At 44.9% G+C, this 72,089-nt stretch overlaps 1 protein-coding gene across 1 annotated transcript; it reads left to right on the plus strand.

The window, feature by feature from the left end:
• The first annotated feature begins 21,123 nt into the window (after positions 1–21,123).
• On the plus strand, positions 21,124–23,600 carry LOC139837995 (uncharacterized). The gene is made up of 5 exons (XM_071827342.1): positions 21,124–21,243; positions 21,323–21,942; positions 22,029–22,127; positions 23,323–23,478; positions 23,595–23,600. Exons 2-5 carry the CDS (start codon positions 21,502–21,504, stop codon positions 23,598–23,600), a joined length of 702 nt encoding a protein of 233 aa, XP_071683443.1. The 5' UTR covers positions 21,124–21,243; positions 21,323–21,501.
• Positions 23,601–72,089: the final 48,489 nt, after the last annotated feature.

Raw genomic sequence — 72,089 nt, forward strand, 5'->3', positions numbered from 1 at the left:
AAAATCATCATAATAAAATTGTTACTACAGCAAATGCCATCCAAGTTAGAATTAAAGAGAATATAAGATTGATGGCTGAACTGCGTGCTAGGTGGGATAGAGAAGAAAATGAAAAACTAGCTAAAGAGAAGAATGTAGCTAAAGTTTGGACTATTACCACGACTAGTAATGCTAATGCTACACATGTTGCTGCACCTCCTACTATTAATAATAAAAGAATTGGTGTTAGCAATGTTTCCACTTCTAATGCAAAGCGCGAGAAACTGCCCGAAACTGCTAAAACTGCTGAAACTGCCTGTGATAAAGCTGCTGAAATTTTTTCCAACATTGGGGATGATGATCCCATTGCTTTAGATTATAATGGTTTGAATTTTGATGATTGCCACATCTCTGAAGTTATAAAGTTCTTGCAAAAACTTGCTAAAAGTCCTAATGCTAGTGCTATAAATTTGGCTTTCACGCAACATATTACAAATGCTCTCATAAAAGCTAGAGAAGAGAAACTAGAGCGCGAAGCCTCTATTCCTAAAAAGCTAGAGGATGGTTGGGAGCCCATCATTAAGATGAAGGTTAATGATTTTGATTGTAATGCTTTATGTGATCTTGGTGCAAGTATTTCTGTTATGCCTAAGAAAATTTATAATATGCTTGACTTACCACCGCTGAAAAATTGTTATTTGGATGTTAATCTTGCTGATCATTCTACAAAGAAACCTTTGGGGAAAGTTGATAATGTTCGCATTACCGTTAACAATAACCTTGTCCCCGTTGATTTTGTTGTCTTGGATATTGAATGCAATGCATCTTGTCCCATTATATTGGGAAGACCTTTTCTTCGAACTGTTGGTGCTATCATTGATATGAAGGAAGGTAATATAAAATATCAATTTACTCTCAAGAAAGGTATGGAACACTTCCCTAGAAAGAGAATGAAGTTACCTTTTGATTCTATTATTAGAACAAATTATGATGTTGATACTTCGTCTCTTGATAATACTTGATACACACTTTCTGCGCCTAGCTGAAAGGCGTTAAAGAAAAGCGCTTATGGGAGACAACCCATGGTTTTTACCTACAGTACTTTGTTTTTATTTTGTGTCTTGGAAGTTGTTTACTACTGTAGCAACCTCTCCTTATCTTAGTTTAGTGTTTTGTTGTGCCAAGTAAAGTCGTTGATAGAAAAGTTCATACTAGATTTGGATTACTGCGCAGAAACAGATTTCTTTGCTGTCACGAATCTGGGCTGTTTTCTCTGTAGGTAACTCAGAAAATTATGTCAATTTACGTGAGTAATCCTCAGATATGTACGCAACTTTCATTCAATTTGAGCATTTTCATTTGAGCAAGTCTGGTGCCTCGATAAAATTCGTCAATACGAACTGTTCTGTTTTGACAGATTCTGCCTTTTATTTCGCATTGCCTCCTTTGCTATGTTGGATGAATTTCTTTGATCCATTAATGTCCAGTAGCTTTATGCAATGTCCAGAAGTGTTAAGAATGATTGTGTCACCTCTGAACATGTTAATTTTTATTGCCGCTAACCCTCTAATGAGTTGTTCTAAGTTTGGTGTGGAGGAAGTTTTCAAGGATCAAGAGAGGAGTATGATGCAACATGATCAAGGAGAGTGAAAGCTCTAAGCTTGGGGATGCCCCGGTGGTTCACCCCTGCATATTCTAAGAAGACTCAAGCGTCTAAGCTTGGGGATGCCCAAGGCATCCCCTTCTTCATCGACAACATTATCAGGTTCCTCCCCTGAAACTATATTTTTATTCCATCACATCTTATGTGCTTTGCTTGGAGCGTCGGTTTGTTTTTGTTTTTTTTTGTTTTGTTTGAATAAAATGGATCCTAGCATTCACTTTATGGGAGAGAGACACGCTCCGCTGTAGCATATGGACAAGTATGTCCTTAGTTTCTACTCATAGTATTCATGACGAAGTTTCTTCTTCGTTAAATTGTTATATGGTTGGAATTGAAAAATAATACATGTAGTAAATTGCTATAATGTCTTGGGTAATGTGATACTTGGCAATTGTTGTGCTCATGTTTAAGCTCTTGCATCATATGCTTTGCACCCATTAATGAAGAAATACATAGAGCATGCTAAAATTTGGTTTGCATATTTGGTTTCTCTAAAGTCTAGATAATTTCTAGTATTGAGTTTGAACAACAAGGAAGACGGTGTAGAGTATTATAATGTTTTCAATATGTCTTTTATGTGAGTTTTGCTGCACCGGTTCATCCTTGTGTTTGTTTCAAATAGCCTTGCTAGCCTAAACCTTGTATCGAGAGGGAATACTTCTCATGCATCCAAAATACTTGAGCCAACCACTATGCCATTTGTGTCCACCATACCTACCTACTACATGGTATTTTTCGCCATTCCAAAGTAAATTGCTTGAGTGCTACCTTTAAAATTCCATCATTCACCTTTGCAATATATAGCTCATGGGACAAATAGCTTAAAAACTATTGTGGTATTGAATATGTAATTATGCACTTTATCTCTTATTAAGTTGCTTGTTGTGCGATAACCATGTTCACTGGGGACGCCATCAACTACTCTTTGTTGAATTTCATGTGAGTTGCTATGCATGTTCGTCTTGTCTGAAGTAAGAGCGATCTACCACCTTATGGTTAAGCATGCATATTGTTAGAGAAGAACATTGGGCCGCTAACTAAAGCCATGATCCATGGTGGAAGTTTCAGTTTTGGACATATATCCTCAATCTCATATGAGAAAATTATTAATTGTTGTTACATGCTTATGCATAAAAGAGGAGTCCATTATCTGTTGTCTATGTTGTCCCGGTATGGATGTCTAAGTTGAGAATAATCAATAGCGAGAAATCCAATGCGAGCTTTCTCCTTAGACCTTTGTACAGGCGGCATAGAGGTACCCCTTTGTGACACTTGGTTAAAACATGTGCATTGTGATGATCCGGTAGTCCAAGCTAATTAGGACAAGGTGCGGGCACTATTAGTATACTATGCATGAGGCTTGCAACTTGTAAGATATAATTTACATGATACATATGCTTTACTAGGAAATATGCCCATGCGTTGCATCGGGAGAGAAACATGGCTAGTGAAAACTCATAACTCTAATTCTTTCAAAATTTATCTTCGGTAACCACTTAGATTTTTCACCTCTAATTCTTCCAGAATTTTATAATATCACTTGTGCATAACTAATGTAGCTTGAACACTTTCATCTTCGGTAACGATTTAGATTTTATATCTCATTTTTTCTACTTTTTCCCAAATTAATTGTCATAAATTTATCTATACGTGCTTTGGTGTATAAATACATATAAATCTAGATAAATTTGTGACATCTAAGTCAGGTAATTCTTTTATGTAGACTGAATTTCTCACCTTTCAAACACTAAATGTACTTTTCGTGTAAATATTTGCATGTCCTCCCTTGTCAATTATACGACAAACACATAATTAAAAAGTTTATAATAAATTTAGTCAACAACTATAAATTATATCATAAAAGTTTTACTATTTGGTTAACAAACATAAATTACATGTCATAAAAATATACTATTGGAGAGGTTTTTAAACATGGATCTAATATTATAATTTTCATGACATATATTCAATGTTTTTTTTATCAAAGTTATGTTAAGTTTTTACTTGAACTATATGTCGGCCTAATAAATCTGTTACTAAAGATAAAATCCTGGTTAGGCGGATGCGCTTTCTAAAAAAAATCTTTAAATCATAATTTACAAACAATATCATACTTACACAAGAACCCAAAGTTCTCCATTGCAGTTAATAGTTGTTGGACGGAATCAACCCGTTCATCTTCTTTTCTGCACCACATTCTCTTTCCTATCCTCTCACACCGCATAGAAAATCAATTCATCTCTCTATTATTTGCTCTCTTAGTCTATCTGAATGTCTTATGTCTTGCTTCTACGTCAGCTTCAACCACCGCAAAAAATCGATATGCAGGTCACCGCTGGTGCTGCTAGTACGTGCAGCCCAACCAGGTCAAGTTGAGTAGCTAATGCACAGACCAAACTCGGACGCAGAGAAAATCAAAGAAATAATTAAATAGAAAACCAAAGAAACATATGGCACGGTTACGGTTGCCACCACCACACCCCACTCTTGTGTTTACCGTGACAGCACTACCAATTCTGATTTGGTATGGGTTTTCCAGTTCGCAATCGTGGCCACTTCTATCCTTGGCCAGGGCCGTGGCCGCTTCTTGCGCCTTGCCCTCCTTGGATCAGCGTAGGCCACGCGGGCGTAGTCTGCCTGGGCAGCCACCGGAGAGGCGGAGACGATGTTCTCGTGAGCTTCCCATGGTTGACGTCGTCCGCCTACTCCCCCAGCCGCTCGTCCGCATGGTGGCATCAATGGTGAAGCTCGCTGCAGCGTCAGTAGCAAAGCAAGGAGTGGCCAGAGCTCCGTCGGGCGGCGAGCTAGTCCGGGCGGGCAAAACCAAGGCATCGGGGACGAGGCTTGGCCGCCGGACGTCCAGGATTTCGGGAGCAGGGGGTCGGCAGCGAGCTGTTCCGCTCCTGCCAATGACCGAGCCGTCGTTCGTCGCTGCTGGCCGGCGTGGAGCTCCATAGTTCGAGGAGGTGGCCGATGACTCTGCACATGACGTCGATTGATAGTCGGAGCAGTTTGGCTCATATGCTGCTGATGGCTACTATTGCCATAAGCATGACTTGTAGCACGATCTCATCATACGTTCTAGCAGCGGTCCTCCAAGACACAGGTGCATATGCTACTGGCCTGCTGCTGGCTTGGCCGCCAACGCGTGGCTGCGCTGGTCTTCCGGTCTGTAATTTCACTATTTCAGTGGTGCGGATTAGCGTGGAACACCGTTGCTCTCGTAAAGCTCGAAGCTGGTCGTCCACAAAGCAGACCTGGCGGCACTCTCTGATCGTGTTGTTCGAGGCCGTCAGTGATGGGGCGACGGCGGGTTAGGATCCGGAGCAGACCGACGATGCCCTTGATCGGCGCCCTAGCTACCCAGGAATCTTTTGGCTCCAGCGCTTGGACCTGGATCATGACGGCGTGGGCTTCGCCGGGTCCTAATTTATAGATGAAATTACGGCAAGCAATCTTAAATCATGACTCTGGAACACCTGTTTCTTTTTTTGCTGTTGTCGCTGGTTTGTGCCAGATTCCAACAGATGGAGCAGCGAGCACGCTAGCCAAATCGGGAGGCGTTTGGGGGGACGACGCAGAAACCCCACGCATCGCTCGAATCACCTTGGCTCTTCGGTTTGAACGCGGAGAGCGTGTGCTAGGATGATTCGTACGAGAGCTGGACAAAGTATAATAACGAAAGAAAGGAAGGTACTAAGGAACGACGACGGACGAAATAAAAAGGATGGACGATGGAAACGGACCAAACCAAGGAAACCTTACTTTCTTTATTATTAGGTATAGACTAGGAAATATGCCCGTGCGTTGCATCGGGGAAGAACTTTTTTTACGTCAAGAAGGTGCACAAAGTAAGATCTCCGCTGTATAAATCAAACTCGATGACGACACAGTCCTCCATAGATCAAACTTGGGCATACATTGAAATCAATGACGTCGCTGTCCCCGCTAGAGATCAAACATGCAATACCCGGTAGCACGACCCCGCTACATAATACTACATCAAAAGGTCGAAATATGCATATATGCTAATGTATTTTTTAACCAGCCAATTGGAAATCAACAATAGGAAGAGTTTGCAAACCATAAAATGTACTACCTCTGACCATAAATAGATGTCCGAAGTTTGACTAAATTTGGATGTATCTAAACACTCTTTAGTATTGATAGGAGGAGTATGTCTGCCAAAATTCTTATAAAATAGCGTATCATGTAACTAAAGAACTTGTTTCTAGGACATGAAATAATCGATCAGATCAAACCAGGTGCGTCTTAGGACCTAATAAACCACAACCCAGTCTTATATTAATGACATATGGTCATGTTTTATGCTATTGACAATCCTAAAACTAATCGATTGTGAACCCACGCCCTACCAACCTATAATACTGCATACTTGTAATGATAGTGGGCATCGCCTTTAAATTTGAGGAAGATATATGAATCTAAATGAATTTACGGCTATAAAATCTAATACTCCCTCCGATCTATGATATTATGGATCTGAGTGAGTACCTGAAATCTAATAAAGTGGTCTTTATTCATTGAGTTTAAGTAGAAAAGTAATAACTATTTGAATCTTAGGTATTTGATGGACAATATTAATAGTACTAATAACTTCGAAATGTCGTATTGACATACATTATTCAAATCATCTCAAGAGCCTCCTCAAGTCTATCTACACGACCAAGTATGTCTATAACACCGGCAGAATTATCTGCCCGACGGGTCATCCGGCCTATAATCTCGCACCATTGCTTTCCAATAGTCCAAACCCAAATTAATATCCCTGATGTACACGCAAGTAAGCAAACCAAAGAAAGTGATTGAATCAGCACTACAGGAATGGCGCGCTGCGCCGACGGCCGTGGCGTACGCCGACGGCCAAATGTCGGGGCCGTCGGCGTACTGCCCGGTCAGCCCAGCTGCTCGAAGCGCCCCTCGGCGTATAGCCACCCTCGGCACATGACAAGCTATGCCGAGGGTGGCCCTCGGCGTATCGGCGGCCCTCGGCATAGGTTGAGGGTGCGACCCCGTCCCATCGCCCCGCGGCCATGCCCTAACTGGACCTTGACGGCGTGAAGCCTATGCCGAGGGCCACCGTCGGCGTAGCTGAAGCCAATTTCTCCCGCCGAATCCTCCCGCCCCTCCCGCCAAAATGACGTCAGCTGTCTAGCCTATGCCGAGGGGCACCGTCGGCTTAGCATCCATCTTTTTTTTCCTTTTTCCCGCCCATTTCTCCCGCCCAATCTTTCCCGCCAATTTTTCCCGCAATTTTCTCCCGCCAGCTTTTCTCGCCGTTTCAGCCCCTCGCCTCCCTATATATACCCATGTGTTCTTCTCCAACAAAACACCACCACCAGCATGGTGTGGTGTTGTTTGTCTAATGTTGTACCCCCGGGGTCTTTCGGCTACACGCACATGCGCTGACGGCACTTAGGCATGTCCTGGACGTATAGGGCAGAACTCACCGGTGGGGTGAACCGGAGGAAAACCTTAGATAGCATGGATCCATACTTGCCACCACATGACCTAAAACAAAGGAAAAAAGTCCATTGCTAACCCTAACTCTAACCCTAACCCTAACCCTAGGGGTAGATTTGCGGGGTCCCCGCCCCCTAGGGTTTCCCTAGATACAAACCACCGGAGCGTCCGAATCGCTGGAAACTCCTGCTACGGCTCATCCGGGGCCTATTTCATTCCAAACCTATGGTTTCCATGTGCATATGTCCTAAACAAAGCAAAGAAATTAAAAAAATCCATTGGTGAACCCTCGCACGAAAAAAGCTATAGGGGTAGATCTGCAAGGTCCCCGGCCTAGGGTTTCCCAAGATACAGATCACCGGAGCGTCGGAATCGCTTGAAAACTTGCATTTGTCCCTAACATATGTGTACAAGTGTGATGTAAGGTTTGTCTAACCTTGCATGTACCCCGCGTTGACGATTTCCGCATACATGGGCCGACACTTGGTAAAATCCAGGATTTGTATGTGGAAACTCCTGCTACGGCTCATCCGGGGCCTATTTCATTCCAAACCTATGGTTTCCATGTGCATATGTCCTAAACAAAGCAAAGCAAATAAAAAAATCCATTGGTAAACCCACGCACGGAGAAAGCTATAGGGGTAGATCTGCAGGGTCCCCGCCCTAGGGTTTCCCAAGATACAGATCACCGGAGCGTCGGAATCGCTTGAAAACTTGCATTTGTCCCTAACATATGTGTACAAGTGTGATGTAAGGTTTGTCTAACCTTGCATGTACCCCGCGTTGACGATTTCCGCATACATGGGCCGACACTTGGTAAAATCCAGGATTTGTATGTGGAAACTCCTGCTACGGCTCATCAGTGGCCTATTTTATTCCAAACCTATGGTTTCCATGTGCATATGTCCTAAACAAAGCAAAGAAAATAAAAAAATCCATTGGTAAACCCTCGCACGGAAAAAGCTATAGGGGTAGATCTGCGGGGTCCCCGCCCTAGGGTTTCCCAAGATACAGACTATCGGATCGTCGGAATCGCTGGAAAACTTGCATATGCCCATAACATATGTGTACAAGTGTGATGTAAGGTTTGGCTAACCTTGGATGTACCCGTTGTTGACGATTTCCGCATACATGGGCTAACACTTGGTAAAATCCAGGATCTGTATGTGGAAACTCTCGCCACGGCTAAAATGGAGCCTATTTTATGGTAAAGTATGCCCAACCTATGGTTTCCATGTACATATGTCCTAAATAAACCAAAACAAGTAAAAAATTACATTGGTAAACTCTCGCACGGAGAAAGCTATAGGGGTAGATCTACGGGGTCCCCGCCCTAGGGTTTCCCAAGATACAGATCACCGGAGCGTCAGAATTGTTGGAAAACTTGCATCTGCCCCTAACATATATGTACAAGTGTGACGCGTCATTTTATGTGCTAAATATTTTCCGTTTCGCGCGTTGGCGGACGGGTGCACGCGCGCGCCCGGTACGGCCATACCGCATGTCCCGTTGGCCCCGTTTTGCGCAGTTGGCAAAGCAAACGGAGCCAAAAAATCGAGCGGAGCCGCGTGGCGTCATTTTATGTGTCCTAGTAACCACTGCAAAAGACGGAACTGGGATACGGCAATTATCTTGGAGAACCCTTCACGAACAGGGCTATCTCGTCCGGAGTTCTATGGCTTTTAGGGGAAATGAGTAGGAAACGGCCCGTTTCACCACATAGTTTGTCGGAACGAGGCCATATTTGGCACGTGCGTGGGCCTTAGGATGGGAAGCAAGGCCCCGGTCGCGGATTTCCAATCCGAACCACGGGCGACGGTTTTTCCATTTTCGGGGTGCCGGAAGGGCTTTTTTTTGTGAAGCAGCTACATGGTGCGCATTTCAGTATCGCGCGGGACCTCCGCGCGGCGGTAGGATACCTCCTACGCACCACCTATCACATGCCATATGCGCGCGGAAGCCATCTGGGAATCCCACCCGCTTCCTGCGGTGCCCCGCCGAATCCGCTGGAAACTGTCCGGATTTGAACTGGGGCGACACTTTCCTTCGCTCAATAAATGGAGGGAAAAATGTTTTTAGGTCTAGGACGCGTCATTTTATGTGCTAAATGTTTTCCGTTTCGCGCGTTGCCGGACGGGTGCACGCGCGCGCCCGGTACGGCCATACCGCATGTCCCGGCGGCCCCGTTTTGCGCAGTTGGCAAAGCAAACGGAGCCAAAAAATCGAGCGGAGCCGCGTGGCGTCATTTTATGTGTCCTAGTAACCACTGCAAAAGACGGAACTAGGATACGGCAATTATCTTGGAGAACCCTTCACGAACAGGGCTATCTCGTCCGGAGTTCTATGGCTTTTAGGGGAAATGAGTAGGAAACGGCCCGTTTCACCACATAGTTTGTCGGAACGAGGCCATATTTGGCACGTGCGTGGGCCTTAGGATGGGAAGCAAGGCCCCGGTCGCGGATTTCCAATCCGAACCACGGGCGACGGTTTTTCCATTTTCGGGGTGCCGGAAGGGCTTTTTTTTGTGAAGCAGCTACATGGTGCGCATTTCAGTATCGCGCGGGACCTCCGCGCGGCGGTAGGATACCTCCTACGCACCACCTATCACATGCCATATGCGCGCGGAAGCCATCTGGGAATCCCACCCGCTTCCTGCGGTGCCCCGCCGAATCCGCTGGAAACTGTCCGGATTTGAACTGGGGCGACACTTTCCTTCGCTCAATAAATGGAGGGAAAAATGTTTTTAGGTCTAGGACGCGTCATTTTATGTGCTAAATGTTTTCCGTTTCGCGCGTTGCCGGACGGGTGCACGCGCGCGCCCGGTACGGCCATACCGCATGTCCCGACGGCCCCGTTTTGCGCAGTTGGCAAAGCAAACGGAGCCAAAAAATCGAGCGGAGCCGCGTGGCGTCATTTTATGTGTCCTAGTAACCACTGCAAAAGACGGAACTGGGATACGGCAATTATCTTGGAGAACCCTTCACGAACAGGGCTATCTCGTCCGGAGTTCTATGGCTTTTAGGGGAAATGAGTAGGAAACGGCCCGTTTCACCACATAGTTTTTTGGAACGAGGCCATATTTGGCACGTGCGTGGGCCTTAGGATGGGAAGCAAGGCCCCGGTCGCGGATTTCCAATCCGAACCACGGGCGACGGTTTTTCCATTTTCGGGGTGCCGGAAGGGCTTTTTTTTGTGAAGCAGCTACATGGTGCGCATTTCAGTATCGCGCGGGACCTCCGCGCGGCGGTAGGATACCTCCTACGCACCACCTATCACATGCCATATGCGCGCGGAAGCCATCTGGGAATCCCACCCGCTTCTGCGGTGCCCGCCGAATCCGCCGGAAACCGTCCGGATTTGAACTGGGCGACACTTTCCTTCGCTCAATAAATGGAGGGAAAAATGTTTTTAGGTCTAGGACGCATCATTTTATGTGCTAAATGTTTTCCGTTTCGCGCGTTGGCGGACGGGTGCACGCGCGCGCCCGGTACGGCCATACCGCATGTCCCGTTGGCCCCGTTTTGCGCAGTTGGCAAAGCAAACGGAGCCAAAAAATCGAGCGGAGCCGCGTGGCGTCATTTTATGTGTCCTAGTGACCACTGCAAAAGACGGAACTGGGATACGGCAATTATCTTGGAGAACCCTTCACGAACAGGGCTATCTCGTCCGGAGTTCTATGGCTTTTAGGGGAAATGAGTAGGAAACGGCCCGTTTCACCACATAGTTTGTCGGAACGAGGCCATATTTGGCACGTGCGTGGGCCTTAGGATGGGAAGCAAGGCCCCGGTCGCGGATTTCCAATCCGAACCACGGGCGACGGTTTTTCCATTTTCGGGGTGCCGGAAGGGCTTTTTTTTGTGAAGCAGCTACATGGTGCGCATTTCAGTATCGCGCGGGACCTCCGCGCGGCAGTAGGATACCTCCTACGCACCACCTATCACATGCCATATGCGCGCGGAAGCCATCTGGGAATCCCACCCGCTTCCTGCGGTGCCCCACCGACCTGGAAACGGTCCGGATGAGACCCGGGGCGACACTTTCCTTCGCTCAATAAATGGAGGGAAAAATGTTTTTAGGTCTAGGACGCGTCATTTTATGTGCTAAATGTTTTCCGTTTCGCGCGTTGGCGGACGGGTGCACGCGCGCGCCCGGTACGGCCATACCGCATGTCCCGTTGGCCCCGTTTTGCGCGATTGGCAAAGCAAACGGAGCCAAAAATCGAGCGGAGCCGCGTGGCGTCATTTTATGCGTCCTAGTGACCACTGCAAAAGACGGAACTGGGATACGGCAATTATCTTGGAGAACCCTTCACGAACAGGGCTATCTCGTCCGGAGTTCTATGGCTTTTAGGGGAAATGAGTAGGAAACGGCCCGTTTCACCACATAGTTTTTCGGAACGAGGCCATATTTGGCACGTGCGTGGGCCTTAGGATGGGAAGCAAGGCCCCGGTCGCGGATTTCCAATCCGAACCACGGCGACGGTTTTTCCATTTTCGGGGTGCGGAAGGGCTTTTTTTGTGAAGCAGCTACATGGTGCGCATTTCAGTATCGCGCGGGACCTCCGCGCGGCGGTAGGATACCTCCTACGCACCACCTATCACATGCCATATGCGCGGAAGCCATCTGGGAATCCCACCCGCTTCCTGCGGTGCCCCGCCGAATCCGCTGGAAACTGTCCGGATTTGAACTGGGGCGACACTTTCCTTCGCTCAATAAATGGAGGGAAAAATATTTTTAGGTCTAGGACGCGTCATTTTATGTGCTAAATGTTTTCCGTTTCGCGCGTTGCCGGACGGGTGCACGCGCGCGCCCGGTACGGCCATACCGCATGTCCCGGCGGCCCCGTTTTGCGCAGTTGGCAAAGCAAACGGAGCCAAAAAATCGAGCGGAGCCGCGTGGCGTCATTTTATGTGTCCTAGTGACCACTGCAAAAGACGGAACTGGGATACGGCAATTATCTTGGAGAACCCTTCACGAACAGGGCTATCTCGTCCGGAGTTCTATGGCTTTTAGGGGAAATGAGTAGGAAACGGCCCGTTTCACCACATAGTTTGTCGGAACGAGGCCATATTTGGCACGTGCGTGGGCCTTAGGATGGGAAGCAAGGCCCCGGTCGCGGATTTCCAATCCGAACCACGGGCGACGGTTTTTCCATTTTCGGGTTGCCGGAAGGGCATTATTACTGTGATGAAGCTTGATTGTGCGGATTTCAGTATTGAGCTGTTCCTACGCGCGGCGGTAGGATACCTCCTACGCACCACCTATCACATGCCATATGCGCGCGGAAGCCATCTGGGAATCCCACCCGCTTCCTGCGGTGCCCCGCCGAATCCGCTGGAAACTGTCCGGATTTGAACTGGGGCGACACTTTCCTTCGCTCAATAAATGGAGGGAAAAATGTTTTTAGGTCTAGGACGCGTCATTTTATGTGCTAAATGTTTTCCGTTTCACGCGTTGCCGGACGGGTGCACGCGCGCGCCCGGTACGGCCATACCGCATGTCCCGACGGCCCCGTTTTGCGCAGTTGGCAAAGCAAACGGAGCCAAAAAATCGAGCGGAGCCGCGTGGCGTCATTTTATGTGTCCTAGTGACCACTGCAAAAGACGGAACTGGGATACGGCAATTATCTTGGAGAACCCTTCACGAACAGGGCTATCTCGTCCGGAGTTCTATGGCTTTTAGGGGAAATGAGTAGGAAACGGCCCGTTTCACCACATAGTTTGTCGGAACGAGGCCATATTTGGCACGTGCGTGGGCCTTAGGATGGGAAGCAAGGCCCCGGTCGCGGATTTCCAATCCGAACCACGGGCGACGGTTTTTCCATTTTCGGGGTGCCGGAAGGGCTTTTTTTTGTGAAGCAGCTACATGGTGCGCATTTCAGTATCGCGCGGGACCTCCGCGCGGCAGTAGGATACCTCCTACGCACCACCTATCACATGCCATATGCGCGCGGAAGCCATCTGGGAATCCCACCCGCTTCCTGCGGTGCCCCACCGAATTCGCTGGAAACTGTCCGGATTTGAACTGGGGCGACACTTTCCTTCGCTCAATAAATGGAGGGAAAAATGTTTTTAGGTCTAGGACGCGTCATTTTATGTGCTAAATGTTTTCCGTTTCGCGCGTTGGCGGACGGGTGCACGCGCGCGCCCGGTACGGCCATACCGCATGTCCCGTTGGCCCCGTTTTGCGCAGTTGGCAAAGCAAACGGAGCCAAAAAATCGAGCGGAGCCGCGTGGCGTCATTTTATGTGTCCTAGTGACCACTGCAAAAGACGGAACTGGGATACGGCAATTATCTTGGAGAACCCTTCACGAACAGGGCTATCTCGTCCGGAGTTCTATGGCTTTTAGGGGAAATGAGTAGGAAACGGCCCGTTTCACCACATAGTTTTTCGGAACGAGGCCATATTTGGCACGTGCGTGGGCCTTAGGATGGGAAGCAAGGCCCCGGTCGCGGATTTCCAATCCGAACCACGGGCGACGGTTTTTCCATTTTCGGGGTGCCGGAAGGGCTTTTTTTTTGTGAAGCAGCTACATGGTGCGCATTTCAGTATCGCGCGGGACCTCCGCGCGGCGGTAGGATACCTCCTACGCACCACCTATCACATGCCATATGCGCGCGGAAGCCATCTGGGAATCCCACCCGCTTCCTGCGGTGCCCCGCCGAATCCGCTGGAAACTGTCCGGATTTGAACTGGGGCGACACTTTCCTTCGCTCAATAAATGGAGGGAAAAATATTTTTAGGTCTAGGACGCGTCATTTTATGTGCTAAATGTTTTCCGTTTCGCGCGTTGCCGGACGGGTGCACGCGCGCGCCCGGTACGGCCATACCGCATGTCCCGGCGGCCCCGTTTTGCGCAGTTGGCAAAGCAAACGGAGCCAAAATCGAGCGGAGCCGCGTGGCGTCATTTTATTTGTCCTAGTTACCACAGCAAAAGACCGAACTGGGATACCGCAATTATCTTGGAGAACCCTTCACGAACAGGGCTATCTCGTCCGGAGTTCTATGGCTTTTAGTTGAAATGAGTAGGAAACGGCCCGTTTCACCACATAGTTTGTCGGAACGAGGCCATATTTGGCACGTGCGTGGGCCTTAGGATGGGAAGCAAGGCCCCGGTCGCGGATTTCCAATCCGAACCACGGGCGACGGTTTTTCCATTTTCGGGGTGCCGGAAGGGCTTTTTTTTGTGATGCAGCTACATGGTGCGCATTTCAGTATCGCGCGGGACCTCCGCGCGGCGGTAGGATACCTCCTACGCACCACCTATCACATGCCATATGCGCGCGGAAGCCATCTGGGAATCCCACCCGCTTCTCGCGGTGCCCGCCGAATCCGCTGGAAACTGTCCGGATTTGAACTGGGGCGACACTTTCCTTCGCTCAATAAATGGAGGGAAAAATGTTTTTAGGTCTAGGACGCGTCATTTTATGTGCTAAATGTTTTCCGTTTCACGCGTTGCCGGACGGGTGCACGCGCGCGCCCGGTACGGCCATACCGCATGTCCCGACGGCCCCGTTTTGCGCAGTTGGCAAAGCAAACGGAGCCAAAAAATCGAGCGGAGCCGCGTGGCGTCATTTTATGTGTCCTAGTGACCACTGCAAAAGACGGAACTGGGATACGGCAATTATCTTGGAGAACCCTTCACGAACAGGGCTATCTCGTCCGGAGTTCTATGGCTTTTAGGGGAAATGAGTAGGAAACGGCCCGTTTCACCACATAGTTTGTCGGAACGAGGCCATATTTGGCACGTGCGTGGGCCTTAGGATGGGAAGCAAGGCCCCGGTCGCGGATTTCCAATCCGAACCACGGGCGACGGTTTTTCCATTTTCGGGGTGCCGGAAGGGCTTTTTTTTGTGAAGCAGCTACATGGTGCGCATTTCAGTATCGCACGGGACCTCCGCGCGGCGGTAGGATACCTCCTACGCACCACCTATCACATGCCATATGCGCGCGGAAGCCATCTGGGAATCCCACCCGCTTCCTGCGGTGCCCCGCCGAATCCGCTGGAAACTGTCCGGATTTGAACTGGGGCGACACTTTCCTTCGCTCAATAAATGGAGGGAAAAATGTTTTTAGGTCTAGGACGCGTCATTTTATGTGCTAAATGTTTTCCGTTTCGCGCGTTGCCGGACGGGTGCATGCGCGCGCCCGGTACGGCCATACCGCATGTCCCGACGGCCCCGTTTTGCGCAGTTGGCAAAGCAAACGGAGCCAAAAAATCGAGCGGAGCCGCGTGGCGTCATTTTATGTGTCCTAGTAACCACTGCAAAAGACGGAACTAGGATACAGCGGATTCGGTCAAAGGGGTAGACCGCCAGATCTAAAGGGTAGACCGCGCACTCAAGTTAATGTCGACGTGGTAAAAAAGGTAATCTTGCCAATCTTCCCAAATTACCCTCGACTCGTTCTCTCCTCCACCTCAAAAATAGCCGGCAGTTAATACCAAGTGCAGTTACTGCAGCCTTTTCATTGCTCTGCATGTAGGGGGAGAGTGGAAGAACGAGGAAAGCAGCAGTTATTGCAGCCTTTTCATTGGTTGTGCAGGTTGCATGCGGGGAGAGAGAAAAAGAAACCGCACCAAAGGAGGAGGCAATCCTCAACAAACTAGCGATTAATTATATACTAGTATATACTAGTAAAAAAATTATATACTAGTAAAACAATGAAAGAAAAAAAATTAAAAAAAATGAAAGAAAAAAAATTAAAAAAATCACCTGGATAAGCCGAGGGTGGCCCTCGGGGTACCGTTGGCCCTCGGCGTAGAAGTCCGCGAAAATCACCTGGTCGGCAGCCGCGCTCGCGTTTTCCCCAAATCCCCTGGTCGGCCTCCTCCTCGCGCCAAAGCCCGCCCATTTTCCTCGCCCAATCCCGCCGCCGCCGCCTCCTGCCCGACGCCGCCGCCGCCTCCGCCTCGCCGCCCGCCGCCTCCTGCCGCCGCTTGCTCCTCCCCCTCCTCCTCCCGCTTCGACGCCGCTGCCGCCACCGCCTCCCGCCCGACGCGCTGCCGCCGCCTGCTGCCCGCCGCTCCTCCCCTCCCCCTCCTCCTCCGGCCCGTCCCCATCCGCCCCTCGCCGCCCACCTCCACGCCGCGCCCGCCGCCGCGCCCCGCCCGCCGCGCCCCCGCCCGCCTCCGCTCATCCCCCACCGCGCCCCGGCCCTCCTCCCGGCGCCGCCACCTCCTTGCCCCGGCCCGGCCCTCCTCCCGTCGCCGGCCTCCTCCTCGCGCCGCCCTCCTCCACCTCGCACCCCTGCCCGATGCACCCGGCCTGCACAAGGTTAGCCCCTGTTTTTTTTTCATTTTTGTTATGCATAAGTTCTCTGTTTATTTTGCTAGTGCTTGCTACTGTTTGTTATTTGGTACTGCTTTCTATCCAATTAATTTGTGGATGAAGTCCAATTGTTTGGGAAATTAAGTGAGGTTTTCTCCAAACTCCAATTACTGGACTTGCTCTAAGACACAAATATTGTCCAATTGCTGTCAAATTACTGGGATATGATGCGCCGCTGTTTGTAGTTTATTTGTTCAGTTGCTAGTTTGTGAATTTGTCATCTTTTGGTATGTAGATTCTATGTTTCTATTCCACTAACGCTGACCCTGAATGCGGATTTGTAATAGGCTATGCCGTGACCGCCTCGTCGTGAGCACCCCGGCGTGACGCGCTTCTCGACGGTCGCCGACATCGACACTCGGTTGTTCGACTACTTCCTCTACAGCCGAGGGTGAGCAAAATTTCCAACTTCTTCTCCGCATTTTATTTATGTCACTAGATTCATTTTCCAAGTCAAGTTGCGTCACCTAGGTGTCACTTCCCGTCCTCAAGCGTTACGCGGATAAATATGCATTAGTGGTCGGCATATTTTCAACCGTAACGCTTGCGGCATTTACGGGACAGTCGGCGGATCCGTAGTTGGGTACGTTCTCCATGCTCTGCTCCGGTCCGAGTCAGGATATAAATGCTATGCCTGTTAAAAAAATTAAAATATGATGCATTTTCCTATTTGATATAAATGCTATGCTTGTCGTTTGGCTTCCAATAGAGCAGAGGATGGCTGATAATGGATGGATGTACACCGGCCGTGTTAGTGCGACTAATAAAACAGATGAGTGGATAAGGAAGACTTGGCATTTAGTGAAGGAGTTGGCGCGTGGTACAAAACAGAAGGTTTAGCCACTTTGCCCGTGCAATCGTTGCTTGAAGCATCACCGTCGTGGAAAGGATGACATGTTTAAACACCTTCTGCAATATGGGTATATGCCTCGTTACGTCACGCAAATCGACTTTGATGAGCACGAACGTGACAGAGGTGAGGTGATGCGGCAGCGGCTCAATGGCAATGAGTACGATGGGGTTAGAGACTTTCTAGATGATCTTGTCGATGCCCACATGCCAGAGTCGCCACCTTCACGGGAGGAACCGCCAGAACCGGAGGAACCTCCAGAACCGGAGGAACCAGAGCCAGCCGCGAAGGCCTTCTATGATATGATAGCCGCTGCTAAGACGCCTCTGTACGATGGCGCCGAGATTTCTCAGCTCGATGCCATCTCCCAATGTCTAGCCGACAAGACCCGGTACAACACCACCCGTGACGGCTTCGAAGCAAGTCTGAAAACAACTGGTAACATGTTGCCCAAAGGGCATTGTCTGCCTAAAAGCCTGCACGAGACGAGGCAACTCATGTCGGCGCTCAACATGGATTATCAAAGGATAGACTGTTGTGAAAATGGCTGTGTTCTCTTCTGGAAACAGTTTGCGGAGGACAAGTACTGTCCCATTTGTAAGGCCTCTAGGTATGAAGAGGTAACGGGAAAGGATGGTCAGGTGAGGCAGTCAAAGATCGCAAAGTCGATTCTTCGGTATCTCCCATTCATAAAAAGAATCCAGCGGCTTTACTTGACTGAGGAGACCGCCAAACAGATGACGTGGCACAAGATGGGGACTCGAATAAAGGACAATCAGGGGCGGACGAAGATGGGACATCCATCTGATGGCAATGCATGGAAGAACTTTGATAGAAAATACCCCCATATGGCAGCAGATGCTCGGAATGTCGAATTGCGATAGCTACAGATGGCTTCAATCCATATGGTATGTCGAATTCCAATTACAGTTGTTGGCCCGTGTTTGTAATTCCGCTCAATCTCCCTCCCGGAGTCCTAATGACGAGGAAGACCATGTTTCTGTCGCTGATCATTCCAGGGCCCCATTACCCGGGGAAGAACTTGAGTGTCTACATGCAGCCGATTGTGGAAGATTTGAACCACTCTTGGCACCACGGGACGTTGACGTACGACCGAGCATCGAAGACAAACTTCTGCATGAAAGTTTGGTTGCAGTATACCATGCATGACATGCCCGGGTACGCCCTAACATGCGGATGGTGTACAGCTGGTAAATGGCCATGCCCAGTGTGCAGGCATCGACTTGAGTTCCTTTGGCTAAATAAGGGTCGCAAGTATGTTGCGTTTGACACGAATCGGCAGTACCTCAAACGGAGGCATCCGTTCAGAGAAGACAAAAAGAACTTCAAGAAAGGCAAAGTTGTGCATGAAGTAACAGAGGTGCCAAAGTTCGATGGTATAGCTGTTGATGCCGAGCTACGTGCTCTCGTGCCAGCGGCATCGGAAGCTGGCCATCAATTTGAGGGATATGGTGTAACGCACAACTGGACTCACGAGGCAGCCTTAACGAAGCTCGAGTATTACAAGGACCTCGAACTTCCCCATAACATCGATGTGATGCACACCGTAAAGAATGTCGCGGAGTCCTTATTTCACACGTGCCTAAACATTCCCGGGAAGTCAAAGGATAATGTCAAGGCTAGAGTCGATGTTGAGAAGCTCTGTGATAGGAAGAAATTACACATGCAACGTCCTACTGGCCGTCGAAAGAATTGGTTCAAGCCGCACGCCGACTTCTGCCTTGATTCCATCCAAAAGAAGGAGGCATTCAAGTGGCTAAAATACGTTGTGATGTTCCCTGATGGTTATTGTTCGAATATGAGCAAGGGAGTCAATCTTTCGACGGGAAAAGTCACCGGGCTCAAGAGTCACGACTATCATATATGGATTGAGCGGCTGATGCCGGTGATGCTTCGAGGGTATCTCCCCGAGAAAATATGGCGAGTGCTCGCGGAGTTGAGCCATTTCTTCCGCACGCTCTGTGCTAAGCAGATATGTCCTAAGGTTATTGAGAAGCTGCAAGTTCAAGTGCCGGAGTTGCTATGCAATTTGGAGATGATCTTTCCGCCAGGCTTCTTTACTCCGATGGCACATCTCATTGTGCACCTCGCAAACGAGGCACTATTGGGTGGCCCAGTGCAGTTTCGGTGGCAGTTTTGTATTGAGAGAGAGTTCAAGTATATTCGGAAGATAACTGGAAACAAAGCCAAGATTGAAGCATGCATAGCTGAGGCAACGTGCCTTCGGGAGATGGCAGATGCCGCAACAACGTACTATCCTGATGAAGTTCCCACTCTGCATAACCCGGTCTCTCGTTACAATGTCGACGTGCCCATGAATGACCCCAAGCTTCAACTATTCCAATGTCCCGGTGGCAAGGCTGGTAAAGGACAAAAATATAGATTGGAGAGGGAAGAGAAGGATTGCATAATGCTCTATGTGCTTATGAACATGAAGGAAGTGGTGGGGGGGGGGGACGACGACGATGGCGGTCACGATTTCATTAGGTAACATGGTGTAATGCTTATTGTATCTAGTTTCGATCACCTACACTCAACTCGGTCTAATGCTTATTGTATCCTTTCAGCGAATTCACGGATGAACAGTGGTGGCTTCCGCGCGATCCCACGGGCGCGGAGTTGGAGACTCTACTGAAAGAGGGTGCTCCCGAAGTAAAAATAAACTTTGTGTCTTGGTTCATGAAAAAAGTAATGTCTAAGCTGTCCCTCTTACCTACCAATATGTGACTTGTCCCTGTTATTCCACGTAACTAATGCACACAACAAATTTGAACCGTGATTGTAGGGAGCTGATGCAAACGTTGAGATGACAGATGAGTTGAGATGTGTTTCCCAAGGTTGTAACCGTGACGTCATGAAGTATGAGAAGTATGACGTGAATGGGTTTCGATTCCATACAGAGACACACCAGAAGGGCCGGGCGAATCCAAAAACGATAAATACTGGTGTCTTCACTAAAGGATCCGATACCTTTGATTACTACGGGAGGTTAGAGAATGTATACGAGCTGGAGGTGGCTTGGGAGGAGGTGGAGGTGGAGGTGGAGGTGGAGGTGGAGGTGGCTGGGGAGGACCGGACTTTGAGCCACCACCCTCGGCTTCAGGCGACGTTGCTTCCGGGTTCTTTTTGGAGGGGACGTCTAGAGAGGAGGCGGAGACGGAGTCTAGAGCCGAGGAGGACTCTAGCCGTGGGTTTGAGACTCCGGAGGAGGATGGGCGGCCGAAGGCACTGAAGATTCGTGGGGAAGCGAGAGTCCCCGACGAGAGGAAGGAGCCTAAGACCCATGAGGCGAAGACCCTTATAATTCCTGCTGGCCCTGAGTAAGTGTACTAATTTGGCAATTTCAATTTTCATGTACTAATGTTTGATTTTCATGTGCTAATGTTTGATTTTCATGTGCAGCAATTGGATATTTCCTCCGGGGGTCAAGGGGCGCCTGCCTAGCAGCATGATTGGAGCTTTGCTTAGGAAGTTCTGGCCGGGCAAGTACTATCCCCTCGGCACTGTCCCAGCTGGCGAGAAGAAGCTAGCCACTACTTGGACGGACTACGAGAGTGCCCCTGGCGTAGGCTTCCCGACGGCTGCTGAGGCCGTGATGAGAAAGTTTTGGGTAAGACATATTTTCTCGAGCTTCGTTCATATTTGATGACCCCAATGTTCTAACTCATGAATCTCACAATTGTTTTTTGCATGATTGAAGTGTTTTTATCGTGTGGCGCCCGAGGTTGAGGAGGCGGCCGCGAACAGGACTTTGCGGGCGACTTGTGAGAGGTTGACACCGCAGGTGTGGTATAACCAAAGGATCACGTCCGCGGGTCACTTCTGGGCAGAGAGAGGCGAGAGGGTCCATAAGCCGGACATTGTCGGTAAGAATGCTAAGGCCGAGTACGAGATGACGGTGGAGGACTACATGTCGGTGAGTAAAATGTCAATGAGATTCTACATTGCTACTAAGTTGCGATTGCATTAGATTGAGTTGAGTATTGCATTTTCAGGTTATCCCCGATTGGGCCGAGCCGCATGCCGAGGCATGGGAGGAGATGGTTAGGACGAGGTGGCTCAAGATGGACGAGGACTTTGCAGCCGTGGCGAGGCGGAACGCGGAGAACCGAGGCGACGGTGGCACACACTGTGGGGGAAACCTCAGCTACGAGCGCTACAAGGGGAAGACGGTATGTATACATTTTATTTTCCTTCAGGTTCAAAGTTGGTACTCACAACATTTCCTTTCGCGATGCAGAGGGCCGCGTTAGGACCCGAGGAGGAGATGTCGGACCTCGAGATATACAACAAGATGCGGCTTAAGAAGCCCGATCTCTCGCAGCCTCAGCCCTCGCTCCCTGAGTACTTCGGCACCTACGCCGAGGACGTCGAGAACTACTGCGAGATGGTGAGGCATCGTCACCCGGAGGTGGATGACCCCATGAGCGCGGAGGTCGACGAGGAGTCGTTGGTCCTGTCGTCCGGAGGGTTGCCGCATGGCCGTCTCGCCATGCTGAACAAGGCCGTCAAGCATACCCTCACCACGACCTTCACGCGTCTCAAGGCGGGACTCACCAAGGACAGCCCCCCTCTCCCGCCTCGTCGCCGGGCTCGGCAACAACCCGCATACGACGTAAGTTTCCCTCATTTCCATCCTCTTTCCGACTTTCGTTCATACATTGCTAAGTGCTAACGAGCCATGAATTTGTGAAATTGTAGCCTGACTTCGAGGCGGCCTACGTGGCCGCTCATCAAGAATATCAGGTGGCCTTCAACCAGCACCAGCAGCAGTTCATGGAGTACATGGCATATATACATGTAAGTTCCAACCTTTGTTTTCGCAAATGATGACAAGTCCCACTTTCCCCTAGTTTGATGCTTCATTTCTGCAAAGACTGACATGTAAACTATCTTGCAGGCGTCGTTTGTGGCCAATCAAACTGGACAGACATCGGATTTAGGGCCGATGCCTCCCTTTCCGGGGCCGGCGCCAAACATGCCATCGAAGGAAAATTTCGCTGCGGAGTACTATGGGAGAACAACGGTAAGTTCTTCGCCAAACCGAATACTACGGCTTTCCTTTGCCTCGCAAATTGCTAACATCTCGGGAACATGTGTGTAGGGAACGGGATGTTCCGGAAATCAGGGTGGTGGGAGGGAGATCACACCGGTTCATCATGGTGGTCCTTCTCCCGGTGCTACACCCGGTACTTCTCCCGGTACTTCTCCCGGTGGTTCTTCCGCAGCTTCTACCGGAAGGAATCGGCCCGGGCCGGTGTCTAGCGGCGACGAGCTCCTCTAGTTGTCGCATTGTATCTCTTATCGACACTATGGCACCATGTATGCACACTATGGCACCACCATGTATGCACATTATGGCACTATGTATCCACTATGACACTATGTATGCACTTCATGTTATGTGTATTTGCACTTCATGCGAAGTTCCTGTGAATTTTATGTGAATTTTATGTGCTTTTATTATCTGCCAAATCTGGAAAACAGCAAAAAAACCAAAAAAAATGACCAAATGGTCCAAGCTACGCCGACGGCTTCCCCCTCGGGGTAGCGTCGACATGGACCAAATGGTCTCGTGTACGCCGACGGGGTTCCGCTCGGCGTAGCGTGCGCCAGCGCTCGCCAGGGCCTGCCGCGTGGCAGCGTACGCCGACGGCCTCACTCTCGGCGTAGCATGCGCCACGGCTCGCCAGAGCCCGCCGCGTGGCAGCGTACCCCGACGGCTGCACCCTCGGCGTAGCGTGCGCCACGGCTCGCCAGAGCCCGCCGCGTGGCAGCGTGCACCCCGACGGCTGCACCCTCGGCGTAGCGTGCGCCACGGTTCGCGAGCCCGCCGCGTGGCAGCGTACCCCGACGGCTGCACCCTCGGCGTAGCGTGCGCCACGGCTCGCCAGGGCCCGCCGCGTGGCGGAGTACGCCGACGGCCGCACCCTCGGCGTAGCGGTAACGACCGTCAGATCGACGTCGCCCGTTAACTTGCTACGCCGAGGGCTAGTACGCCGACGGGTGGTCCTCGCCCTCGGCCTTCGCCGTCTACGCCGACGGTCTCCTCTACGCCGACGGCCAGCTGGGCTATCCCGAGGCTGACCTTGCCCGAGGAGCTATGCCGAGGGTCCCCGTCGGCGTACCATACGCCGAGGGTGAGGCGGTGGTACGCCGAGGGCCGCCGGCCGTCGGCACCTCGTGCGATTCCTGTAGTGCAGGGCCCATCCTTTCAAATACTTGTAATGTGAGCTTCTATAGACCACTTGTACCGCGAAACTGCAGGGATAACCCCAACATGGTGGCTGCATGGCTCTTGTGACATGGTTGGTCTGACAAGTATGGATGGTGTACGGTGACCTCTTGGATTTGGAGCTAGGAGCCGTCATCCTGCTGAAGAGGCGCTCGAGCATGGGCTTGCTATCGACGGTGGCGAGCAGCCATCCGTGGCGGCAAAGCACGATGCATGGCCACAGTCCACTCGTGCACGTGCACGTCGATGCTGCAGGGCGTGCGACGAGCATGTGATCCCTGAGAAGGCTTACGCCGCCCACGGCACCGAGGTCGGGGTACCGAGAGTCTTCAGAGCTCGGTCTCTCGTAACGCCCGTCCAAAAGCTGGACCGCGTAGACGTCGGCACTCGGCAGTACCGTCGGCATCAAGATCACGAAGGCCAGATTCAATCATGTGAGAGGCTTAGCGGAGGTCACCTCGCTGCCGCCTGAGGCGACGGTGGCGTTGCATCAGTAGTGGACGTGCTCGACCAAATTAATTGCCGCACGAGAAGACGTACACGCGGAGCTTGGGTTGGAGGAATCCACGATCCATCGTCGCGATCTACGCGGCAGCCTATTTCGCTAGGGTGACCTAATAATCGGTCCTCTCTCTAGATGCTATGGAACGAGTTGATCAAGAAGGGCTGAGCACGTGTATAAAAACATGATGCAGCATAAACAATTTTAGTTCAAATCGAACTCTGCTAAGGAACGCTAACGTGGGCTTCCGGGAGTAATTATGGCGCAGACGGAGAGGAATTAGCGAAAGAAACACAGGGCAGGGAGGCGATGAGGGAAAAGAAACGATTCGTGACGCCTCACGCGTAAATTGGATGAACCGTTTTGTTTTGATTTGACTAAGCGGTGGCAGTGCTGTAATTTTGGAGAAAAATCAGGGGCAATAATAGACGGACCAACAAGAAACCTTATTTTCTTTATTATTAGGTATAGATAGGAAACTTGCCCGTGCGTTGCTACGGGTTAATTTATATGAACATAAGATATTAATCCCTCGTCTCCATGAGGGGCACCAAGGCATGAAATTTTGACTCAAATACCACTCTATGATCCCTATAATCTTGGGGCTGGCAGCTCTAGGCGTGTCACAATTTATAGTGTCACAATTTATAGAGGAACGGACGTGAACTATTTTACCGGTGTCAATCATGAGGAAACCAAGATCGAAGCTCCAAGCCCATTGTTTCTACACATGAAGTTTGTGTGAAAATCATGAAGTTGTTTCTACACATGAAAACTAACCTCGTCAGCTGATCATGTTCTCCTTATTTATTATATTTACGTTACTGTAGCCATCGAACATGACTGCAATCAAGTTTTGCTTTTCAGATGCATAAGCCAGACTTTATGAAACACTACCAAATTGTTTGGGCATGCAATTGATCTCAATCTCTTCTAGATGAGCTCCGCTTCAAGATTCAGGACTATCCACATTAATGTGCGGGGCGTTTCTTTTTAATCATGCCACATAGAGTAGGTCTAGGATATTAGATCATGCACAATGAGTGAAAACCATCATAGATATCTAAATACGACCTTCAATATGTGTGCATAGACGCAATGTGGGTCAGCCCGACCTGCATCTGTCGCTACCCTCTGCCGGAGGTCATGCCAAGCGCTGCACTAATTCCTTTCAAGAGGACGGGAGTGCGTGGGGTTTTATTTGGTGATGCACGTGCGATTTGTTTCCACGCCCAATTCTGGTACACCTCGGACTGATTATTTTCCTTCTCCTCTCCGGTTTTCCACACTGGTCAGGAGCTGGACAACGTAGGGAACGAGAAAAACTACTGCAACCGATCACATATTGGTCGATGGTATCACGTTGTGCCTATGTGCACGTCGGCGCCGTCGACAACACGAGCTGGCTGTAGCACTGCAGAAATAGCGGCACCATCGAGCCCCGGCAATCGATAGGTGTGGGCGCTAAGGTTGGTGCCATGCAGGCGGATTGACCATGGCGTGCAATCGCATACGCGATATGCAGTGCGGCATCAATCACATAGCTGATTTAGTTACTCGTGGATGTGTCGTCTTCCGTCGACTCGCCTCCACCGCCTGGTTGAGCGCCGGTGGCCAAGTACCTTGACGTCGCCCCGCACAGTCGCACAGACCTCCTCCCGTCCATGAACAAAACTCCCTTCTGTGCAAGACGAAGATATCTGTTGCTGGTCCGGCAGATTCCTTCCTTAGCGTGGTGATTGATGATCTAGCCCGTCACTATATGTTTACGAAGATCGCGGCGGGTCGCCTTGAGTTGTGTTTCGATCGATTGTTGGCTGGTTCTGTTCGATGGACGGGGTGCTGGGCGATCGATTGGGCTCATCTAGATTATATATGGATGAGACGTACCAAACCAAGACCGTATGAATTGGATCGGGATTTGGCTAATTCGCGTGTTCCCGTATAGCATCTGAACTCTGCATTATCGTGGTCTCCGATCCGTTTTGTTTTGGGCCTGTTGGTACTTTTTTTTGTTAGCAATATCTTTGACATACCATAGGAACGTCCAGATCAAAAACCGATTCCTTTACGTACGATGGAACGGACGAACAAGAAATCAAATCAAACGGACTAAACGGACCGAACGACGGAAACTCTTTTGCTTTTATTATTAGGTACTAGCACAAATGCCCGTGCGTTGCTACGGTCGAAGAAATCTACTGCAAACAAATGGCTTCTATTTTTTTCCCAAGTCTCAGCTATATGAATAAATTTAATAATACTGACCAAGCGCTTTGAATTTTGTTATATCTTGTTAGATGCTTCATGTGAAAACAGTAATAATTAAATGTAAATAATTATTTAAAAATATGAATCCTTTATTTCATGGTGTAAATATTTCCTCACACACTATGAGCTAAGAAAATCAACATTACACATGACAGTGCGTGACCAAGAATTGGGATTTGCAGGCGAGAAGAATTTTTATAATCTAATTTTTTTATTTAACACACAAATACGTGTCTCTACCAATCCATATATGTAAAAAAACATTTTTTTTAAAACACTAATATGGACTAAATCCCATATCTCCCGTTTGTAAGAATAAAGTGCTACTTCTTGTATACCTTGTTGGTAGAATACTTCCCGTGGCCAATCTATCGTGCAGTTCGGTAGGAGGATGAAAAATTATTAATCGGGAGTAATTAGCAATATTGATCCATGGATGGCATAGATATACATACGTACGTAAAACATGATTTCCCTCTTTTAAATGTTTTGAAATTCACAATTTTTGGCCTCGTCTAGAAGCTGAACAACATAAAGCATCAGATTCAACGTCCATGCTACAATCTCCTATAGCGTATTTCTTTCAGGAAAAATAGCTTCCAATGATCCTTGGACTTCGATTGATTGCTCAGCCTTCTTGAAGTGCTTCCTCACGGTGCCCAGTGTAGTATAAATCCATCCTTCATAGTACAGATAAGATAATAGCTATAGTGACATCTGGGATCTGCCAATGAGGCGAAAAAGTTTGAGCATCATGAGGTAGCATTAGCAATCAGACAGCAGTCAGATATGCGAGCTGTTACCAGTCTTCATAGTATAGATCGTTGGCGAGCAAGCCAGACGTTTTCAACTTCGACATGATGACCGGTATTAGAAGGACGAACGCCGCCATGAGTGTCTCTCGGCAGCATCTTTACTCCGCGGCGGCTTTGAATTCATCCGCTGGCCATGGTCCTCTACTTCTCTGGGCTCGGCTTCGCTGGTGAGAGACCACGTACCGGACACGCCATGAAGAAGTCAACGTACCGGACACGCCATGAAGAAGTCACCGTTCCTGCCTAGCCGAAGCTGACGACGAACTCGAACCACGTCGACAGCTACAGGACGGCCACCGTCCGGCGATGGAAGTGCAGTTGTGGTACAAACAACGTCCACCTTGATCACTAAAGGAACAACACACGCGTGGCCAGCACACAGATGACAGATCAAGCTCCGATCTGCAAAGGAACCTCCGATCTGTAATTCAGCTATATCGGGTGCGGCGACGAAGACTGTTTGGCGTCCCTCGATTTCTGAGACAGCCGGCACCTGGCCAGGTCCGGGTCGATGACGCTAGAGGCCCTCGATTTCATCTCTGGTGGCCTCGCTCCCGACCGCAGCGCTGCGTGTGTTTATTTATTCTGTACCTGAAGGAGTCGTGCGCGCAATGGACACCTGGGATGTCAGGCGACCTATTCTGATACGGTTTTTCGACTATGTCCGGTTTTCTTGCCAAGAGACGACGTACCAAGGAAACTCCCGATGGAGGAAAACCATTGACGACGGACCAAACGTACCGAACCACGGAAACACTTTTTGCAATGGACACGCGCCCCGTTCTCCCCTAGGGGCCAGGCGAGGTCTTCAGTTGAGGCCGCCTCGTTGCTGGGATCGAGAGGGATTGGTGGCGATTTACACAAAAACTAGCACAAATGCCCGTGCGTTGCTACGGTCGAAGAAATCTACTGCAAACAAATGGCTTCTATTTTTTTCCCAAGTCTCAGCTATATGAATAAATTTAATAATACTGACCAAGCGCTTTGAATTTTGTTATATCTTGTTGGATGCTTCATGTGAAGACAGTAATAATTAAATGTAAATAATTATTTAAAAATATGAATCCTTTATTTCATGGTGTAAATATTTCCTCACACACTATGAGCTAAGAAAATCAACATTACACATGACAGTGCGTGACCAAGAATTGGGATTTGCAGGCGAGAAGAATTTTTATAATCTAATTTTTTTATTTAACACACAAATACGTGTCTCTACCAATCCATATATGTAAAAAAACATTTTTTTAAAAACACTAATATGGACTAAATCCCATATCTCCCGTTTGTAAGAATAAAGTGCTACTTCTTGTATACCTTGTTGGTAGAATACTTCCCGTGGCCAATCTATCGTGCAGTTCGGTAGGAGGATGAAAAATTATTAATCGGGAGTAATTAGCAATATTAATTGATCCATGGATGGCATAGATATACATACGTACGTAAAACATGATTTCCCTCTTTTAAATGTTTTGAAATTCACAATTTTTGGCCTCGTCTAGAAGCTGAACAACATAAAGCATCAGATTCAACGTCCATGCTACAATCTCCTATAGCGTATTTCTTTCAGGAAAAATAGCTTCCAATGATCCTTGGACTTCGATTGATTGCTCAGCCTTCTTGAAGTGCTTCCTCACGGTGCCCAGTGTAGTATAAATCCATCCTTCATAGTACAGATAAGATAATAGCTATAGTGACATCTGGGATCTGCCAATGAGGCGAAAAAGTTTGAGCATCATGAGGTAGCATTAGCAATCAGACAGCAGTCAGATATGCGAGCTGTTACCAGTCTTCATAGTATAGATCGTTGGCGAGCAAGCCAGACGTTTTCAACTTCGACATGATGACCGGTATTAGAAGGACGAACGCCGCCATGAGTGTCTCTCGGCAGCATCTTTACTCCGCGGCGGCTTTGAATTCATCCGCTGGCCATGGTCCTCTACTTCTCTGGGCTCGGCTTCGCTGGTGAGAGACCACGTACCGGACACGCCATGAAGAAGTCAACGTACCGGACACGCCATGAAGAAGTCACCGTTCCTGCCTAGCCGAAGCTGACGACGAACTCAAACCACGTCGACAGCTACAGGACGGCCACCGTCCGGCGATGGAAGTGCAGTTGTGGTACAAACAACGTCCACCTTGATCACTAAAGGAACAACACACGCGTGGCCAGCACACAGATGACAGATCAAGCTCCGATCTGCAAAGGAACCTCCGATCTGTAATTCAGCTATATCGGGTGCGGCGACGAAGACTGTTTGGCGTCCCTCGATTTCTGAGACAGCCGGCACCTGGCCAGGTCCGGGTCGATGACGCTAGAGGCCCTCGATTTCATCTCTGGTGGCCTCGCTCCCGACCGCAGCGCTGCGTGTGTTTATTTATTCTGTACCTGAAGGAGTCGTGCGCGCAATGGACACCTGGGATGTCAGGCGACCTATTCTGATACGGTTTTTCGACTATGTCCGGTTTTCTTGCCAAGAGACGACGTACCAAGGAAACTCCCGATGGAGGAAAACCACTGACGACGGACCAAACGTACCGAACCACGGAAACACTTTTTGCTTTATAATTAGGTATAGATAGATTACTACCGTTGACAAAATTGTTTCATGTTTTCAAAATCAAAGCTCTAGCACAAATATAGCAATCGATGCTTTTCCTCTATGGAGGACATTTCTTTTACTTTCAATGTTGAGTCAGTTCACCTATTTCTCTCCACCTCAAGAAGCAAACACTTGTGTGAACTGTGCATTGATTCCTACATACTTGCATATTGCACTAATTATATTACTCTATGTTGACAATATCCATGAGATATACATGTTACAAGTTGAAAGCAACCGCTGAAACTTAATCTTCCTTTGTGTTGCTTCAATGCTTTTACTTTGAATTATTGCTTTATGAGTTAACTCTTATGCAAGACTTATTAATGCTTGTCTTGAAGTGCTATTCATGAAAAGTCTTTGCTTTATGATTCACTTGTTTACTCATGTCATATACATTGTTTTGATCGCTGCATTCACTACATATGCTTTACAAATAGTATGATCAAGGTTATGATGGCATGTCACTCCAGAAATTATCTTTGTTATCGTTTTACCTGCTCGGGACGAGCAGAACTAAGCTTGGGGATGCTGATACGTCTCCGACGTATCGATAATTTCTTATGTTCCATGCCACATTATTGATGTTATCTACATGTTTTATGCACACTTTATGTCATATTCGTGCATTTTCTGGAACTAACTTATTAACAAGATGCCAAAGTGCCGATTCTTTGTTTTCATTGCTTTTTGGTTTCGTAAATCCTAGTAACGAAATATTCTCGGAATTGGACGAAATCAACGCCCAGGGTCCTATTTTGCCACGAAGCTTCCAGAAGACCGAAGAGGAGACGAAGTGGGGCCACGAGGTGGCCACACCCTAGGGCGGCGCGGCCCCCCCTTGGCCGCGCGGCCCTGTGGTGTGGGCCCCTCGTGCCGCCTCCTGACCTGCCCTTCCGCCTACTTAAAGCCTCCGTCGCGAAACCCCCAGTACCGAGAGCCACGATACGGAAAACCTTCCAGAGACGCCGCCGCCGCCGATCCCATCTCGGGGGATCCAGGAGATCGCCTCCGGCACCCTGCCGGAGAGGGGATTCATCTCCCGGAGGACTCTACGCCGCCATGGTCGCCTCCGGAGTGATGTGTGAGTAGTCTACCCCTGGACTATGGGTCCATAGCAGTAGCTAGATGGTTGTCTTCTCCCCATTGTGCTTCATTGTCGGATCTTGTGAGCTGCCTAACATGATCAAGATCATCTATCTGTAATTCTATATGTTGCGTTTGTTGGGATCCGATGAATAGAGAATACTTGTTATGTTGATTATCAAAGTTATGTCTATGTGTTGTTTATGATCTTGCATGCTCTCCGTTACTAGTAGATGCTCTGGCCAAGTAGATGCTTGTAACTCCAAGAGGGAGTATTTATGCTCGATAGTGGGTTCATGCCTCCATTGATATCTGGGACAGTGACAGAAAGTTCTAAGGTTGTGGATGTGCTGTTGCCACTAGGGATAAAACATTGGTGCTATGTTCAAGGATGTAGTTACTGATTACATTACGCGCAATACTTAATGCAATTGTCTGTTGTTAGCAACTTAATACTGGAGGGGGTTCGGATGATAACCTGAAGGTGGACTTTTTAGGCATAGATGCATGCTGGATGGCGGTCTATGTACTTTGTCGTAATGCCCAATTAAATCTCACTATACTCATCATAATATGTATGTGCATGGTCATGCCCTCTTTATTTGTCAATTGCCCGACTGTAATTTGTTCACCCAACATGCTGTTTATCTTATGGGAGAGACACCTCTAGTGAACTGTGGAAGCCGGTCCAATTCTCTATACTGAAATACAATCTACTGCAATACTTTGTTCTGTTTTTCGCAAACAATCATCTTCCACACAATACGGTTAATCCTTTGTTACAGCAAGCCGGTGAGATTGACAACCTCACTGTTTCGTTGGGGCAAAGTACTTTGGTTGTGTTGTGCAGGTTCCACGTTGGCGCCGGAATCCCTGGTGTTGCGCCGCACTACATCCCGCCGCCATCAACCTTCAACGTGCTTCTTGGCTCCTCCTAGTTCGATAAACCTTGGTTTCTTTCTGAGGGAAAACTTGCTGCTGTGCGCATCATACCTTCCTCTTGGGGTTCCCAACGAACGTGTGAGTTACACGCCATCACTCCGCCTTCCATAGTGATTTCTTCCGGACTTTTCTAGAACCTTCTAGAACCTTCCATAAATGCACCAGATCATTTTCAAACTTATAAAATGACTTCCTATATATGAATCTTATTCTCCGGACCATTTCGGAACTCCTCGTGATGTCCTGGATCCCATCCGAGACTCCGAACAAAACTTCGAACTCCATTCCATATTCAATATCTACTAATACGACATCAAACCTTAAGTGTGTCACCCTACGGTTCGCGAACTATGTAGACATGGTTGAGACCTCTCTCTGACCAATAACCAATAGCGGGATCTGGAGATCCATAATGGCTCCCACATATTCAACGATGACTTATTGATCGAATGAACCATTCACATACGATACCGATTCCCTTTGTCACGCGATATTTTACTTGTCCGAGGTTTGATCATCGGTATCTCTATACCTTGTTCAACCTCGTCTCCTGACAAGTACTCTTTACTCGTACCGTGGTAAGTTTTCTCTTATGAACCATTCATGTGCTTGCAAGCTATTAGACGACATTCCACCGAGAGGGCCAAGAGTATATCTATCCGTCATCGAGATGGACAAATCCCACTGTTGATCCATATGTCTCAACTCATACTTTCCGGATACTTAATCCCACCTTTAAAACCATCCATTTACGCAGTGGCGTTTTATGTAATCAGCGTACCTTTCCGGTATAAGTGATTTACATGATCTCATGGTCGAAAGGACTAGGTAACTATGTATCGAAAGCTTATAGCAAATAACTTAATGACGTGATCTTATGCTATGCTTAATTGGGTGTGTCCATTACATCATTCATATAATGACATAACCTTGTTATTAATAACATCCAATGTTCATGATCATGAAACTATGATCATCTATTAATCAACAAGCTAGTTATACAAGAGGCTTACTAGGGACTCATTATTGTTTACATAACACACATGTATCAATGTTTCGGTTAATACAATTATAGCATGGTATATAAACATTTATCATAAACACAAAGATATATAATAACCACTTTTATTATTGCCTCTTGGGCATATCTCCAACAGTCTCCCACTTGCACTAGAGTCAATAATCAAGATTACATTGTAAGGTACCTAACACCCATGGCATTCTGGTGTTGGTCATGCTTTGCCCTAGGGAGAGCTTTAGTCAACGGATCTGCTACATTCAGATCAGTGTGTACTTTGCAAATCTTTACTTCTCCATCTTCGATGTACTCGCGAATCGAATGATAACGTAGCTTGATATGCTTCCGCCTCTTGTGTGACCTTGGTTCTTGTGCATTGGCGGCACCCATGTTGTCACAATAGATGACTAGTGGGTCCAATGCACTAGGAACCACACCGAGCTCTACTATGAACCTCTTCATCCATACCGCTTCTGATGAAGCCTCTGAAGCCGCTATGTACTCCGATTCTGTTGAAGACTTCGCCACCGTGCACTGCTTCGAGCTTGACCAGCTTACTGCAGCACCATTCAATATAAACACGTACCTGCATCGAGACTTAGAGTCATCAGGATCAGTGTTCCAACTTGCATCGGTGTAACTGGTTACAACGAGCTCTTGGTCACCTCCATAACAAAGAAACATATCCTTAGTTCTTTTCAAGTACTTCAGGATATTCTTGACCGCTGTCCACTGTTCCATTCCTGGATCACTTTGATATCTGCTAGTCAAACTAACAGCATGTGCTATATCCGGTCTAGTACATAGCATGACATACATGATAGAGCCTACTGCCGAGGCATAGGGGATCTGATTCATCCTTTCTCTTTCTTGTGCCGTAGCCGGATCTTGAGTCTTACTCAAGACCTTACCTGGTAACATAGGTAAGAACCCCTTCTTACTTTCGTCCATTCTAAACTTCTTTAGAATCTTGTCCAGGTATGTACTCTGTGAAAGCCCTATTAGGCGTCTTGATCTATCTCTATAAATCTTGATGCCTAAAATGTACGATGCTTCACCAAGGTCTTTCATTGAAAAACTATTATTCAAATAACCTTTTACACTACTTAATAGTTCTATATCATTCCCAATCAATAATATGTCATCTACATATAATATTAGGAACGCTACAGAGCTCCCACTCACTTTCTTGTAAATACAGGCCTCTCCATGACACTGTATAAACCCGAAGTCTTTGATCACCTTATCAAAGCGTCGGTTCCAACTTCTGGATGCTTGCTTCAGTCCATAAATTGAACGCTGAAGTTTGCACACCTTGTCAGCATTTTTAGGATTGACAAAACCTTTGGGTTGTACCATATACAATTCTTCCTCATTGTCTCCATTATGGAATGCCGTTTTGACATCCATCTGCCAAATCTCATAATCGAAAAATGCAGCTATTGCTAACAAAATCCTCACAGATTTTAGCTTCGCTACAGGTGAGAAAGTCTCATCGTAGTCAACCCCTTGAATTTGTCGGAAACCCTTTGCGACAAGTCGAGCTTTATAGACAGTAATATTACCATCAGCATCTGTTTTTCTTTTGAAGATCCATTTATTCTCGACAGCCTTGCGGCTATCAGGTAAGTCTACCAAAGTCCACACTTTGTTATCATACATGGATCCCATTTCGGATTTCATGGCTTCTTGCCATTTGTTGGAGTCTGGGCTCATCATCGCTTCTTCATACGTTGCAGGGTCTTCATCATTGTTGTCCACAATCATGACATTTAGACAAGGATCATACCAATCAGGAGTGGCACGTTCCCTTGTCGATCTGCGAGGTTCAGTAGCTATCTCATTCGAAGTTTCATGATCATTATCATTAGCTTCCTTTGTTACTGGTGCAGGCGGCACAGGAACAACTTCTGGCACTGCGCTACTCTGATCAAAGAGAGAAGATTCAGTAATCTCGTCGAGTTCTACTTTTCTTCCAGTCACTTCTTTAGTGAGAAATTCTTTCTCTAGAAAGGTTCCGTTCTTAGCAACAAAGATTTTGCCTTCGGATCTGTGATAGAAAGTGTACCCTATAGTTTCCTTAGGGTATCCTATGAAGACACATTTCTCCGCTTTGGGTTCTAGCTTGTCCGGTTGTAACTTTTTTACATAGGCTTCGCAACCCCAAACTTTAAGGAACGACAGCTTAGGTTTCTTATTAAACCATAATTCATACGGTGTTGTTTCAACGGATTTAGATGGTTCCCTATTTAAAGTGAATGCAGCTGTCTCTAATGCATAACTCCAAAATGATAACGGCAAATCAGTAAGAGACATCATAGAACGAACCATATCTAAGAGAGTTCGATTACGACATTCGGACACACCGTTTCGTTGTGGTGTTCCCGGCGGTGTCAATTGTGAAAGTATTCCGCATTTCTTTAAATGCATGCTAAACTCATAACTCAGATATTCACCTCCGCGATCAGATCGTAGAAATTTAATCTTCTTGTTACGTTGATTTTCTACTTCACTTTGGAATTCCTTAAACTTCTCGAAAGTTTCGGATTTATGTTTCATGAAATAGATATACCCATATCTACTCAGATCATCTGTGAAGGTTAGAACATAACGATAACCACCGCGCGAGGCTACACTCTTTGGTCCGCACACATCGGTATGTATGATTTCCAATAAGTCTGTAGCTCGCTCCATAATACCAGAGAATGGAGTCTTAGTCATTTTTCCCATTAGACATGCTTCGCATCTATCAAGTGACTCAAAGTCAAGTGATTCAAGTAATCCATCGGTATGGAGTTTCTTCATGCGTTTCACTCCAATATGACCAAGACGACAGTGCCACATATAAGTAGAATTATCATTCAATTTAATTCGTTTAGCATCAACGTTATGAACATGTGTATCACTACTATCGAGATCTAATAGAAATAAACCATTCTTCTCAGGTGCTCGACCATAAAAGATATTATTCATAAAAATAGAACAACCATTATTCTCAGACTTGAATAAATAACCGTCTTGCATTAAACAAGATCCAGATATAATGTTCATGCTCAACGCGGGTACAAAATAACAATTATTGAGGTTTAAAACTAATCCCGAAGGTAGATGTAGAGGGAGTGTGCCGACAGCGATCACATTGACCTTGGATCCATTTCCAACGCGCATCGTCAGTTCATCCTTCAATAGTCTTCGTTTATTGTTTAGTTCCTTTTTCAAGTTACAAATATGAGCAACCGAACCAGTATCAAATACCCAGGTACTAGTACGAGAACCAGTAAGATAAACATCTATAACATGTATATCAGATATACCTTCTTTCTTCTTCTTGACAAGGCCGCTCTTCAGATCAACCAAATACTTGGAGCAATTACGCTTCCAGTGTCCCTTCTCCTTGCAGTAATAGCACTCACCATCAGGCTTAGGGCCATTCTTAGGTTTCACAGGAGGTGTGGCAGCTTTCTTGCCACCCTTCTTGAATTTTCCTTTAGACTTGCCCTGTTTCTTGAAACTGGTGGTCTTGTTGACCATCAACACTTGGTGCTCTTTCTTAATCTCAATCTCAGCAGATTTCAGCATGGCGAAGAGTTCAGGTAACTCTTTGTTCATGTTCTGCATATTGTAGTTCATCACAAAGTTCTTATAACTAGGTGGCAGTGATTGAAGGACACGATTAATCCCCAGTCTGTTAGGAATCACTATTCCCAGATCACTGAGTTTCTTCGCATGCCCGGTCATGGCGAGCATGTGCTCACTAACGGAGCTACCTTCTTCCATCATGCAACTGAAGAATTGTTTCGATGCTTCATAGCATTCCATGGCCGCATGAGTTTCAAAGATAGCTTGCAGCTCATTGACCAACTCATGAGGATCGTGGTGCTCAAAATGTTTTTGAAGATCGGCTTCCAGACTGCATAGGATGGCACACTGAACTTGAGAGTACCGAGTTTTCCGAGTCGCATAAACATTCTTTACTTCATCGGTTTCAGTTTCTGCAGGAGGGTCTGATATGTCCAAAACGTATCTACTTTCCTGAATACTTTTGCTGTTGTTTTGCCTCTAATTTGTGTATTTTGGATACAACTAACACGGACTAACGCTGTTTTCAGCAGAATTGCCCTGGTGTCTCGTTTTTGTGCAGAAATTCAACTTTCAGGAAAATCCCCGGAATTTATGTCGAAGGGCTTATTTTTCCAGAAGATTCACGCAGCCAGAAGGGCAGGCCTGGGGGAGGCCCAGGGCCCCCACACACTAGGTTGGCGCGGCCTGGAGGGGGGGCGCGCCGCCCTACTGTGTGGCCGCCTCGGCCAGCCTCTGACGCCCCCCTCTGGACTATTTAAGGGTTTCGATCTAAAAACGCGAGACGAGAAGTCGAAGTCGCCAGAAACCATCCAGTACGCCGCCACCATCGCGAAACTCCGTCTCGGGACCAGAAACTCCGTTCTGGCACTCCGCCGGGACGGGGAATTGGAGGAGATCATCGCCATCATCACCACCGACGCCTCTCCATCGACCAGCAATGTTTCCCCCATCCATGTGTGAGTAATTCCCCTGCTGTAGGCTGAAGGGGATGGTAGGGATTGGATGAGATTGGTCATGTAATAGCATAAGATTGTTAGGGCATAGTGCCTAGTGTCCGTAATTGGTACTTTGATGATATTGTTGCAACTTGTTATGCTTAATGCTTGTCACTAGGGCCCGAGTGCCATGATCTCAGATCTGAACATGTTATTGTTTCATGATGATATGCATTGTTTTATGATCTTACCTGCAAGTTGTATACACATGTCACTGTCCGGAACCCGAGGCCCCAAAGTGACAGAAATTGGAAAAACCAGAGGGGAAGGCAGTGATGTGAGGATCACATGTGTTCGCGGAGTGTTAATGCTTTGCTCCGGTGCTTTATTAAAAGGAGTACCTTAATTTCCAGTAGATTCCCTAGAGGCCCGGCTGCCACCGGCTGGTAGGACAAAAGATGTTGTGCAAGTTTCTCATTGCGAGCACGTACGACTAAATATGGAACACATGCCTATGGATTGCTTAGTACTTGGACACCGTTTTATTACTATCTGCAAATGCCCTGCTTTGATTGTTACATGAGTTTCTCTCATCCATGCAACGCCCGTCATCCATCCCTGTGCCTACAATATTTTAATAATGCTGTTTACCATAATCACCACTGCTGTCTTTGTTACACTGCTGCTGATATTTCACTACTGCTACTGCTATAAAACTGTTACTACTGATAAACTCTTGCGAGCAAGTCAGTTTCCAGGTGCAGCTGAATTGACAACTCCGCTGTTAAGGCTTTCAAGTATTCTTTGTCTCCCCTTGTGTCGAATCAATAAATTGGGTTTTACTTCCCGCGAAGACTGTTGCGATCCCCTATACTTGTGGGTCATCAAGACTATTTTCTGGCGCCGTTGCCGGGGAGCATAGCTTTATTTGGAAGTTCACTTGGATTGATATTGTTTGCTGCAAATTCTCCATCATGGGTAAATCTCGCGATCCTAAAGTCGCCATATTACCATCCACTACAAGAAAAGGTACAACTCTGAGTACCTCTGCTGCTCTTGATTCACCATCTGTGATAAGTCAACTTGTTTCACCACCACAAGCTTCACTTGCTGGTACTTCTGCTGAATCTGAAAACTCTTATAATTTTGATGATGCTTCTGCTGTGCTTGATGATAGTGGTTCATTGGGATCTTTTCTAGATGCTACAATTGCTAGGTCTAGACAAATTAAAAATGCTGAAACTCCTAATGAAAATACTGCTACACCTGTTAATTCACCTGAGTCTGTTGAATACTCTAGTGATGATCCTGATGAGGATTTTGTGGAACTTGATGATGATTTTATTGATAAATGCAATGCTACTACTGATGCAAGAAAAATTAAAAAGTTGCTTGCACAACATACTGTTAGATATAAGCTATCTCCTGATCCTAAATTTGCCACATCTCCTATAAGCATTAAGGATAAAGATTATGATTTTTCTCTTGATCTATCTCATATAGCTATTGTTGAGAAAACACCCTTTTGTGGTACTGAAAAAGAAAGTGCTGTAGAACACATGAATGAACTTTCTACTTTGAGTAGCTTGTTTTTTGATGATGTCAAGATGCGTACTTATTTTGTTGCTAAAATTTTCCCTTTCTCATTAAAGGATGATGCTAAAACTTGGTATAATAGTTTGCCTCCTGGTTCTATTGATAGTCCAAGTGGTTTGCTTGATATTTTCTTTCGGAAATACTTTCCTGCTAGTGCTCAACATATTGCTTTGCAGAAAATTTATAGCTTTGACCAGGAAGATGGTGAGAAATTGCCTGAAGCATGGGCAAGATTTTGCTCTCTTATTAGAGCTCGACCTGGACATGATCTGGAAAAGCATGATTTACTTGATATATTTTATAGTGGACTAACCATTGAGTCTAGAGCATATTTGGATAGTTGTTCTGGTTGTGTTTTCAGGAAAAGAACTCCAGACAAAGCTGAAGAATTATTGGCTACAATAGGCCGGAATTATGATGATTGGACTACACCTGAACCAGCCCCGACGCCGATATTGAAGAAAAGGGGTTTAATTAAATTAAATGATGAAGATATGAGGGGAGCCAAGAAATCTCTTAAAGAGAAAGGTATTAAATCTGAAGATGTGAAGAACTTACCTCCCATAGAAGATTTATGTAAGATAATTCCCCCTTCATCCATGATTGAGGTAAACTCTCTTCAACGCTTTACTAGGGAAGATATTCCGTATTCAAAACCTCCTGCTCAATGCTTAGATGAGTTTGATAATTATATTGTTAAGCAAGAAAATTTTAATATGAGAGTAGAGAATCATTTAATGGAAAATTCTCAAGCTATTAGTAATTTGCATGATATTGTGGAGAGAACCTCCAATGATGTTAAGATGCTTGTTAAACATTTTCATATGGTTCAAACTCAAATTGATCAACTCACTAAAGTGCAAAATGACTTGTTAAAAAATATTTCTAAAGAGAAACATGCTTATGAAGTAACAACTAGAGGCGGTGTTTCTACCCAGGATCCTCTATATCCTGAGGGGCATCCCAAAAGAGTTGAACAAGATTCTCAACGAATTGAACCTAGTGCTCCTTCTAAGAAAAAAAAGAAGAAACATAAAAATGTTGTAGAATCCTCTGAACCTGTTAATGATCCTAATAGTATTTCTATTTCTGATGCTGAAACTGAAAGTGGTAATGAACATGATAAAGATAATGATTAGAATGATGCTTCTGATAAAGAAGAAGTTGAAGATGAACCTGAAAGGCATGCTAAAAATAAAAAGTATACTAAAGAAGATTTTACTACTAAGAAACATGGTAATGAAAGAGAACCTTGGGTTCAAAAGCAAATGCCTTTTCCTGCAAGAAACTAAAATCAAAGGAAGAAGAACACTTTAATAAATTTTGCGATTGGATGAAACCTTTATTCTTGCAAATCCCTTTGACTGATGCTATTAAATTGCCTCCTTATTCAAAGTATATGAAAGATATTGTCTCTAACAAAAGGAAAATTCCTAATGAGGAGATTTCCACTATGCTTGCTAATTACTCTTTCAATGGCAAAGTTCCAAAGAAATTGGGCGACCCAGGTATACCGACTATTCCTTGTTCCATCAAAAATAATTATGTTAGAACTGCTCTATGTGATTTGGGAGCGGGTGTTAGTGTCATGCCTTTTTATCTTTATAAGAGACTTTATTTAGATAAGTTGATACCGACTGATATATCTTTGCAAATGGCTGATAAATCTACTGCTATTCCTGTTGGTATATGTGAGGATGTTCCTGTTCAAGTTACTAATAACTGCTTGATATTAACTGATTTTGTTGTGTTGGAAATGCCTGAAGATGATAATATGTCTATTATTCTTGGGAGACCTTTTCTTAACACCGCAGGGGCTGTTATTGATTGCAATAAAGGAAACGTTACTTTCAATGTTGATGACAAGGAGCATACTGTTTATTTTCCCAAGAGGATTGATAAAGTATGTGGAGTTAATACAATTTCTAATGTGAGAACTATCAAAGTTGGAGCTATTGATTGTCCTATATATGAGCCTAAGGAAGGATATAAAAATATTATGATTGGATCCATATCAATACAATTCAAGGTAACATGATTGATTTGAGGTTTAATTCTTCTTATGCTATGTAAAATTTGTTTGGTGGCAAGACTTGATCAACCTTGTTAACAAATACATTTTATATGCATAGAGGAGCTAAACAACATTTCTTTCTTCCTCCACTTGTTCTACTTGCTGTAGCACTTTTTGTTTTGCAAAGTTCTTTAGTCAATTAGAGATTTCAAAAATCTTTTTCTGCCCAGTAATAACAAATTTAATACCCAGAAATGTGCATTTTTCAAAGTTTTCAAAAATTCACAAAAATTATACTGTTGGTATTATTTTTCGAAGAGGCACCTGGGAGCACCTGGGGATGACCAGTGGGGCCCCCCCAGGGTGGCACCCCACCAGCCGGCGCGGCCAGCAAGGGGGGCGCGCCACCCTGTTGTGTGGGGCCCTCCTTGCCCCACTACTTCATCTCTTTCTCCCATCTCATTCTCTCTCCCGAAAAAACTCGCACCAGCTTTCTCTCACTCGCGTTTTTGCTCAAGAGCTCAAGATTTCTCGATCTCTTTGCCCAGCCCAGATTTCTGTCTGAAATTTGGCACATTTGCTCTCCGGTATGTGACTCCTCTTATTATCCAAGTAGAATTTTGTTTGGTTGAGTATATCTTGAATATTTTGCTGCTATAGGTAACATGTTTAGTGAGCTTGCATGCTTGTTCTAAGTTGTAAAAATTAGTTTTGATGCATGTTTAGTACTCTAGCAAGTTCCTATAGTAGTTTCCCTCAATTATATGTCACCAAATCAAATTTTATAATGTTTGTTGAAAATTTTCAGAAAAGGAAGATGGATAATTATGACTTTGGAGAACTGTTTGAAAGAGAGACGACAAGCACGGGAAGGCCCTCTAGGACCGCCACTCGACTCAGGCGATCCTATAATGAGGACGTCATCGCACCGAGCTTCGAAGCCGAAGAGGACAATGGAGTCCCTAACGCTTCATCCTTTCCATGTTATAACTTTTTGAGTAATGCAGGGTTGCTGGATGATTTCTTGGTCCTCGTCGGTAATGTGGGCTTAACCACCTACATGGGAGATGAGAGGGATCAATACCACATGCTAACTAAAATCTTTGTTGAGAGCTTTCAATTCAACAACAAGCACTATCAACCGACAGTTGCATTCAGGATCTATGGTAATCCTATTACTATGAAGTTGAAGGATTTTTGTACTGCATTGGATATTGCCCCTGTAGGTACAGCGAAGAAGATCGAGGACAATCCCAAGGCTTTGCTGGAGCTCTATCGAGATATCACCAATGATGATAGCCGCACCATTCAGCGCGGCAAGTTAAGAAACATTCAACTCCCTGCCATTAGATATTTCGCTTATTACCTTGCTACTAGCATTCTTGGTAGGGAGAATACTAGCAATATTTCTAGTTATCATCTTGCTTTCTTAATTGCTGCACTTACTGGAGAAACACCTTATCATCTTGGTGCTCTTGTTGCTCGCCGTTTGTCTAATAAGGGGCCTATTTTTGGAGGAATTATTGCATCACACATTTTAGCATATCTAGATCTTCCTCTTGACCCTACTGATGTGAAATTAACTCCTATAAGGCTTGATATTGCTGCTATGAAGAGTCATCAATTTGTTACAACTGACTCTAGTTTAGATAATATGGTCTATAGAATGTTGTTTACTGACGGGGATGAGAGGGAAATCCCTTTGCCGCAGCCAGATTTGTTCAGTATTCACAGGAAACCGTGGTCACGCTCTAAGGAGGAGGTGGATGAGCAATTGAAGATACATGGCTTCCACCAGCAGCATGACTCCGAGGACGCTGAGCCCTCCCACGACTACACCGTCACGTATCCTGGTGCTTCTTCCAGCACATACCCAGAACAGGATCCATCTTCGTCGTACTACGGAGGTGCTACTTCATGGGCACCATGGGATTGATCTCCACTTAGGCCAAAAGCCTAAGTTTGGGGGGAGGTATACCGGCATCACTCATTCTTTGCATATTATAGTTGCTGGATACTTGTACATATTTGTTTAGCTTCTTAAAGTGGTTTTCTAATAAGAGGGAGATGATATTTGGGGAAGTGCTGCCTGAAAACAGAATCTGGACTAATACCAAAAAAATTCTCAAACACAGCCAGAACGTTATTTTCCGAAGCCAATTTTTGTGCATGTTCCCCAGGTTGTTATCTAACTTTCATTAGTTGAACACTTTTCGAGCTGAGCAGCGGAAAAATTTCTTAAAAATCGATTACTGTACTGCTGTCAAGTTTAACGAATTCCTGCTGCTTTGTGTTTATGTGACTCTTCTAGTTTTCATTTTCTTGTTTTTGCTTTGTTTCTTTCCTAAAACACAAAAATACCAAAAATATTTCTGTTGTTTCTCTTCACCATTTTCCTATTTTGGTTTCTTGCTTTTATTTTGCTTTATTTGCTATCGTTGGTTTGCTATAAGAAAATCCAAAAAGATTTTGCTTTGCTTGCTTGTTTCCTTTTGTTCTTGTTTCCAATTTGAAAACACCAAAAATATTTGCTGTTCTTCTTTGGTTTTGTAAAGTTCATTTTGGAGTTCAATGGTCTTCGGTGGCTAGAGCGTGGTTTTCATTTCATATTATTCAAGCTACACAAGTGAAAGGCAATAATGATGATCTACGACAATTCGACTGTGGTGAGAGGCTGGTATGAACTCTATTTGTTTTCATTTTTGTACATATACTCATCCATGTGAGCATGCTTAGCTGGTTCATGTGAGGTACATGTCATTTAAGAAAGTCTAGTAGTTCATGATCTCTCATGTTTAGCTCCAGTTTATTAATATGAGTAGCATGTCATGGATGTTTGCTTGCATTGTTTTATTCATAAATAGGTATGACATTGTGGTATCCTCCTCTGAATAATTCATTCGAATCGACTTGGCACATGCTCACGCATACATATGACTGAACAAAAGTCAATTAAGTCTCGATGATTTACTTTGCCTCAGAGTTCTTGTATCACTTTTATGCCTCCATTAATTTATTTTGCCGCAAGCATGATTATGACAGTGACTGCTCTCTTGATTGTCGCTCCCCAGTCTGTTGCTAGCCTTCACTTGTACTGAGCGGGAACGCTGCTCGTGCTTCCAAACCCCAGAAAACCAAGTTATTCCAAAGTGTCTACTATAAATACCTATGCATGGCATTTCAAACCATTCCAAGTAAATTCTCATGCGCTACCTTTAAACCTTCAAAATGCTTCTCAATTTGTGTTAATGTTTTATAGCTCATGAGGAAGTATGTGGTGTTTATCTTTCAACCTTGTTATTTACTTTTGACAGACTTTCATAATAAGAGCTGGCAACGGGGTGCCCAGCCCCAATTAATCAAACTTAATTCTCTTCACATGTTTTGCCCTGATTCATCAGTAAGCAACTTAATTTTGCAAATAGACACTCCTCCATGGTATGAGATTGATGGAAGGCACCCGAGGATTCGGTTAGCCATGGCTTGTGTAAGCAAAGGTTGGGGGGAGTATCACTCATAATAAAACTAAAATACGTGTGTAAACAAAAGAGAAGAGGGATGATCTACCTTGATGGTAGAAATAACGTCCTTCATGGGAGCCACTCTTGAAAGTCTGGTTGGCGAGGTAGTTGGAGTACCCATTACCATTCGTTGACAACAACAAACACCTCTCAAAATAATTTTTACTCCTGTTTTAAAAAATGAAAAGCTCTAGCGCATGTTAATCCCTGCTTCCCTCTGCGAAGGGTCAATCTTTTACTTTTATGTTGAGTCACCATCCTTTCTTTGAGCACTTTCTTGAGAGCACAACTGTCATTCTTAGTATAGTATGCTTGTCCCAAAATGTGATTAACTGTGGTATAACTTTGATGCTTTTATCTTTGACAATCTCTACTTCTAGTCTTTCCATGAACTTCAGAGGTGCCCGAGCATTTATGTTTTGCTGTACAAATACGGGCAAGCGAGATACCACTTTATCATATCCTTTTATGAACATTGCAATCCTGCTGATAGACATGATTCATGATGCTTATTATTAATTTGTTGGTACCTTTCCATGATTGACATAGCTATTATATGATCTTATTTGCATGTATCTTATTATGAATTGCCTAAGTACTTGTCCATATCATGAGAATATTTACATCATATGAACAAATGTGTTCGTGAAAGTTCTTTTATCGCACTCAGTTGTTAACTGAATTGCTTGAGGACAAGCAATAAGCTAAGCTTGGGGGGAGTTGATACGTCCAAAACGTATCTACTTTCCCGAACACTTTTGCTGTTGTTTTGCCTCTAATTTGTGTATTTTGGATACAACTAACACAGACTAACGCTGTTTTCAGCAGAATTGCCCTGGTGTCTCGTTTTTGTGCAGAAATTCAACTTTCAGGAAAATCCCCGGAATTTATGTCGAAGGGCTTATTTTTCCAGAAGATTCACGGAGCCAGAAGGGCGGGCCTAGGGGAGGCCCAGGGCCCCCACACACTAGGCCGGCGCAGCCTGGAGGGGGGCGCGCCGCCCTATTGTGTGGCCACCTCGGCCAGCCTCTGACGCCCCCCTCTGGACTATTTAAGGGTTTCGATCTAAAAACGTGAGACGAGAAGTCGAAGTCGCCAGAAACCATCCAGTACGCCGCCACCATCGCGAAACTCCGTCTCAGGACCAGAAACTCCGTTCTGGCACTCCGCCGGGACGGGGAATTGAAGGAGATCATCGCCATCATCACCACCGACGCCTCTCCATCGACCAGCAATGTTTCCCCCATCCATGTGTGAGTAATTCCCCCGCTGTAGGCTGAAGGGGATGGTAGGGATTGGATGAGATTGGTCATGTAATAGCATAAGATTGTTAGGGCATAGTGCCTAGTGTCCGTAATTGGTACTTTGATGATATTGTTGCAACTTGTTATGCTTAATGCTTGTCACTAGGGCCCGAGTGCCATGATCTCAGATCTGAACATGTTATTGTTTCATGATGATATGCATTGTTTTATGATCTTACCTGCAAGTTGTATACACATGTCACTGTCCGGAACCCGAGGCCCCAAAGTGACAGAAATTGGGACAACCGGAGGGGAAGGCAGTGATGTGAGGATCACATGTGTTCACGGAGTGTTAATGCTTTGCTCCGGTGCTCTATTAAAAGGAGTACCTTAATTTCCAGTAGATTCCCTAGAGGCCCGGCTGCCACCGGCTGGTAGGACAAAAGATGTTGTGCAAGTTTCTCATTGCGAGCACGTACGACTAAATATGGAACACATGCCTATGGATTGCTTAGTACTTGGACACCGTTTTATTACTATCTGCAAATGCCCTGCTTTGATTGTTACATGAGTTTCTCTCATCCATGCAACGCCCGTCATCCATCCCTGTGCCTACAGTATTTTAATCCTGCTGTTTACTATAATCACCACTGCTATCTTTGTTACACTGCTGCTGATATTTCACTACTGCTACTGCTATAAAACTGTTACTACTGATAAACTCTTGCGAGCAAGTCTGTTTCCAGGTGCAGCTGAATTGACAACTCCACTGTTAAGGCTTTCAAGTATTCTTTGTCTCCCCTTGTGTCGAATCAATAAATTGGGTTTTACTTCCCGCGAAGACTGTTGCGATCCCCTATACTTGTGGGTCATCAGGGTCACCTAGCGGTGCATCAAGCACATATTGCAGGTTTCCACCAGCGAGGAAAATCCTCACATGACGGAACCAGTCGGTGAAGTTGCTGCCGTTGCTCTTAAGCTTTTCTTTCTCTAGGAACTGGTTAAAATTGATTGGAGACGCCATAATCCTTAAACATATATTTGCAATAGTTTAGACTAAGTTTATGACAAAATTGAGTTCAAATTTTAATTCAAAAAAATTAAAAACTAGGTGAACTCCCACTCAAAACAATATCCCTCGAATTGTCTTAGTGATCACACGAACCAAATCCACCACACCAAGTCCGATCATCACGAGACAAGATGTAACTTCAATGGCGAACACTCAAAGTGTTCATCATATCAATCATATGATTCATGCTCTACCTTTCGGTATTCACGTGTTCCGAGACCATGTCTGTACATGCTAGGCTCGTCAAGGCAACCTTAGTATCCGCGTGTGCAAAAACTGGCTTGCACCCGTTGTATACACTTGTTGAATCTATCATACCCGGTCATCACGAGATGTTTCGAAACGACAAGTATAGGTAACGGCGCTACTAAGGATGAACACTTTATTATCTTGATATTTTAGTGAGAGGGATCATCTTATAATGCTACCGTCGCGATCTAAGCAAAATAAGATGCATAAAAAAGGATTAACATCACATGCAGTTCATATGTGATATGATATGGCCCCTTTGTCTTTGCGCCTTTGATCTTCATCTCCAAAGAACAGACATGATCTCCATCATCGTCGGCGTAGCGTCAAGGTCAATGGCGCCGTCTTCATGATTGTTCTCCCATGTAGCAACTATTACAACTTCTTTGAAATACTACTCAACATGAAATTTAAAGACAACCATAAGGCTCCTGTCGGTTGCCACAATACAATAATGATCATCTCATACATATTCATCATCACATTATGGCCATATCACATCACCAAACCCTGCAAAAACAAGTTAGACGTCTCTAATTTGGTTTGCATATTTTACGTGGTTTAGGGTTTTCGAGTGAGATCTAATCTACCTACTGAAAGGACACGGATGTCGCCTAGAGGGGGGGGGTGAATAGGCGATTTAAAACTTTTACGAGATGGGCTTAACAAATGCGGAATAAAACTAGCGTTTACTTTGTCAAGCCCAAAGCATATATACTATGGTTCACCTATGTGCACCAACAACTTATTCTAAGCAAGAGTTCACCTATGTGCACCAACAACTTATGCTAAGCAATACAAGCAAGTATGTGATAGCAAGATATATATAACTTCAAGCACGATGGCTATCACAAGGTAAGGTGCATAAGTAAAGAGCTCGGGTATAGAGATAACCGAGGCACGCGGGAGACGATGATTTATCCCGGAGTTCACACTCTTGCGAGTGCTAATCTCCGGTGGAGAGGTGCGGTTGCTTAGTGCTCCCGAACGCCACAAGAGGCTCACCTTGAGGTGTGGTTGCTCGATGCACACCAACGCCACAAAGGCCTCACCCCAAGATGCGGTACTCACACCACACACCGAACGCCACGAAGGCGCCTCACCTAAATCTCCGGTGACCCTCGCCACAAAGGCCTAGGTCACGGTTCCACTAAGGGATTTCCTTCGAGGCGGAAACCGGGCCTTACACAAAGATTGGGGCACACATCCACAACTTAATTGGAGGCTCCCAACAAACCGCCACAAAGGCCTAGAGTCCGTCTAGGGTTCCAAGAACCCAAGAGTAACAACCTTCTTGCTTTCACCACCACGAATCACCGTGGAGAACTCAAACCGATGCACCAAATGCAATGGCAAGAACACCACAAAGATGCTCAAGTCCTTCTCTCTCAAATTCCAACAAAGCTACAAAAGCTATTGGGGGAATAAGAGAGGAAGAACAAAGGAATTCACAAAGAACACCAAGATCAAGATCTAGAGAGTTCCACTCACAAAGAGATGGATTTGATTGGTAGAAATGTAGATCTAGATCTCCTCTCTCTTTTCCCTCAAATGGGGGCAAGAATCATGGAGGGATTGAGAGATGGAGCAAGCTTCTCTAGTTCAACAATGGAGGGGAGAGAGAGTGAGAGAAGCACAGCCCAAGGAGGAAGAAGGGGGGTATTTATACCCCCCAAGAAAATCGAGCCGTTTGGGCAAAAACAGGGCCGGATATTCCGGCCCAAGTTGGGGCCGGATTATCCGGGGGCCGGATAATCCGGCCTCAGGGACAAAACCTGGACAAAATCCGGCCAAAAATCCGGCCCCTATCCAGAGCTGCTTTTCTTCCGGTCCTTAGACGATTTCGGGGGCCGGATATTTCCTAAATATCCGGCCCGGATAATCCGGCCCGGATATTTCCAAAATATCCGGCCTAAGAAAACTGCAGAAACACCAAAACTAAAACGGGCATAACTTTTGCATCCGGACTCCGATTTCGATGATCTTGGGCTCGTTGAAATCACAACAACGAGCTCTACAACAATATGCATAGAAACATCATAGTCCAACAAGGTAGGATAGAAACAAATGATGAAAGGTTTGACCTATCTAAAAAAGACATACCGGTAAAACCTCCAATCTCGAAAATGCAACAAGTTGCCCATGCAAAAACCATTCTCAATGAACTAGAGCTTGTCATGAGAATAAGCACAAGCTCTAAAACATCACATGGATAAGATCCAAATAAAACCAAGAAAGATGATGAACCAAACTCGAAAACGCAACAAGTGATCTATGCGAAATCCGTTTCGATGAACTAGAGCTTGTCATGAGAATAAGCACAAGCTCTAAAACATCACATGGATAAGGTCCAAATAACAACCAAGAAAGATGATGCAAGGATGCAAAGGTTTGAGCTCTCTCCGAACGATACGATCAAGTTACTCACTCGAGAGCCCTCTTGATAGTACGGCAACTAAACTATAAACCGGTCTCCAACTACACCATGAGACCGGTGAGAAACAAACCCTATCAAGAGCAAACCTTATCCTTGCGCATTCCACTTGAGCTTGATGACGACGATCTTGACCTCAACAAGATGGAACGCCTTTCTTGCTTGTGCTTGCTTGACGAAGTCTTGTGGATTGCTCCCCCATAATCCACCATGGGAGAGCTTCTTCTTCGGCGCATCTTCACATAACCATGACCACCATGTGGATTGCTCCCCCATAATCCACCATGGGAGAGCTTCTTCTTCGGCGCATCTTCACATATCCATGATCACCATATGGATGGCAAGACTCAAGCAAAGGATCTCTTCGAGATGGCTCATCTTGAACTTGCACTTCATTTCTTCATTCTTCATCATGTTGATGTCTTGAAGTAGCTTGAGGGCTCACTTCATCTTCATCTTCAAGACATACTTGACACTTGATATCCTTCATCAATTTCTTCTTATTGCAACCTTGAAGCCAACATATGGTTCAAGAATTGCCTATGGACAACTCCTACAAATATAACTCAATGCAAACATTAGTCCATAGGGATTGTCATTAATTACCAAAACCACACATGGGGGCTCCATGCACTTTCACCTACGAACATGAACCACAACGGTGATACTAGTGTTGTCAATAGAAGAGTAAATTGAATCTTCACTATAGTAGGAGAGACAGACACCCGCAAAGCCACTTATGCAATACAAGTTGCATGTCGAGCGTGGAGCAAATCTCATGAACACGGTCATGTAAAGTTAGCCCGAGCCGCTTCATCCCACTATGCCACAAAGATGCAAAGTACTCAAACTAAAGACAACATAAGCATCAACGCCCACAAAACAATTGTGTTCTACTCGTGCAACCATCTATGCATAGACACGGCTCTGATACCACTGTAGGGATTCGTAGCATAGAAAACAAAAAATTTCCTACCGCGAGAACGCAATCCAAGCCAAGATGCAATCTAGAAGACGGTAGCAACGAGGGGATGAACGAGAGTAACTGATGTCTACGCACGATTCTATTCCTGTCGACAGTGTTGGGCCTCCAAGAGCAGAGGTTTGTAGAACAGCAGCAAGTTTCCCTTAAGTGAATCACCCAAGGTTTATCGAACTCAGGAAGGAAGAGGTCAAAGATATCCCTCTCAAGCAACCCTGCAATCACGATACAAGAAGTCTCTTGTGTCCCCAACACACCTAATACACTTGTCAGATGTATAGGTGCACTAGTTCGGCGAAGAGATAGTAAAATACAAGTGGTATGAATGTATATGAGCAGTAGTAACGGCGCCAGAAAATAGCTTGCTGGCGTGCAGTTGATGGTAGTAATATTGCAGGAAGTAAAGATGCAGTAAAACAGTAAATAAGCGATGATTGCAGTATTTGGAAACAAGGCCTAGGGATCATACTTTCACTAGTGGACACTCTCAACATTGATCACATAATAAAACCACTCTACACTCTCTTGTTGGATGATGAACACCATTAATTGTGTAGGGCTACAAGAGCACCTCAATGCCGGAGTTAACAAGCTCCACAACATTCGATGTTCATATTTAAATAACCTTAGAGTGCATGATAGACCAACGCAATTATACCGAGTACTAACATAGCATGCACACTGTCACCATCAGGCTATGAAAGGAGGAATAGATCACATCAATACTATCATAGTAATAGTTAACTTCATAATCTACAAGAGATCACAATCATAAACTACGCCAAGTACTACATGATGCACACACTGTCACCATTACATCATGGAGGAGGAATAGAGTACTTTAATAACATCACTAGAGTAGCACATAGATTAATAGTGATACAAAGCTCATATGAATCTCAATCATGTAAGGCAGCTCATGAGATCATTGTATTGAAGTACATAGGAGAGAGATTAACCACATAGCTACCGGTACAGCCCTTAGCCTCGAGGGAGAACTACTCCCTCCTCATGGGAGACAGCAGCGTTGATGAATATGGCGGTGGTGTCGATGGAGATGCCTTCCGGGGGCACTTCCCCGTCCCGGCGGCGTGCCGGAACAGAGACTTCTGTCCCCCAGATCTTAGGTTCGCGATGGCGGCGGCTCTGGAAGATTTCTCGTGCCGTGGCTTATTCGTCTCGAAGATTTAGGTCAGGGGGCTTCTTATAGGCGAAGAGGCGGAAGGCTGATGGGGGCGCCACACAATAGGGGGGCGCCCCCCCCCCCGGGCCGCGCCGCCCACACGTGTGGTGGCCCTGTGGCTCTCCTCTGGTCCCTCCCGGGTGTTCTGGAAGCTTCGTGGAATTATAAGATGCTGGGCGTTGATTTCGTCCAATTCCGAGAATATTTCCTTACTAGGATTTCTGAAACCAAAAACAGCAGAAAACAGGAACTGGCACTTCGGCATCTCGTCAATAGGTTAGTTCCGGAAAACGCATAAAATCATCATAATGTGTGAACAAAACATGTAGGTATTGTCATAAAACAAGCATGGAACATAAGAAATTATCGATACGTTGGAGACGTATCAGCATCCCCAAGCTTAGTTCCTACTCATCCCCGAGTAGGTAAACGATAAAAGAATAATTTCTGAAGTGACATGCTACCAACATAATCTTGATCATACTATTGTAAAGCATATGAGATGAATGCAGCGATTCAAAGCAATGGTAAAGACAATGATTAAACAACTGAATCATATAGCAAAGACTTTTCATGAATAGTACTTTCAAGAAAAGCATCAATAAGTCTTGCATAAGAGTTATCTCATAAAGCAATAGATTCTAAATAAAGGCATTGAAGCAACACAAAGGAAGATTAAGTTTCAGCGGTTGCTTTCAACTTGTAACATGTATATCTCATGGATAGTTGTCAACATAAAGTAATATAATAAGTGCAATATGCAAGTATGTAGGAATCAATGCACAGTTGACACAAGTGTTTGCTTCTAAGATAGAAGGAAGTAGGTAAACTGACTCAACATAAAAGTAGAAGAATGGCCCTTGATGGCGTGTATTTCACACGTTCGTTGGGCAACCCCAAGAGGAAGGTATGATGCGCACAGCAGCAAGTTTTCCCTCAGAAAGAAACCAAGGTTTATCGAACCAGGAGGAGCCAAGAAGCACGTTGAAGGTTGATGGCGGCGGGATGTAGTGCGGCGCAACACCAGAGATTCCGGCGCCAACGTGGAACCTGCACAACACAACCAAAGTACTTTGCCCCAACGAAACAGTGAGGTTGTCAATCTCACCGGCTTGCTGTAACAAAGGATTAACCGTATTGTGTGGAAGATGATTGTTTGCAGAAAACAAGAGAACAAAGTATTGCAGTAGATTGTATTTCAGTAAAGAGAATTGGACCGGGGTCCACAGTTCACTAGAGGTGTCTCTCCCATAAGACGAACAGCATGTTGGGTGAACAAATTACAGTTGGGCAATTGACAAATAAAGAGAGCATGACCATGCACATACATATCATGATGAGTATAGTGAGATTTAATTGGGCATTACGACAAAGTACATAGACCGTCATCCAACTGCATCTATGCCTAAAAAGTCCACCTTCAGGTTATCATCCGAACCCCCTCCAGTATTAAGTTGCTAACAACAGACAATTGCATTAAGTATTGCGCGTAATGTAACTAGTGACTACATCCTTGAACATAGCACTAATGTTTTATCCCTAGTGGCAACAGCACATCCATAACCTTAGTGGTTCTTGTCACTCCTCCGCATTCACGTAGGCATGAACCCACTATCGAGCATAAATACTCCCTCTTGGAGTTACTAGCATCAACTTGGCCAGAGCATCTACTAATAACGGAGAGCATGCAAGATCATAAACAACACATAAGCATAGCTTTGATAATCAACATAACAAGTATTCTCTATTCATCGGATCCCAACAAACGCAACATATAGAATTACAGATAGATGATCTTGATCATGTTAGGCAGCTCACAAGATCCGACAATGATAGCACAATGGGGAGAAGACAACCATCTAGCTACTGCTATGGACCCATAGTCCAGGGGTAGACTACTCACACATCACACCGGAGGCGACCATGGCGGCGTAGAGTCCTCCGGGAGATGATTCCCCTCTCCGGCAGGTTGCCGGAGGCGATCTCCTGGATCCCCCGAGATGGGATCGGCGGCGGCGGCGTCTCCGGGAAGGTTTTCCGTATCGTGGTTCTCGATGCACGGGGTTTTCGGCCACGGAGACTTTTTATAGGCGAAAGGGCAGGTCAAGAGGCGGCACGGGGGCCCCACACCACAGGGCCGCGCGGCCAAGGGGGGGGGGCCGCGCCGCCCTAGGGTGTGGCCCCTCCGTGGCCCCTCTTCGTCTCTCCTTCGGACTTCTAGAAGCTTCGTGAGAAAATAGGCCCCTGGGCTTTGATTTCGTCCAATTCCGAGAATATTTCCTTACTAGGATTTCTGAAACCAAAAACAGCAGAAAAACAAAGAATCGGCACTTCGGCATCTTGTTAATAGGTTAGTTCCAGAAAATGCACGAATATGACATAAAGTGTGCATAAAACATGTAGATAACATCAATAATGTGGCATGGAACATAAGAAATTATCGATACGTCGGAGACGTATCAGCCCTTCGAAGAGGGAAGCATTGATTGCTATATTTGTGCTAGAGCTTTTATTTTGAAAACATAAAGAGAGCATAAAAGTAAAGTTTTGAGAGGTGTTTGTTGTTGTCAACGAATGGTAGTGGGCACTCTAACCCCCTTGCCAGACAAACTCTCGAAGAGCGGCTCCCATAAAATTTTATTTTTGGTTGACACTCCTTCCAACCTTTGCTTTCACAAACCATGGATAACCGAATCCTCGGGTGCCTTCCAATCATTCTCATACCATGAAGGAGTGTCTTTTTGTAAAATTATGAAAGTTAATTAATTTGGGGCTGGGAACCCCATTACCAGCTCTTTTTGCAAAATTATTGGATAAGCGGATGAAGCCACTAGTCCATTGGTGAAAGTTGCCCAACAAGATTGAAAGATAAACACCACATACTTCCTCATGAGCTATAAAACATTGACACAAATAAGAGGTAATAACGTTTGAAGTGTTTAAATATAGCACTCAAGCAATTTAATTTGGAATGGCAGAGAAATACCATGTAGTAGGTAGGTATGGTGGACACAAATGGCATAGTTTTTGGCTCAAGGATTTGATTGCATGAGAAGTATTCCCTCTCAGTACAAGGCTTAGGCTAGCAAGGTTGTTTGAAGCAAACACAAGTATGAACCGGTACAGCAAAACTTACATAAGAACATATTGCAAGCATTATAAGACTCTACATTGTCTTCCTTGTTGTTGAAACACCTTACCAGAAAATATCTAGACTCTAGAGAGACCAATCATGCAAACCAAATTTTAGCAAGCTCTATGTATTTCTTCACTAATAGGTGCAAAGTATATGATGCAAGAGCTTAAACATGATCTATTTGAGCACAACAATTGCCAAGTATCAAGTTATTCAAGACATCATACCAATTACCACATGTAGCATTTCCTGTTTCCAACCATATAACAATTAACGAAGCAGTTTCAACCTTCGCCATGAACATTAAAAGCTAAGAACACATGTGTTCATATGAACCAGCGGAGCGTGTCTCTCTCCCACACAAGCATTTATTCAGAGAATGAAAATAACAAAACGAAAATAAAAGCACACAAACGCTCCAAGTAAAGTACATAAGTTGTGACCGAATAAAAATATAGTTTCAAGAGAAGAAACCTGATAAATTGTTGATGAAGAAGGGGATGCCTTGTGCATCCCCAAGCTTAGACGCTTGAGTCTTCTTTAAATATGCAGGGATGGACCACGGGGGCATCCCCAAGCTTAGACCTTTCACTCTTCTTAATCATATATCATCCTTCTCTCTTGACCCTTGAAAACTTCCTCCACACCAAACTCAAAACAAACTCATTAGAGGGTTAGTGCATAATAAAAAATTCACATGTTCAGAGGTGACACAATCATTCTTAACACTTCTGGACATTGCACAAAGCTACTGGAAGTCAATGGAACAAAGAAATCCATTCAACACAACAAAAGAGGCAATGCGAAATAAAAGGCAGAATCTGTCAAAACAGAACAGTCCGTAAAGACGAATTTTTTAGAGGCACCAGACTTGCTCAGATGAAAATGCTCAAATTGAATGAAAGTTGCGTACATATCTGAGAATTACTCACGTAAATTGGCAGGTTTTTCTGAGTTACCTACAGAGAACCCTGCCCAAATTCGTGACAGACAGAAATCTGTTTCTGCGCAGTAATCCAAATCTAGTATCAACCTTGCTATCAAAGACTTTACTTGGCACAACAATGAAATAAAGTAAGATAAGAAGAGGTTGCTATAGTAGTAAAAACTTCCAAGACACAAATATAAAATAAAAGTGCTGTAGTAAAATAAACACATGGGTTATCTCCCAAGAAGTGCTTTCTTTATAGCCATTAAGATGGGCTCAGCAATTTTAATGATGCACTCATAAGGATGAAAGTTTGAAGCAAAAGAGAGCATCAAGAAGCAAATTAAAAACACATTTAAGTCTAACCCACTTCCTATGCAAAGGAATCTTGTACACAAATGAATTCATGAAGAAGAAAGTGACAAGCATAGGAAGATAAAACACGAGTAACTTCAAAAATTTTAGCATGTAGAGAGGTGTTTTAGTAACATGAAAATTTCTACAACCATATTTTCCTCTCTCATAATAACTTTCAGTAGTATCATGAGCAAACTCAACAATATAACTATCAAATGAAACATTCTTATCATGAGTCTCATGCATAAAATTATTACTACTCCCAACATAAGCATAGTCATTCTTATTAATTGTAGTGGGAACAAATTCAACAAAGTAGCTATCATCAAATATAGGAGGCATATTGTAATCATAATTAAATTTATCCTCCATAGTAGGCGGCACCAAAAGACCACTATCATTATAATCATCATAAATAAGAGGCAAAGTATCATCAAAGAAAATTTTCTCCTCAATGCTTGGGGGACTAAAAATATCATGCTCATCAAAGCCAGCTTCCCCAAGCTTAGAATTTTCCATATCATTAGCAACAATGGTGTTCAAAGCGTTCATACTAATATGATTGCTACTAGCATGCAAATAAGATTTCATAGGTTTTTTAATTTTCGCAGCAAACAATCCATGTCTTAACTCAGGAAATAGCTTCAAAAGCTCATAGTTGCTTTCCATTATGCCTTACTAGTGAAATAAAAACAAGAAACAAAAAGATGCAATTGCAGGATCTAAAGGAAATAGCTTCGAGCACTTACAACGGTGACAGAAAATAACTTAGTTACCTGGGATCGAAGTGTGAGTGCCTTTTACCTTTCCTCCCCGGCAACGGCGCCAGAAAATAGCTTGATGTCTATGCACGCTTCTATTCCTGTAGACAGTGTTTGGCCTCCAAGAGCAGAGGTTTGTAGAACAGCAGCAAGTTTCCCTTAAGTGAATCACCCAAGGTTTATCGAACTCAGGGAGGAAGAGGTCAAAGATATCCCTCTCAAGCAACCCTGCAATCACGATACAAGAAGTCTCTTGTGTCCCCAACACACCTAATACACTTGTCAGATGTATAGGTGCACTAGTTCGGCGAAGAGATAGTAAAATACAAGTGGTATGAATGTATATGAGCAGTAGTAACGGCGCCAGAAAATAGCTTGCTGGGCGTGCGATTGATGGTAGTAATATTGCAGGAAGTAAAGATGCAGTAAAACAGTAAATAAGCGATGATTGCAGTATTTGGAAACAAGGCCTAGGGATCATACTTTCACTAGTGGACACTCTCAACATTGATCACATAATAAAACCACTCTACACTCTCTTGTTGGATGATGAACACCATTAATTGTGTAGGGCTACAAGAGCACCTCAATGCCGGAGTTAACAAGCTCCACAACATTCGATGTTCATATTTAAATAACCTTAGAGTGCATGATAGACCAACGCAATTATACCGAGTACTAACATAGCATGCACACTGTCACCATCAGGCTATGAAAGGAGGAATAGATCACATCAATACTATCATAGTAATAGTTAACTTCATAATCTACAAGAGATCACAATCATAAACTACGCCAAGTACTACATGATGCACACACTGTCACCATTACATCACGGAGGAGGAATAGAGTACTTTAATAACATCACTAGAGTAGCACATAGATTAATAGTGATACAAAGCTCATATGAATCTCAATCATGTAAGGCAGCTCATGAGATCATTGTATTGAAGTACATAGGAGAGAGATTAACCACATAGCTACCGGTACAGCCCTTAGCCTCGAGGGAGAACTACTCCCTCCTCATGGGAGACAGCAGCGTTGATGAAGATGGCGGTGGTGTCGACGGAGATGCCTTCCGGGGGCACTTCCCCGTCCCGCGCGGCGTGCCGGAACAGAGACTTCTGTCCCCCAGATCTTGGGTTCGCGATGGCGGCGGCTCTGGAAGGTTTCTTGTGCCGTGGCTTATTCGTCTCAAAGATTTAGGTCAGGGGGCTTCTTATAGGCGAAGAGGCGGAGTCGGAAGGCTGACGGGGGCGCCACACTATAGGGGGGCGAGCCCTGATACGTCTCCGATGTATCGATAATTTCTTATGTTCCATGCCACATTATTGATGATATCTACATGTTTTATGCATACTTTATGTCATATTTATGCATTTTCTGGCACTAACCTATTAACGAGATGCCGAAGAGCCAGCTTTGTTTCTATGCTGTTTTGGTTTCAGAAATCCTAGTAAGGAAATATTCTCGGAATTGGACGAAATCAACGCCCAGGATCTTATTTTTCCACGAAGCTTCCAGAAGACCGGGGATGATACGAAGTGGGGCGACGAGGCGGCCAGACGCTAGGGCGGCGCGGCCCAAGCCCTGGCCGCGCCGGCCTAGTGTGTGGGCCCCTCGCGTCGCCCCTAAACCTACCTCTCCGACTATAAGAAGCCTTCGTTGATAATACTTCCAGTACCGAGAGCCACGATACGGAAAACCTTCCAGAGACGCCGCCGCCACCAATCCCATCTCAGGGGATTCAGGAGATCGCCTCCGGCACCCTGCCGGAGAGGGGAATCATCTCCCGGAGGACTCTTCACCGCCATGGTCGCCTCCGGAGTGATGAGTGAGTAGTTCACCCCTGGACTATGGGTCCATAGCAGTAGCTAGATGGTCGTCTTTTCCTAATTGTGCTTCATTGTCGGGTCTTGTGAGCTGCCTAACATGATCAAGATCATCTATCTGTAATGCTATATGTTGTGTTTGTTGGGATCCGATGGATAGAGAATACTATGTTATGTTGATTATCAATCTATTACCTATGTGTTGTTTATGATCTTGCATGCTCTTCGTTATTAGTAGAGGCTCTGGCCAAGTTTTTGCTAGTAACTCCAAGAGGGAGTATTTATGCTCGATAGTGGGTTCATGCCTCCATTAAATCAGGGACAGTGACATAAAGTTCTAAGGTTGTGGATGTGCTGTTGCCACTAGGGATAAAACATCGATGCTATGTCCGAGGATGTAGTTGTTAATTACATTACGCACCATACTTAATGCAATTGTCTGTTGTGTGCAACTTAATACTGGAAGGGGTTCGGATGATAACCTGAAGGTGGACTTTTTAGGCATAGATGCATGCTGGATAGCGGTCTATGTACTTTGTCGTAATGCCCAATTAAATCTCACTATACTCATCATATCATGTATGTGCATGGTCATGCCCTCTTTATTTGTCAATTGCCCAACTGTAATTTGTTCACCCAACATGCTATTTATCTTATGGGAGAGACACCTCTAGTAAACTGTGGACCCCGGTCCATTCTTTTACATCGAATACAATCTACTGCAATACTTGTTCTACTGTTTTCTGCAAACAATCATCATCCACACTATACATCTAATCCTTTGTTACAGCAAGCCGGTGAGATTGACAACCTCACTGTTTCGTTGGGGCAAAGTACTTTGGTTGTGTTGTGCAGGTTCCACGTTGGCGCCGGAATCCCTGGTGTTGCGCCGCACTACATCTCGCCGCCATCAACCTTCAACGTGCTTCTTGGCTCCTACTGGTTCGATAAACCTTGGTTTCTTACTGAGGGAAAACTTGCCGCTGTACGCATCACACCTTCCTCTTGGGGTTCCCAACGGACGCGTGCTGTACGCGTATCAAGCTCTTTTTCTGGCGCCGTTGCCGGGGAGATCAAGACACGCTGCAAGGGGAGTCTCCACTTCCAATCTCTTTACTTTGTTTTTGTCTTGCTTTATTTTATTTTACTACTTTGTTTGCTCTCTTTATATCAAAAACACAAAAAAATTAGTTACTTGTTTTACTTTACTTAATTCCATGCATGTTTTTATTTCACTAGTTAGGCTTAATGGAAAACAACAAAAATATTAGAGATCTTTATAGTATTTATCTTGAGTTAGGACATGAGGTGTTTGAAGAGAAAATTAAAAAACCTATGGAACTTTATATGCGTGCTAATGGCAATGTTATTAGTATGAATGCTTTGAACACTATTATTGCTAATGCTATGGAAGAATTTAAGCTTGGGGAAGCTGGTTTTGATGAGCATGATATTTTTAGTCCCCCAAGCATGGAGGAGAAAATTTACTTTGATGATACTTTGCCTCCCATTTATGATGATAGTGGTATTTTGGTGCCACCTACTATGGAGGATAAAGTTTATTATGATTACAATAAGCCTCCTACATTTGATGATTATGGTAATGAGAATAATAATGATAGCTACTTTGTTGAATTTGCTCCCACTACAAATAATAAAAATGACTATGCTTATGTTGGGAGTAGTAATTATTTTATGCATGAGACTCATGAGAATGCTTTATGTGATAGTTATATTGTTGAGTTTGTTCATGATGCTATTGAAATTTATTATGAGAGAGGGAAACATGGTTATATGCATCTTAATAATATTAAGTTTCCCCTCTTTATGTTGAGAATCTTGAAGTTACGCTTGTGTTGCCTTTCTATGCTTGTTGCGTTATGCTTACATGACTTGTTTATTTACAAGATTCCTTTTCATAGGAAGTGGGTTAGGCTTAAATTTGTTTCATACTTTCTTTTTGATGCTCTCTTTGCTTCAACTATCATCCTTATGTGAGCATCATTGAAATTACTGAGCCCATCTTAATGGCTATAAAGAAAGCGCTTATGGGAGACAACCCATGATTTTACTACTGCACTTTTATTTTATATTTGAGTCTTGGAAGTTGTTACTACTGTAGCAACCTCTCCTTATCTTAGTTTTGTTGCATTGTTGTGCCAAGTAAAGTCTTTGATAGTAAGGTTCATACTAGATTTGGATTACTGCGCAGAATCAGATTTCTTTGCTGTCACGAATCTGGGTCTAATTCTCTGTAGGTAACTCAGAAAATTATGCCAATTTACGTGAGTGATCCTCAGATATGTACGCAACTTTCATTAAATTTGAGCATTTTCATTTGAGCAAGTCTGGTGCCTCTTAGAAATTCGTCTTTACGAACTGTTCTGTTTTGACAGATTCTGCCTTTTATTTCGCATTGCCTGTTTTGCTATGCTTGATGGATTTTTCGATTCCATTAACTTTCAGTAGCTTTGTGCAATGTCCAGAAGTGTTAAGAATGATTATGTCACCTCTGAACATGTAAATTTTTATTGTGCACTAACCCTCTAATGAGTTGTTTTGAGTTTGGTGTGGAGGAAGTTTTCAAGGATCAAGAGAGGAGGATGATACAATATGATCAAGGAGAGTGAGAGCTCTAAGCTTGGGGATGCCCCGGTGGTTCACCCCTGCATATTTCAAGAAGACTCAAGCGTCTAAGCTTGGGGATGCCCAAGGCATCCCCGTCTTCATCGACAACATTATCAGGTTCCTCTAGTGAAACTATATTTTTATTCCATCACATCTTATGCACTTTGCTTCGAGCGTCGGTTTGTTTTTGTTTTTGTTTTGTTTGAATAAAATGGATCCTAACATTCATTGTGTGGGAGAGAGACACGCTCCGCTGTTGCATATGGACAAATATGTCCTTAGGCTTTACTCATAATATTCATGGCGAAAGTTGAATCTTCTTCGTTAAATTGTTATATGGTTGGAAACGGAAAATGATACATGTAGTAATTGGTAAAATGTCTTGGATAATGTGATACTTGGAAATTGTTGTGCTCATGTTTAAGCTCTTGCATCATATACTTTGCACCTATTAATGTAGAAATACATAGAGCTTGCTAAAATTTGGTTTGCATAATTGGTCTCTCTAAGGTCTAGATAATTTCTAGTAAAGAGTTTGAACAACAAGGAAGACGGTGTAGAGTCTTATAATGTTTAAAATATGTCTTTTATGTGAGTTTTGCTGCACCGCTTCATCCTTGTGTTTGTTTCAAACAACCTTGCTAGCCTAAACCTTGTATCGAGAGGGAATACTTCTCATGTATCCAAAATCTTTGAGCCAACCACTATGCCATTTGTGTCCACCATACCTACCTACTACATGGTATTTCTCCGCCATTCCAAAGTAAATTGCTTGAGTGCTACCTTTAAAATTTCTATCCTCTACCTTTACAATACATAGCTCATGGGACAAATAGCCTAAAAACTATTGGGGTATTGAATATGTACTTATGCACTTTATCTCCTATTAAGTTGCTTGTTGTGCGATAACCATGTTCCTGGGGACGCCATCAACTACTCTTTGTTGAATATCATGTGAGTTGCTATGCATGTCCGTCTTGTCTAAAGTAAGGGAGATTTACCATGAGTCGAATGGTTTGAGCATGCATACTGTTAGAGAAGAACATTGGGCCGCTAACTAAAGCCATGATCCATGGTGGAAGTTTCAGTTTTGGATAAATATCCTCAATCTCATATGAGAAAATTAATTGTTGTTGAATGCTTATGCATAAAAGAGGAGTCCATTATCTGTTGTCTATGTTGTCCCGGTATGGATGTCTAAGCTGAGAATAATCAATAGCGAGAAATACAATGCGAGCTTTCTCCTTAGACCTTTGTACAGGCGGCATAGAGGTACCCCTTTGTGACACTTGGTTAAAACATATGTATTGTGGTGATAATCCAGGTAATCCGAGCTAATTAGGACAAGGTGCGGGCACTATTAGTATACTATGCATGAGGCTTGCAACTTGTAGGATATAATTTACATGATGCATATGCTTTATTACTACCGTTGACAAAATTGTTTCTTGTTTTCAAAATCAAAGCTCTAGCACAAATATAGCAATCAATGCTTCCCTCTGCGAAGGGCCTTTCTTTTACCTTTTATGTTGAGTCAGTTCACCTATCTCTCTCCACCTCAAGAAGCAAACACTTGTGTGAACTGTGCATTGATTCCTACATACTTGCATATTGCACTTGTTATATTACTTTACATTGACAATATCCATGAGATATACATGTTACAAGTTGAAAGCAACCGCTGAAACTTCATCTTCCTTTGTGTTGCTTCAATACCTTTACTTTGAATTATTGCTTTATGAGTTAACTCTTATGCAAGACTTATTGATGCTTGTCTTGAAAGTACTATTCATGAAAAGTCTTTGCTATATGATTCATTTGTTTACTCATGTCATTTACCATTGTTTGGATCGCTGCATTCATTACATGTGCTTACAATAGTATGATCAAGGTTATGATGGCATGTCACTCCAGAAATTATCTTTGTTATCGTTTACCTGCTCGGGACGAGCAGGAACTAAACTTGGGGATGGTGATACGTCTCCGACGTATCGATAATTTCTTATGTTCCATGCCACATTATTGATGATATCTACATGTTTTATGCATACTTTATGTCATATTTATGCATTTTCCGGCACTAACCTATTAACGAGATGCCGAAGAGCCAGTTGCTGTTTTCTGCTGTTTTTGGTTTCAGAAATCCTAGTAAGGAAATATTCTCGGAATTGGACGAAATCAACGCCCAGGATCTTATTTTTCCACGAAGCTTCCAGAAGACCGGGGATGATACGAAGTGGGGCGACGAGGCGGCCAGACGCTAGGGCGGCGCGGCCCAAGCCCTGGCCACGCCGGCCTAGTGTGTGGGCCCCTCGCGTCGCCCCTAAACCTACCTCTCCGACTATAAGAAGCCTTCGTCGATAATACTTCCAGTACCGAGAGCCACGATACGGAAAACCTTCCAGAGACGCCGCCGCCACCAATCCCATCTCGGGGGATTCAGGAGATCGCCTCCGGCACCCTGCCGGAGAGGGGAATCATCTCCCGGAGGACTCTTCACCGCCATGGTCGCCTCCGGAGTGATGAGTGAGTAGTTTACCCCTGGACTATGGGTCCATAGCAGTAGCTAGATGGTCGTCTTCTCCTAATTGTGCTTCATTGTCGGGTCTTGTGAGCTGCCTAACATGATCAAGATCATCTATCTGTAATGCTATATGTTGTGTTTGTTGGGATCCGATGGATAGAGAATACTATGTTATGTTGATTATCAATCTATTACCTATGTGTTGTTTATGATCTTGCATTCTCTCCGTTATTAGTAGAGGCTCTGGCCAAGTTTTTGCTAGTAACTCCAAGAGGGAGTATTTATGCTCGATAGTGGGTTCATGCCTCCATTAAATCTGGGACAGTGACAGAAAGTTCTAAGGTTGTGGATGTGCTGTTGCCACTAGGGATAAAACATCGATGCTATGTCCGAGGATGTAGTTGTTGATTACATTACGCACCATACTTAATGCAATTGTCTGTTGTTTGCAACTTAATACTGGAAGGGGTTCGGATGATAACCTGAAGGTGGACTTTTTAGGCATAGATGCATGCTGGATAGCGGTCTATGTACTTTGTCGTAATGCCCAATTAAATCTCACTATACTCATCATATCATGTATGTGCATGGTCATGCCCTCTTTATTTGTCAATTGCCCAACTGTAATTTGTTCACCCAACATGCTATTTATCTTATGGGAGAGACACCTCTAGTGAACTGTGGACCCCGGTCCATTCTTTTACATCGAATACAATCTACTGCAATACTTGTTCTACTGTTTTCTGCAAACAATCATCATCCACACTATACATCTAATCCTTTGTTACAGCAAGCCGGTGAGATTGACAACCTCACTGTTTCGTTGGGGAAAAGTACTTTGGTTGTGTTGTGCAGGTTCCACGTTGGCGCCGGAATCCCTGGTGTTGCGCCGCACTACATCTCGCCGCCATCAACCTTCAACGTGCTTCTTGGCTCCTACTAGTTCGATAAACCTTGGTTTCTTACTGAGGGAAAACTTGCCGCTGTACGCATCACACCTTCCTCTTGGGGTTCCCAATGGACGCGTGCCGTACGCGTATCACGCCCCCCTAGGCCGCGCCGCCCACACGTGTGGTGGTCCTGTGGCTCTCCTCTGGTCCCTCCCGGGTGTTCTGGAAGCTTCGTGGAATTATAAGATGCTGGGCGTTGATTTCGTCCAATTCCGAGAATATTTCCCTACTAGGATTTCTGAAACCAAAAACAGCAGAAAACAGGAACTGGCACTTCGGCATCTCGTCAATAGGTTAGTTCCGGAAAATGCTTAAAAACGATATAAAGTGTCAACAAAACATGTAGGTATTGTCATAAAACAAGCATGGAACATAAGAAATTATCGATACGTTGGAGACGTATCACTAACCCTTGAAGATTTCCAAAGCCTACGAGATTAGATCTCGTTGTTGCAGAAGATGATCACTTGCCGCTTTCAAAAGCGCGTAAAAGATCTTGACGGTGCCACAATCGGGCAGCACCTCCGTACTCGGTCACACGTTCGGTGTTGATGAAGACGACGTCCTTCTCCCCGTTCCAGCGGGCAGCGGAAGTAGTAGATCCTCCTTGAATTCCGGCAGCACGACGGCGTGGTGGCGGTGTCGATGGAGATCTCCGGCGGAGCTTCGCTAAGCGTCTGCGGGAGAGGTGGAGGAGGTGGGGCGGCTAGGGTTTGGGAGAGGGGGTGGCTGGCCACTATGGGGTACGGCCAAGGCTATGGCTTGAGGTGGCCGGCCCCCTCCCCTTGTCCCTCATTATATAGGTGGAACACCCAAGAGTTGGTCTACAAGTCTTCGAATAAGACCCCAAACCAAAACCTTCCATATGACATGAAACCTACCCAAGGTGGGATTCCCACTTGAGGCGGGATTCCCACCTTTCCTTGGGAGGGGGTGGCCGGCCACCTTAGGAGGAGTCCACCTGGGACTCCACCCCCTAGGGCTGGCCGGCCAAGCTTGGTGGAGTCCCTTCGGGACTCCGCCTTCCATAGTGATTTCTTCCGGACTTTTCTAGAACCTTCTAGAACATTCCATAAATGCACCGGATCATTTTCAAACTTATAAAATGACTTCCTATATATGAATCTTATTCTTCGGACCATTCTGGAACTCCTCGTGATGTCCTGGATCCCATCCGAGACTCCGAACAAAACTTCGAACTCCATTCCATATTCAATATCTACTAATACGACATCAAACCTTAAGTGTGTCACCCTACGGTTCGCGAACTATGTAGACATGGTTGAGACCTCTATCCGACCAATAACCAATAGCGGGATCTGGAGATCCATAATGGCTCCCACATATTCAACGATGACTTATTGATCGAATGAACCATTCACATACGATATCGATTCCCTTTGTCACGCGATATTTTACTTGTCCGAGGTTTGATCATCGGTATCTCTATACCTTGTTCAACCTCGTCTCCTGACAAGTACTCTTTACTCGTACCGTGGTAAGTTGTCTCTTATGAACCATTCATGTGCTTGCAAGCTATTAGACGACATTCCACCGAGAGGGCCCAGAGTATATCTATCCGTCATCGGGATGGACAAATCCCACTGTTGATCCGTATGCCTCAACTTATACTTTCCGGATACTTAATCCCACCTTTATAACCACCCATTTACGCAGTGGCGTTTGATGTAATCAAAGTACCTTTTCGGTATAAGTGATTTATATGATCTCATGGTCGAAAGGACTAGGTAACTATGTATCGAAAGCTTATAGCAAATAACTTAATGACGTGATCTTATGCTACGCTTAATTGGGTGTGTCCATTACATCATTCATATAATGACATAACCTTGTTATTAATAACATCCAATGTTCATGATCATGAAACTATGATCATCTATTAATCAACAAGCTAGTTATACAAGAGGCTTACTAGGGACTCATTCTTGTTTACATAACACACATGTATAAATGTTTCGGTTAATACAATTATAGCATGGTATATAAATATTATCATAAACACAAAGATATATAATAACCACTTTTATTATTGCCTCTTGGGCATATCTCCAACAATATCTGGATCTTGTTTAATGCAAGATGGTTATTCATTCAAGTTTGAGAATAATGGTTCTCTATTTTTATGAATAATATCTTTTATGGCCATGCGCCTAGGAAGAATGGTTTATTTCTATTAAGTCTCGATAGTAGTGATACACATGTTCATAACATTGATGCTAAGCGAGTTAAATTGAATGATAATTCTACTTATATGTGGCAGTGTCGTCTTGGTCATATTGGAGTGAAACGCATGAAAAAACTCCATTCCGATAGATTACTTGAGTCACTTGACTTTGAGTCACTTGATAGATGCGAAGCATGTCTAATGGGAAAAATGACTAAGACTCCATTCTCTGGTATTATGGAGTGAGCTACACACTTATTGGAAATCATACATACCGATGTGTGCGGATCAATGAGGGTAGCCTCGCGCGGTGGTTATCGTTATGTTCTAACCTTCACAGATGATCTGAGTAGATATGAGTATATCTATTTCATGAAACATAAATCCGAAACTTTCGAGAAAATTAAGGAATTCCAAAGTGAAGTAGAAAATCAACATAACAAAAAGATTAAATTTCTGCGATCTGATCGCGAAGGCGAATATCTGAGTTATGAGTTTAGCATGCATTTAAATAAATGCGGAATACTTTCACAGTTGACACCGCCGGGAACACCACAACGAAATGGTGTGTCCGAACGTCGTAATCGAACTCTCTTAGATATGGTTCGTTCTATGATGTCTCTTACTGATTTGCCGTTATCGTTTTGGGGTTATGCATTAGAAACATCTGCATTCACTTTAAATAGGGCACCATCTAAATCCGTTGAAACGACACCGTATGAATTATGGTTTAATAAGAAACCTAAGCTGTCGTTCCTTAAAGTTTGGGGTTGCGAAGCCTATGTAAAAAAGTTACAACCGGACAAGCTAGAACCCAAAGCGGAGAAATGCGTCTTCATAGGATACCCTAAGGAAACTATAGGGTATACTTTCTATCACAGACCCGAAGGCAAAATCTTTGTTGCTAAGAACGGAACCTTTCTTGAGAAAGAGTTTCTGAAAGTGCATGGAGCTCCCATGTGTGGTTTTGGTAATTAATGACAATCCCTATGGACTAATGTTTGCATTGAGTTATATTTGTAGGAGTTGTCCAGGCAATTCTTGAACCATTTGTTGGCTTCAAGGTTGCAATAAGAAGAATTTGATGAAGGATATAAAGTGTCAAGTATGTCTTGAAGATGAAGATGAAGTGTTCCCTCAAGTTACTTCAAGACATCAACATGATGAAGAATGAAGAAATGAAGTGCAAGTTCAAGATGAGCCAACTCGAAGAGTTCATAAGCTTGAAGCTTGCCATGGAGAAATGAAGTGCAAGTTCAAGATGAGCCATCTCGAAGAGATCCTTTGCTTGAGTCTTGCCATCCATATGGTGATCATGGATATGTGAAGATGCGCCGAAGAATAAGCTCTCCCATGGTGGATTATGGGGGAGCAATCCACATGGTGGTCATGGTTATGTGAAGATGCGCCGAAGAAGAAGCTCTCCCATGGTGGATTATGGGGGAGCAATCCACAAGACTTCGTCAAGCAAGCACAAGCAAGAAAGGCGTTCCATCTTGTTGAGGTCAAGATCGTCGTCATCAAGCTCAAGTGGAATGCGCAAGTATAAGGTTTGCTCTTGATAGGGTTTCTTTCTCACCGGTCTCATAGTGTAGTTGGAGACCGGTTTATAGTTTAGTTGCCGTACTATCAAGAGGGCTCTCGAGTGAGTAACTCGATCGTATCGTTCGGAGAGAGCTCAAACCTTTGCATCCTTGCATCATATTTCTTGGTTGTTATTTGGACCTTATCCATGTGATGTGTTAGAGCTTGTGCTTATTCTCATGACAAGCTCTAGTTCATCGAAAACGGATTTCGCATAGATCACTTGTTGCGTTTTCGAGTTTGGTTCATCATCTTTCTTGGTTGTTATTTGGATCTTATCCATGTGATGATTTAGAGCTTGTGCTTATTCTCATGACAAGCTCTAGTTCATCAAGAATGGTTTTTGCACGGGCAACTTGTTGCATTTTCGAGATTGGAGGTTTTACCGGTATGTCTTTTTTAGATACGTCAAACCTTTCATCATTTGTTTCTATCCTCCCTTGTTGGACTATGATGGTTTCCTGCATGATCTTGTAGAGCTTGTTCCTAGCTTCAAAACAAGCCCAAGATCATCAAAATCGGAGTCCGGATGCTAAAGTTATGCCCGTTTTAATTTTGGTGTTTCTGCAGTTTGCTAGGCCGGATTTTCCGGCCGGATTATCCGGGCCGGATATTTCCAAAATATCCGGACCCCTCAAAATCGGCTAAGGACCAGAAGAAAAGCAGCTCTGGACAGGAGCCGGACATTTGGCCGGATTTTTACCAGGTTTTGTCCCTGAGGCCGGATTTTCCGGGGGGGGGGGCGGATAATCCGGCCCCAACTTGGGCCGGATTATCCGGCCCTGGTTTTGCCCAACGGCTCGATTTTCTTGGGGGGTATAAATACCCCCCTTCTTCCTCCTTGGGCTGTGGCTTCTCTCACTCTCTCTCTCCTCCATTGTTGAACTAGAGAAACTTGCTCTATCTCTCAATCCCTCCATGATTCTTGCCCCCATTTGAGGGAAAAGAGAGAGGAGATCTAGATCTACTTTTCTACCAATCAAATCCATCTCTTTGTGAGTGGAACTCTCTAGATCTTGATCTTGGTGTTCTTTGTGAATTCCTTTGTTCTTCCTCTCTTATTCCCCCAATAGCTTTTGTAGCTTTGTTGGAATTTGAGAGAGAAGGACTTGAGCATCTTTGTGGTGTTCTTGCCATTGCATTTGGTGCATCGGTTTGAGTTCTCCACGGTGATTCGTGGAGGTGAAAGCAAGAAAGTTGTTACTCTTGGGTTCTTGGAACCCTAGACGGATTCTAGGCCTTTGTGGCATCTTTGTGGTGTTCTTGGGGACTCCAATTAAGTTGTGGAGAATCTTCAAGGGCAAGGCCTTTGTGGCATCTTAGTGGTGTTCTTGGGGACTCCAATTAAGTTGTGGAGATTCTTCAAGGGCAAGGCCTTTGTGGCAATTTGTTGGGAGCCTCCAATTAAGTTGTGGAGATAGCCCCAAGCTTTGTGCGGGTTCGGTAACCTCCCTAAGGTTACATAGTGGTTCGAGGACATCCCTCTTGGTGGGAATTCTCGAGGAGAATACGGTGGCCCTCGTGCTTTTGGAGTGACTTGTCCTCCACACCGCTCCAACGGAGAGTAGCACTCGCAAGAGTGTGAACTTCGGGCTACATCGTCGTCTCCCGCGTGCCTCGGTTATCTCTATACCCGAGCTCCTTACTTATGCACTTTACTTTGTGATAGCCATCGTGCTTGAAGTTATATATCTTGCTATCACATAAGTTGCTTGTATTGCTTAGCATAAGTTGTTGGTGCACATAGGTGAACCATATTATATAGGCTTTGGGCTTGACAAAGTAAACGCTAGTTTTATTCCGCATTTGTTAAGCCCATCTCATAAAAGTTTAAATCGCCTATTCACCCCCCCTCTAGGCGACATCTGTGTCCTTTCAATTGGTATCAGAGCAAGGTCTCTCATTCTTAGGCTTCACCGCCTTGAGAGTAAAGATGTTGGTTAGGGGATTAGTGCACAATAACTTGTTTATATTTGATGGCACAAATTATGATCTATGGAAAATTTATGTGCTTAAAATCTTACGGGGTATGTCCCCAGACATGGAGCGATTTCTTGGCATGGGTTTTTCTTCTCCTAAGGATCCTCAAAATTTATCTCTTGAGGAGGAGAAAAACTCTTGCCTCGATGCTCTTGCTTCTCATGTGTTTTCCATTGTTGTGAGCAATGTAGTTACTTCTTCAATCATGCCCTTTGGGAGCGCTCACGAATTATTGACAAAGCTTAAAGACAAATATGATGTGTCCAATATTATTGAGGATGATTGTGTTGCTTCCACTTACGGCTGTGATGAGTTCTCATCTACATCCACTTCACCAAAGTGTGGTAAGACACAAGGTAATGATATGGTGAGTGGTGATGAAAATTGCAATATTGATATTGAGCTTACTATTGATGATTCCTCATCTCTATCTCATTGCAATGCTTCATCTTCGGACTTAAACACATCTATCTCTAGAAATGATTTACATGCTTGTGTTGATAGTCCTTGCATATCATGTGTAAGTTGCTTGAATAAATCTCATGATGATATGCTTGATTTGTCTTGTGGCCATGATAAAAATGCCTCTATTTCCTCTAGTTGTTGTGTGGCTAACAATGTAGAGGAAACCAAAGATTCTATTGGTCAAGACAAGATTTTGAAAGTGTTATCACCAGAATTTGACCGAGTCAGAGGTGGGCCGCGATCAAGATGGACTTGAAGAATATACATGGAAGAAATACGTGAATCGGCCTGTTATGCAAAGTTTGGGCTAGTTTGCCCGTGTATCTGTAATATAGTAGATTACGTGTCGGTTAGTTAGAGTTTGGCTCGTGCACGGTTGGGATTATTCCCATGTTAGAAAGTCTACGGACTATAAATATGTATCTAGGGTTTATGAAATAAACAACAATCACGTTCACCACAAACCAATCTAGGCGCATCGCCAACTCCCTTGTCTCGAGGGTTTCTTCCGGATAAGCATCATGCTGCCTAGATCGCATCTTGCGATCTAGGCAGTACAAGTTTATTCGTCGTTCATGCGTTGCTCGTACTGAAGCCTTTTTGATGGCGAGCAACGTAGTTATCTTAGATGTGTTAGGGTTAGCATTGTTCTTCGTATCATATGCTATCGTCGTGCAACCCTTAGACATCTAGCCGCCCTTACGCCTATCTTAGGCGTAGGGGCGGCACCCCGCTTGATCATTATTTAGTAGATCCGATCCGTTATGGTTGCTCCTTGTTCTTCAAGGATTAGTTTAATATCTGCATAGTTAGGCCTTACAAAGGGTTGGAGGATCCAGCGGCGCGTAGGGTGTAGTTTGCTAGTCCTAGACAGGATGTTCCGGGGATTAACCTCGCGTTGGTTTTTAGGCCCTGTCTAGGATCGGCTTATGATCACCGTGCGCGGCCGCGAGGCCCAATCACGAGTAGGATGTTCCGATTATGCGGTGAAAACCCTAAATCGTCGTAGATCGTGTTAGCTTTATCTTGATCAAGCAGGACCACCATATATTCGTACACCTCGTGCGAATCATGGGTGGATCGGCTCTTTGAGCCGATTCACAGGACAACCTGAGAGCCGATCGAGGCTCGTATTTAATGTTTACGTG

This window comes from Lolium perenne, chromosome 3 (genome assembly GCF_019359855.2).
Source record: "Lolium perenne isolate Kyuss_39 chromosome 3, Kyuss_2.0, whole genome shotgun sequence".
Lineage (NCBI taxonomy): Eukaryota > Viridiplantae > Streptophyta > Magnoliopsida > Poales > Poaceae > Lolium > Lolium perenne.

Excerpts from the sequence above, each read along its gene's own strand:
- LOC139837995 (XM_071827342.1), top strand. The coding sequence starts at position 21,502 with ATGTATACATTTTATTTTCCTTCAGGTTCAAAGTTGGTACTCACAACA. Across the intron at positions 21,943-22,028 it reads GGCAACAACCCGCATACGAC|CCTGACTTCGAGGCGGCCTA; the intron begins GTAAGTTTCCCT and ends GTGAAATTGTAG. Across the intron at positions 22,128-23,322 it reads AGTACATGGCATATATACAT|TACGCCGACGGGTGGTCCTC; the intron begins GTAAGTTCCAAC and ends GCCGAGGGCTAG.